This window comes from Camellia sinensis, chromosome 7 (genome assembly GCF_055761805.1).
Source record: "Camellia sinensis isolate YWXY chromosome 7, ASM5576180v1, whole genome shotgun sequence".
NCBI lineage: Eukaryota > Viridiplantae > Streptophyta > Magnoliopsida > Ericales > Theaceae > Camellia > Camellia sinensis.
In genome coordinates, this window is record NC_138967.1 from 63,230,477 (window position 1) to 63,302,565 (window position 72,089).

The 72,089-nt window shown below is 39.8% G+C and overlaps 3 protein-coding genes across 3 annotated transcripts; 1 reads left to right on the forward strand and 2 right to left on the reverse strand.

The window, feature by feature from the left end:
* Positions 1 to 21,237: 21,237 nt before the first annotated feature.
* LOC114323563 (auxin-induced protein PCNT115) lies at positions 21,238 to 25,403 on the reverse strand. Its single transcript, XM_028271193.2, has 5 exons — positions 24,890 to 25,403; positions 24,172 to 24,372; positions 23,338 to 23,510; positions 23,129 to 23,231; positions 21,238 to 21,800 (listed from the first exon to the last, which is right to left on the reverse strand). The coding sequence occupies exons 1-5, from the start codon at positions 25,103 to 25,105 to the stop codon at positions 21,459 to 21,461; spliced, it is 1,035 nt and encodes a 344-aa protein (XP_028126994.2). The 5' UTR covers positions 25,106 to 25,403; the 3' UTR covers positions 21,238 to 21,458.
* A 19,827-nt stretch (positions 25,404 to 45,230) lies between these two features.
* On the reverse strand, positions 45,231 to 46,090 carry LOC145795852 (uncharacterized). Its single transcript, XM_082880779.1, has 2 exons — positions 45,562 to 46,090; positions 45,231 to 45,463 (listed from the first exon to the last, which is right to left on the reverse strand). Exons 1-2 carry the CDS (start codon positions 46,088 to 46,090, stop codon positions 45,231 to 45,233), a joined length of 762 nt encoding a protein of 253 aa, XP_082736905.1.
* A 9,213-nt stretch (positions 46,091 to 55,303) lies between these two features.
* Positions 55,304 to 56,207, forward strand: LOC145795126 (DEAD-box ATP-dependent RNA helicase 13-like). Its single transcript, XM_082878036.1, has 2 exons — positions 55,304 to 55,716; positions 55,934 to 56,207. Exons 1-2 carry the CDS (start codon positions 55,566 to 55,568, stop codon positions 56,188 to 56,190), a joined length of 408 nt encoding a protein of 135 aa, XP_082734162.1. The 5' UTR covers positions 55,304 to 55,565; the 3' UTR covers positions 56,191 to 56,207.
* The last annotated feature ends 15,882 nt before the right edge of the window (positions 56,208 to 72,089 follow it).

Genomic DNA, 72,089 nt, shown 5'->3' on the forward strand with positions numbered 1-72,089 from the left:
AAAGCAGAAAGTGAGACAGCAAGCACAAGCAGAGGGCGTGTTGCCGGAAACCTTGCCAATAATGGTTGTTGCGGTCACCGGCGTCGGAAAAGCGATGGATCAAACCAAGGATGTCCAGTTCCCCATTACAGATCAGAGACCGAGCATCATGCGCGGTGAGTCCACACATCCGCCCTAAAGCCTGGGCGTGGCCAAAGCGGAGCTGGGGCAAGATCTCTTCATGACTTTCAGATTCCATCAAAACCTGAAAATCTTCAAAGGTTGGACATACCTCTTGGTCGCCGAAGCTAAAGACGTGCGTTACTGGGTTCCAAAACCTCGCCGCGGCATGGAGGAAAGGGAGATGCAGCGGAGTGCGGCTCAGCGTGAATAGTGCATTCAAGCTGAAACCCCGGAAGTTTAACTTTTCCGAGCCATCTAGAGAAGCGATCCAAGATGTGAGATTTTCTGCAAGAAACGCCTCCATCTTTGTGCAAAACTAAGATGAATTGAATCAAAGCACGGAGCTGAGGCTTTTAAAGAGGGAAAAACACTATTCAGGAGGACACGTGTCGAAAATTGGACGGCTGCAGGGATAAGTGGCTGGCCGGCCACCTTTTCTAGCTGGCCGGCCACATTTCTCCTTTCCAACACAAAAAACTGGCCGATGGCTCCCCTATCTGCAATAAAAGTGGCCGGCCATGCTCAGTGTATGCCTTTGGCCCTGTTTTACCCTCCGAGGGAAAGTTTCAAGCATTTTCGTGCAACGGATGTGTCAAAAGCCTCTATTTCCCTCTGTTTCGGATGCGTTCCGGTGCCCAGATCGTCCGAAGTACACTTCGTTTTGTTAAGTCTTGTTTATCGAGTTGTTGTTTTGTTTATCGAGTTGTCGTTTTGCTTATCGAGTTGTTTGTCGAGCTGTCGTATTTTGTGTTTTTGAGTTGTTACGCTTTGTTTAAGCCTTTTGTTTGAATCTTGTTTATCGAGTTGTCAACATTATTGTATTTTGTTTATCGAGTTGTAAACTTGCTAGGGTTCTGTTATATCTTAGTAAGTTGAGTTGCTTAGTTTGTTGCGTCGGTTCACTACCTGACTTGGTGTTTACACAATGCACATTTCCATTCAATTTCATTTTTGTGCAAAATAAAATGATGCGATACGATGCTAAAAGTTTAAAATACAAACACCTTTTCAAAAGCTGTTTCATTCCATTATGTTTTACAACAAACAAAGGTACAAGTTTTATAAAAAAATAAAACTGCCTAACAATGTGCAAAGTGCTACAAACTACTAGCAAAAAGGAAAATAAAACAGGAAACAGCAGCATCAATGCCCTCGGGAGCGGGAATGAGAAGCACTCCTCATCCTCTTCTGCAGGACAACCTCTGCACCATCATCATCATCTGGGTCGGAGCTGTCGTCCTTAGGATCCCCCTCAGCCTCGCCTCTGCTCCCGGAACCAAGACTAGAGTCCCCCTCCTCAGCAGATGTCTCTGACTGGCGGTCGGTAACCTCCTCCTCCTCCTCCTCATCGGGCTCCGCCTCTACAACATGTGCCCTGCGTCTGCGAGAGGACCCTCCTCGAGCTCCTCGGAAAGGCCTGGATGGCCCAGCTCCGTGAAAAGGCCTGGATGGCCCAGCTCCCTGAAAAGGCCCAGATGGCCCAACTCCCCAAGAAGGCCCAGGTGGCCCGGCGCGCGACGGAGCGTACACAAGAGGCATCTGAAAGTGAAGAGTTCAATACATCAGTCCAAATATGTACATCAGATGCAGATGCAAGCAAAAAAGGGCTACAAGAAGTGGGTGCATATAAACACAGTGTACAAGTGGGGTGTGTGTCAGATGTGCTCTACACAAATAGCCTACCAATGCAGTAGAAATCAGCATGTCATCAGAGGTATGATAAATGCCAGAAAACTGAAGGGTACCTGAAAGCCCATGATAGACAACTGTGCCTCCCTCCGCAAGACCATGCCCTCGAGTGAGGCTACCAATCCGACCACCTCCTCCATGTACTCTCTAGGTGGCTGCAAATACAAGCTCAAATCATCAACGAATAACGGAGTGTCTAAAGCATTTGAATAATAGATGAAAAGCAGTAGAACATACCAGCGGTGAGTCGAGATCAATGGCATATCGATGACCGGGCATCGGAGGCTCAATCGGGATCGGAGTCGGAGAGGTAGCCCCTAACTGCCACCCCATCAGCTCAGTCGGCATATCCGGCCACCCAGGATGAGGAAGAGTTAGAGGAATCGGGGGAACCGGTCTACCCCCACCTCTAGATGTACCAGCCCTGCTGGTGGAAGGGGCGTCTGCAGCCCGAGCCCGAGCCTGGCTAGAGGATGGCATAACAGCAGACCTCGTCATCGGGGTGCGAACTCCCGTCAATGGAGGCATCAGGTATGTATGACGGTAAGTGGCGTAGTCCCCCTCCTCGAGATGCAGCAAAGCATCAGTACCCAGCATAGCACTGACTACATCTTGGGAAGAGAACCTATCAGCAGTCCGCATACTGACTGGAGGTGCTACGGGCGGGTCCTGAGAAAGGTACCCCCACACCTGACGTAAAAAGCGTTCCCCCAAAAACCATGCTCTACCAACCGGTCCTTCGAGCAGGAGTCTATACTGGGAGGTACCCGACCCTCCGGCATACTGAAATCGGAGACCGTCACCCAAGGGTGCCCAGGGCTGCCATGTGATCTGCGGATAACAAGTGCATAAACCAATCAGAAATCCAGAATATGCGTGGCAAATCAAAGATGAAAATGGAAGGGACTGAGAGTTCTGAAGTACCTCCGATGGCCGCACAGTGTCAAAGTACTGCCGTAGATAAAGGAAAGTCTCTCGGGGTCTCGGCCGGTGCTGGCCCTCGAACACTAACGAGTACGGGGTCATGAGGGGCCCTGCCACCTCCAACTCTGGGGCTAACGTCGGGAAATAGACGTAGACCCATAACTGAGAAAAGCAGTGCAGAATGTAAATACAAAGTGCTGAGGGCAAAATACAGACTGTAAAGTGCGTTGTGTGTGCAATGTACAAGTAATGAGGAGCAGAAATGTAAATCAAGAGGACAGAAAGTACCTCCCAAGCTCCAATAACCGACAAGTAAGTCTCCCTGCCCGCGGGAGGTGGCGCTCATGTAGCAGTAAAGGGTAGCTAGGCCGGCGCCACCCCAGTCGTATCGACTGACCTGTGATAGGTCAACCAGAGCGCTCAACAAATGCAACCCAACCGTGTTCCCTCTATCGGAAAACAGAGTAGTCCCGAAGAGGAACATAAGGAAACCACGGGCATACTGCTCTGTCTCCTCAGGAGTCCCGGGCTCCATCTCCACTCGCCGAAAATGGGAAGAGAACCAAGTGTACCGGACTCTCCCGGAAGCCCTGTCAACAGGCGGGCGGGCCCCCAGCAAATGAATCCAAGCGGCCTCCCATTCGCCCATGTCCTCGTCATAAGGAATGGACCAACCTCCTATGTCCAGGCCGGTCAATACAGCGAAATCTAGCGGGGTCATAGTCAGATCCCCAGTGGCGGAAAAATGAAAGGAGTTGGTGGTGTCCCACCATCTCTCCACCAGGGCTGCCATCAATGTCCTCCTGGCAGGACAACGCGATAATCCCATGCAGAAGGCCCCGTACCCCGCCAGGTCTACTAAATCTCGGACAGCCTCCGGGAGCTCTGTATACCAATCTCTCGTAGCGGTGGAGCCATATCCCCGCACATTGCGAGAGCCAACCTGCATTCAGAATGAATACATGTGTCAGTATAAAAATGAATGAGCTGTGTGCCAATGAAATGAATGAGCTGTGTGCCAATGAAATGAATGAGCTGTGTGCCAATGAAATGAATGAGTTGTGTGCCAATGAAATGAATAAGCTGTATGCAAGTAAATGGGTTGTGTGTTCAGAAAATAAACTTGGGCTGTGTGTTCAGAAAATCAGAGTTTGGGCTGTGTGTTCTACTCTTAATCAGTGTGGGCTGTGTGTTCACCATCAACTTGGGCTGCGTGTTCAGAAAATCAGAGTTTGGGCTGTGTGTTCTACTCTCAATCAGTGTGGGCTGTGCGTTCACCATCAACTTGGGCTGCGTGTTCAGAAAATCAGGGTTTGGGCTGTGTGTTCTACTCTCAATCAGTGTGGGTTGTGCGTTCACCATCAACTTGGGCTGCGTGTTCAGAAAATCAGAGTTTGGGCTGTGTGTTCTACTCTCAATCAGTGTGGGCTGTGCGTTCACCATCAACTTGGGCTGCGTGTTCAGAAAATCAAAGTTTGGGCTGTGTGTTCTACTCTCAATCAGTGTGGGCTGTGCGTTCACCATCAACTTGGGTTGCGTGTTCAGAAAATCAAAGTTTGGGCTGTGTGTTCTACTCTCAATCAGTGTGGGCTATGCGTTCACCATCAACTTGGGCTGCGTGTTCAGAAAATCAGAGTTTGGGCTGTGTGTTCTACTCTCAATCAGTGTGGGCTGTGTGTTCACCTTCAACTTGGGCTGTGTGTTCAAAAAATCGGAGTTAGGGCTGTGTGTTCTACTCTCAATCAATGTGGGCTGTGTGTTCACCATCAATTTGAGTTGCGTGTTCAGAAAATTGGAGTTAGGGTTGTGTGTTCTACTCTCAATCTCTGTGGGCTGTGTGTTCACCATCAATTTGGGCTGCGTGTTCAGAAAACCGGAGTTAGGGCTGTGTGTTCACCATCAATTTGGGCTGCGTGTTCAGAAAATCAGAGTTTGGGCTGCGTGTTCTACTCTTAGTCAGTGTGTGCTGTGTGTTCACCTTCAAATTCGGGCTGTGTGTTCGACAAATCAGTGTTTGAGCCGTGTGTTCACTTCTTAACTAATGTGTACCGTGCGTTCGCAATCAATTAATGAGCCGAGTGTTCAAAAATTCAAGTGTTTAAGCCACATGTTCAAGATGCAAACAAAGTACTATGTCATAGGCTAAACTGTGTGTTCAAGCATGGCAAAAGCACAAAATGCACGAAAAATGCAGAAAATAAAGTAAATACCTCTCGTGCCTCATAGGAGAGGTGATGCTCTGGCTCTCGCAGAAGTAGATCTCCGGGTGCTCGATCATCAAAATCAGTAAAGTGACGAAAAGTGGCCCGGGGAAGAACATGTGTCGGCGGGGCATACCTCTCGGGAATAAAGGGGCGAACCCTCGGAGGCAAAGTCATGACATCAAAATCATCCCCGGCACCTGGAGAGCCTCCACCATGCGGAAAATTACCCGCCATTTCGGAAAATCTGCAAAAGGGGCAAAAATGAGCAAAAATTGAAAAAAGTCAACAAAAGTCAACCCTCGGGAAGTGAAAAAGTCAACAAAAGTCAACTCCCGAGAAAATCTTCCAAATATTGAGACAAACTCACCTCAAGTGGCGAAAATGAGAAAAGAAGCCCCGAAACCAAAATTTAATCAGTTCAAAGTGCTTGAAACTGAATGTTTTCGCGAAAATAACTTGCGTGGGGCGTTGGAAAACGCGTATAGAGCCCGGATCTGAGAAAAAAAATGGTTTGGGAAGCAAGAGGAGAAGATCTCGTGGCTGAAGTTATGAGCTCCAAGTGTATGGGTGAGAGAATATATAGAAAGAAAGGGAAAACACCAAATTACCCGCGGATTTGGGCAGGTGGCCGACCAGCCACCTTTTCTAGCCGGCCGGCTATTCTCTTTTTGAAAAAGTGGCCGGCGGCATCCCCTTGGGAAAATAACTGGCCGGCCGTGTCTCCCACATGCTCACCTAGCTCTCTGCAAATTTTGAGGAAGATTGGAGTTCCCGGGACCTGAAAAAGTTCAAGAAAAGTGCACTTTCGGTCGCGAAATTGCTCTGCCGGAACCCTAGCTTCAAGTTCTGACATGTGTCTCATCATTATTCATCGAAATCAAGATGTATCCTTTTTGAATGTGTTGTAGCCTTTCCAGGAAGTGAATCGGAAGCAGTGATCGAGTCGCCTTCGCCGAAACACGCGTTTCCTTGCTCGTTATTTCGTAACAAACGGACACCTTGATTTATGCTCGTTTTGCACTATCATGCACATAACTTGCATTCTCATGAGTATACTTGCATTATTATGCACATTTCTTGATATTGCCATACCTCTGTGCTTGAGCATGCGTTGTCACGCACGTTCCTTTCTCGCATCGCGATGCATTCATTCGCCGGCACTGTGTGTGTCAAACTTTCGGAATCACATTGAATATATGCTGTTAGCATATTGTGCTTGTTGAATTTCTCTCTTTTGCAGGCACGATATTGTATGTACGGTTCATTTGAGGCTGGTGCGACCAGACGAATCGCGCAGGTATCGTATCCTCTCCGTGTGAGACGCGACGAGAATTGAATGATTCTCCGCATTCTTAACTGCATGAAATGTAGTTGTTGCTTTGCATTCTTGCTTAAAACTGTTGCATCTATTTGCGAATACTTGCTTCATTACAGCTTGCTGCATTTGCATGACCATTGAGTTACCTCCGGCTCTGTGCATATCGCTTTGCATTTTTCCCCCCTTTGCCTGTGAGCATGCCTACGGGCACATCTCTGTTTATCTTGTACGTTTGTCTAAGTCTTCGGTCTTGTCAAAAATGGGTCGTCTCTGGGCTTTGACATTCACTCCCGTCACTTGTGACTTCCGAGTTCTGTCAAAGAGGGGCAACTGTAGACACCCCATTTTTGACCGACCTTGAGACTCAGACGTCACCAGTTGAGCACTTGGTGATACTGTATATTGTGCTCGTCCAGAAATTTCAGAGTCTCGGTTGCGAGCCTTGCCTCCGGACTTCTGGACTCTTTTGTGCTTTGCCTCGGTTTGCGAACCAGGCTCGGTTTTCTCTGTTTCTTTTCCTGAGGGGAGGGAGAGGTCCTGTAGACCATCTCTCAGTGGCCGTGGGCTACATTTTGTGGCTGTAGACCATTTTTCCCATTTTGGAGCCCGGTTCCCGGTTTTCGGAGCTGTCAGGCCGTGTGCCTCGGTTCGGGACCGCTTAACCATCTCCTATTGCTCTGGTTTTTGGCATACTCCTTATTTACTCCCTTTTGAGGGACACTGAGGTCTGAGAGACCCACTTCGTGGTCGAATACCACTTTCGGTGCTTAACAGGCAGTTTTCGGGGCCCCGAACTGTGCGTTCTGGCCCCCGAACATTCGTTTTGCATCGGTTTTTGTTCATTTTTTGCAGGTACCTCTGTTTCATCACCAGGAAGGCCGTAGAAGGGTGGGAGGCCAGCAATTGTTTCAGCAATCAGTTATATTCCTCTGGCGCCCTCCGACGCCCGTTTTTCTCACTTCCGAGCCAATGTTGAACACCCTTGGACCATTTTCTTGAACTTTTAACCACATATTTGTGATGTACACACATGGGAGGACCCTAAAAGTTAGTGGCCGGCCAGTAATTCCACCTGACCCTTTTGAACCCTTCCTAAAAATGGCCTATTCTCTCTCCTGTTTTACAGTTGACAAATTTAAACCACAGGGTTGTGTTGAGGGCACCTGGGAGGACACCAATCTGTGGTGGCCGGCCATTAATCTCACCTGACCTTTTTGACCCTTGGCCGGCCAGCCATGGGAGGTGGCCGGCCGGCCACCTGCAGCTCCAAAAAGTGGCCGGCCATGATCCTTGCAATATGTACATTACAGCTATACACTTTTTTCCCTCCAAAAATCTCTATCCGGGGGGACAACTTTTGGGGGGAAACTTGGCTTGTTTTCCCCCCATTTCTTTCCCTCCTTTTCCCTCCTCTTTGGTCCATATACTTGGCTGGCCAGGTCTGTCCAAAGGGTTAGAAAATTTCCCTTCAAACCCTTTGCATTATATCTCTCTCCCTCTCCATCTCCAAGCTTCCATTCTTCAAACCCTACACCATTTTACACTACACCACCAAGCCCTACCCTTCCATCCTCCACTCCAGCAGTTTGAGGGTGTTCTCCAGAGCTTAGAGGTGCTGCAAATTCAAGCCAAGAGTTGCTAAAGACTTGTCTTCAAGGGTAAGTTCTATTTCCCCTCTTTTGAGCTTATTTTTGTATCATTTGTTTAGCTATTTTGCTTACTGTTTTAAGCTCCGACCAAAACTGAAAGTACCCTTTATTTGAGCTCTATTTCATGTTTCAGTAAGGGAATTTTGGCATTTGAGGTCCCTATCTTTCACTTGCTTCATTATTCCTCTTGAATGCCATTATCTTACATAGTATTTTTAGCCTATGTGTGATCTGTTTTGGAGCATGATGTAAACTGTAGATAGGCTTATTTTGAGCTCTTCTTCAATATTGAAGAGGGCTCATCACTGTTTGGGACCTCCATGTGCCACTTGTCATTATATCCCTCTTTGGTTCCTTGTTTTGCATGATTTGGCAGCCCATTGTGCTTCTGTTTTTAGGTTCTTTTCAGAACTGAAAATAGTCTTATTTTGGCCCATTATTCATGTTTCATTAAGGGCCTTTCATGGTTTGAGGCATCTTTCATACACTTCATGTTATATCTCTCTTTTGGGCCTCATTTTTGCATAGCATTTTGGACATATTTGCATACTGTTTTGGGTCCGGCCATCAACTGTTAAATGCATTATTTTTGGCCCCTCTTCAACATTGTTGAAGGGCCCCTTTGTGTTTAAGGCCAGAAGCCACTACTTGCTTCTTTGGCCATCTTTTGGCCCATTTCTTGCATGAGAGTTTAGTCATACCTGTGCTGGTTTTTGTGGTTTTCCATAAACTATAAAAGATCATGTTTTGGGCCCCTCTTCAACTTTGTTGAAGGGCCCTAATCTGTTTGGGGTCAGCAGCTGTGAGTTGTTTCTTTACCTCATATTTAGGGCCATTTTTGCATGCTAGTTTTTCCATATTTGTGCTTGCTGTTTGGCCATGCTTTGAACTGAAAAAATGCTTTTCTAGGGGCTGCCTTGCTTCTGTCTTTTCATTCCATGTACCAATTATGCATGCATTGCATAGCTATAGGCCATTTCATGCGCCAAAATTCATGTTTCGGGACTTGTTCCATGCATCGGGCATCATTTCGCTTCGTTTCGGGGCTGTTTTGCCCCTCATTTTGCTACTGATTTTTGCATGTTTGCATACCATATTCCATGTCCTTGCCATGTCTCATTAGAGTGGTATTTCGGTGCCTGAGGGTCGGTCCTCGGTTTGCGTGCACGCGTGCACGCATTTCGAGTTGTCTTGTTTTCATCTGATGGCCTCCTATGTGAGTGTGGCTGAGGCTCTCTCATGTTGGTGTAAGCCCATTATTGCATTGAGTATGCCATTTCATCCATAGCATTGTGCATGCTCGGTTGTGTATTACCTCGTTCAGCGTGTATGCCATTCCATAACATTGTATATGTTAGGATTGTATCTTAGTTGCATTTCATGCATGTCATGCATATTGCATCGTGTTCGGGATAGGAGTTAGCCCGGGCACGAGAAACGAGGTGCGTTTCGTACTCCGAGTGACGGAACGTATCTCAATTCCCTAGTCACCGACACTCCGGATCATCCATGATGGAGTTAGGTTCATGTTGTGTTTATATGTGCATTCATTCTATATTGAATTGCACAATTCGACCCCTCGGCCATCATGCATCGATATGCGTGATTGGTGGCACGAGGATCGAGGCATGCATATATCTGTGAAAATACATTGCTATGCCCCTTTCCTGCTCTCTGTTGCAGCAAATCAAGAGTCAGCGGTCTTCCGAGGCTTGGCACGCATTTCAAGAACAGGTGTAAACATAGGCTAATTGGGGCATCGTCATGGATTTCCGCGCAAAGGCAACCCGGGCATGCATCATCCATCATCCGGAATGGAATCAAGGCAGTCCCTGGCTTGCATGCCAGTTTATTTATTTTCTTAGTTAATTTGTTAATTAATTAGGAATTTGTACATTATTTGGACTGTAACATTTGGACTGTACTATTCTTTCATTTGGGACTGTATTATTTATTTGGACCCTCTGCGCGAGGGCAATGTTGTAATAATTGTGCGTGAGTGTGATGTATGTCTTCCAACCCCACGTCTTTCTTCCCTTTTATTTACCTGCTTATGATGGTTAGATTAGGGCATATTTCAATTAGCATACAGTATAACAGCATGTTTGCATCATTCATCTGTTTTGCATGCACCGGGCTCGGCGCATCATACTAACTGCATTTGTATTTCAATTCCAAGTTGAATACATGTTAGCTGTAGCATTCCATATGCCATGTTTAGGATAGCCGAGCCTGCTATAGTTACATTTTTGCATGTGTTGCATTAGGCATTTCTGTATACTTAGGATTCATGCATGGATTTCTAATGATTTTCTGTTTTGGCTTGGAGTACTCGGTGAGTTTTTATGCTTTAGCATCCTTGCATGCGTGTGAGTGACTGCCATGAATAGCATGCTTACCATGAGGCTATTTTCTTATGTGATATAACTGCCTTGAGTGCCTGTGGGTGAAGGTTGGGTTACTTGGATTGGAATAAATCATCAACTGTTTGTTTTAAGCCCACTAGATAGTGGCAAAACCATCTTTTCTAAGCCCACTCGAGGGTGGCAAAATCTGCATTTTAAGCCTACCTGCGGGTAGCAAACCATCTTTCAAAAACAAACATGAAATGTTTTGTTCCAATTCAGGTGACCCGGTCTATACTTGTATGCTGTGCGCATCACATAGTAAAACTAGGCTAATAACCGGAATAAGAACGCACAATGTTTTCAAAAATAGATATCCATGTTAGTAGATCGGGCGAGCGGGGGTGCTCACGAAGTGACCTTCCCCAATCGTACCCAAGTTCCCGAGCCAAGGCAACTTTGGTGATGACAGACACGTGGCCTTTGGCACCGAGTCAGGGTTTCCTAAATTTCCCATTAAAAAACATTTAGGTGGCGACTCTGTATCTGGCAAAGCAATCCATGTTTGGCACTTCTTTCAAAATCTGTTTTCTCAAAACGATTTGCCGGATTTGGACTCTTTGGTTCAGACTTAGAACCGTGACAAAATTAGAGTCCTGAGCTGTAGTGACCCCAAATGAACAGAACGGGAGCTCGTTCCTCCAGGGGCGTTCGGGGACGTCTACAGCTAGGATGAGTTTTTCCAACAGAAGGTAACATGTTTCGGCGTTAACAATTGCCTTGCTCACATAATACACTGGCCGTTGCTCCTCAAGCTCTTCCTTTAACAGTACGGCGCTGATGGCCCGGTCGAAGACTGCCAGATATAAAATGAGCGGGTCACCTACCGAAGGTGTTGTCAAGAGTGGAACTGATCAGAGGTAGGTCTTCAGACTGTTGAAAGCGGCTTCACACTCAAAGGTCCATTCAAAAGCCTTACCTTGCCGTAGGGTATGAAAGAATTGTCAACAATGATCTGTGGAACGACTGATGAACTTGTTGAGTGCGGCGGCCATCCCTATCAACTTTTGAACCTCTTTCACTGATCGAGGGAAGCCGAGTTCCAAGATTCTTGAGATTTGCCTCGGGTTGGCTTCGATTCCTCGGTGGTTGACAATATAGTCAAGGAATTTGCCGAATCTAATCCCAAATGCACACTTGGAAGCGTTCAGCTTCATTTTGTACTTTCGTAAAATGCTGAATGTCTCCTCCAGATTTGCTAGATGAGTTTGCTTTTCTTTGGACTTAGCCACGATATCGTCAATGTACACTACCATAGTACGGCCGAGTTGCTCCTTGAACATGGCGGTGACTAGTCTTTGGTAAGTTGCCCCTACATTCTTCAGCCCAAAAGGCATAACCTTATAGCAATAGGTTCCTCTTAGGGTGAGGAATGCAATTTTGCCTTGGTCCTCCAGATGCATGGCGATTTGATGGTAGCCTCTGTAGGCATCTAGGAAGCTCATACGTTGATGACGCGCCGTGGCATTTAAAAGTTGGTCTATTCTGGGGAGAGGAAAACAATTCTTGGGACAAGCTCTATTGAAGTCCGCGAAATCCACACAAACAAGCCAAGTCCCATTTTTCTTCTTAACAACCAGAGTGTTCGACAGCCATGTACGGTAGGTAACTTCCCAGATTGCCCCGTCATCAAGCAACCGGTCAACTTCCTCAACAACGGCAGCAGTATGTTCTGTAGCTAACCGCCGGCTTTTCTAAATAATCGGCTTGCATTTAGGGTCAACGTTTAAACGGTGCTGCGAAACAGACGGATCCACACCCGACATCTCATATGGTGTCCACGCAAATATATCTAGGTTGCCGAGCAAGAAGGAAATTAGCTGCTGCATGTCGGCTTCATTCAGGGAGGTGCGGACCATGAAGAACCTGTCTAGATTCCCGTCAATTTCAACTCGATCCAGGGCTTCCGTGGCCTTTTCACTTGGGAGCCGCCCAACATCGTCAAGGCTCTCTCAATCTGGCACCTCAATAGAATTCACTTCCAACTCTTTTGGTGTCTTTGCAGCAAGGAGATAACATGCTTGTGCCGATTTCTGGGAATCATGAATTTGCTCAATGCCGCGTTCTGTCGGGAAGCAGAGCAGTTAATGATAGGTGCTTGGCACAGCCTACATGGTATGCAACCAAGTTCGTCCCATAATGAGATTATACGGCGAAGACAGCTTGACGACCAAGAATTCCACATCCACTGTTTGGGAGCCCGCTCGAACTGGTAGTGTGATTTTGCCCAACAGGTACTCTGGATTAGCATTGAAGCAGAATAATGGATAAGGAGCCGGAGACAGGTCTGACTCGATAAACCCAAGTTTGATGAAGGTCTTGTAATACATAACCTCCGAAGTACTTCCCTGGTCTATGAGAATGCGTTCAACGGTGAATCGGTTTACGCGTAGTTCGATGACCAATGGATCAATGTGGGGGAGTGTTATTCCAATCAAATCAGAATCATCGAAGGTAATATTCGGAGCTTCATGGGGCCATTTTGCTGGTGTGATTTGCTTTTGGGGGCCTAGATGTGACTGAATTACATGCACGGTTGGGGCTATTAGCAGGCTGTATATCATTCGGATGACGCCGAGCGGAGGTGAATCCGACCGTAAGGCAACTGGTTTGGTTGAGTTTTTTTGGACATGTTGCTGGAGCCAACCATCTTGTACCAACTCCTCAAGGTGGTCTTTCAGAGCATAGCAACTGTCGGTGTCATGACTGTGATCTTTGTGATATTCGCACCGCCTATCTCGTCTCCTCGTGTCGGGAGGTCCCACCATTTTTTATGGCCATTTGAAGAACGGAAGGTGTTGAACCTTAGCCATAACCACACTGATTGGCTCTGATAACTCCGTATATTTCTTGTCGGCGCGCCTCGCGCGCCTACTATCCACTTGAAGCTGCTCATTAGCTCGGTGTGGACACTGGTCGTTTGCTCGGCGTGAATCCCGTCTTCTATCTCGCTTAGCCCGATTCCGTGATTCAAGGCTTCATGGTGGTACAGCGTTTATCGGCTGCACGACTTCAAGCGGGGCCGACTTAGTGGCTTTATGCTCGTCTTTGACCTAGAGGGCATTGTCTTCTACTTTGCAGTATTCCTCAACTTTTTTCATCAACGCCCAGACCGTTTTTGGGGGCCGGCTGGTCAAAGAGCTGCGGAGGGCACTGTCTGAATGTAACCCCATCTTGAAGGCGGTAATGGCCATGGAGTCATTGCAAGTATCATCTACCAAATTAAAACATTCCCAATACCGCGCCGAATACGCACGAAGCGTTTCCCCCGGTTGAATCTGTATTGCCCACAAAGAATCGGCTTTCTTCGGCTAAACCTCATTAGTGATGAACCTTGCCCTAAAGAATTTTTGGAGTTGGTGGAAGCTCTTGATCGAAGCCGGCTCCAGTTTATAATACCACCTAACAGCCAGTGGTCCCAAACTGCTCGAAAATATTCGACACATGAGGGCCTCATCATCTACACGGAGCGTCATGGCTTGCTTGTAATGGCGGATGTGATCGGTGGGGTCTGATTTACCATCATACAAGGTGAATGACAGTGCTTTGAACTTTTTGGGTAGCATTGCCCTTGCAATCCGGCATATAAAGGGGTCATGCTTATCCTCTTTATCGGAATCATTTTTTCATCGCTTCTTCCGTGCACGCGGACTTCCCTCAGAAGAACTGAAGATGTCGACTCGTCCCTTCTTTGTAAATTCTAGGGATAATGAGTCAGAGCCACTGCCACTATCATGTCTCCGAATTCGGGATTGTCGACCATCCCTTCTCAAAGGTCGTCCCGGGTATTGGTGCGTGGCTTGTTGAGATTTTGCCACTTCCAAGGCCAAATCTTATCGAAGGCGCTCATTCTCAGCCATCATGTTTTCCAACCTTTGTTCGTTTTACTTCACTTGCTCCATAATCGCTTGCATTGTCTCATGAGCTGATGTCGAGGGTGAATCGAAGTTCAGGACCCTTGTTGCGGTAATATTCTCTAGCCCAAGCATGTTGCTTGGAGTGGTTTCGTCTTGTGGCATAGGGTCACCACCGACTACCGAAGGATCTTCTATCATGCCCGCCATGGATGTGCTTGAGTATTCCCACAGACGGCGCCAATTGTAGAGGAGTGTTTCTGGAAATACTCTTTTGATCCAGTGGGGCACTCGAGATCCTCAGCTAGTAACCTGAAAAAGAATGAACACTCCGGTCGGGGGTGCCGGAATTAGCACTCCGATGGATAAGTCAGTATATACTCTCTCGATCGCTTGTATCTTAAGTTAAGCATACTAGTTCTCACATACCTCTTTTGGTTAATGCTTCTTTTATTTATAGTCGTTCTTGATGTTGATGGTTAGGCCCACTTTTTGCCCAATAAATAATCGCTCACTCGGCCATATCTTCATATTCGGCCTTATCTATAACTGATGGAGGCCGACCTGGATATTCGGCCTCTACTACTCCGTCGGGAGCCGTATCGTACACGATCTAACTTCCTTCTTTAACATATTCGGCTATCCTATGTACTCTCACACAATTATTCGGCCCCCACAAAGAGATAATGCTCAACGCAAATGACTGAGAAAAATAATTTCAATTCTCCTAATTCACATAAATTTCTACAACACTCATAGCTATCCTCCACCAATAGCCCAAAACAGATATTTCTAAACAGATAAAGAATTATCAATAAAGATAAGCTCTCCAAATTTTCAAGAGGTGAGTGATAATATATATCTAACTCCACCATCCTCATCAACATCAATCCAATTTCACAATTTCAATATCAATCTCATAATTTATATAAAATCAACATTTGAGGCATTTAGGGAAAAATCCCTTTCCTTTCCAAAATCTATCCCAACTATCAAAATCAACTATTTGTTCCCAACTCAACATTTTCTTCAATATCAAAATCATTTTCAAGAATCCATTTGACCAAAAAAAAAAACCCTCTTCGGATTTTTACCCAAAAACCCTAGATTATTCCAAATCTTCCAAAATCTCAATATTGTTTAGAAATAACAAATAACCAAGTTAAAACTCATAAAAAGTGTGGAGATATCCCTACCTCAAACTTAGAAGATGATTGAAGGAGGGATGGAAACTCAAAGATGTCAAAAATCAACTTTGCTCCAATTATAACGAAACTCTTGTCAAGCTCTACCTTTTTAACAAAAGCACACGAGTAAAAAGATCGACGGATCTAGGTCTTTTTGAGGGAGATAGGTGACTTTTAGAGAGAGAGTGAGAGAAAATAGTGTTTTGAAATGTTTAGGGAGAGAAATGAAAAAGTGACTCAGAAAAGTGATTTTACGAATTGATATACGCATAGTTCGCTCAAGTGCAAGAAGTATCACCCGAGTGAAGAATACAAACTCCCAGTAGTTGTACAAACCTGCGAAAGTACTAGAGGTTCACAAAGACCGCTTGAGCACAAGAAGTGTGGCTCGAGCGAAGGAACAAAATTCTGCACATCAACAATTTGAAAAACAAGCTACCAACCTGTTCCAAACGTAAACAACACGACCCAAAGCCAAACTCAAAGAGAGATAAGGGAAAACAAGACATGAACAACTATATAAGACAATGAAACCTGGATCCAAAACATCAAATGGGCCGGGTCTAAGCCAGAATCGCTATAAATATGTTTTTCTCAAAAATATCCTCTTGACACAACACAATATAAAATCAATCATTCTCTTTCAAATTTTCGTTTTACTTCCAAAAACATTCAAAACCCATTTTGTTGTTTTAATAAACCTTCCACGTTGACATAAAAGAATCTCACTTAAACAATCATTCCGAAAACATAAGCCCGCATGCAAATCATAACCCAACCCTACATCTCAATACACCATACGCATCTACGCACCAATACATCTACTACATTCCCTGACCATTGGCCCAAGGACTAAAAGACAACGACAACATGAAAACCAATAACACATATACATTCAAAAAGAAATAACAGAAGTAATACACACTACCAATTTCATCTCCACCGGCCTATAGTACGGATGACAAATCCTACAACACAAATAACCTATAACACTTTACTGACCTCACCGGCACGGGGGTGCCCCTTAGATCACACTTTTTCGCACGCAAACTGAAAAGGAGATGAAACCTTTGTCAATGTGCCACACTTTACCGGCCTCACCTGGAGAGAAACAGGCCTCATTTCACACTTCACCAGGCATAAGCTGGCAGGAAGAGGAAACATCTGTCAATGTACCACACTTTGCTAGCCTCACCCCGAGAGAAACAGACCTCCCAAACAACATACAATTTAAAGCATAACACGCTAACCACCAAAAATAATACACAGTGTAACACATACATCTAGTCCAATTATCACAATCTCGACTAATGACAGTTAAATACATTATCCCACTTCTTCTAAAACATGCTCCATGCACCACCGTTTAACAATGGGTTTTCCTCCTTTTTTGAAATGTTCCCAAAACAAAATGTGGATTACCAAACATCAAAACCATAACTATCCAATGACCGTCTCATAACATAAACACATCCACAAACATTCCAGTTCATTTTCTAATAACATAATCTACAACTCAACAATGGAATTTATTTATTCACAATGTCCAATTACAATCAACAATACATCCTTCTACCTTACATAGCCCATCCTACAATAGTACTCACAGCATGTATCTACCAACAATCAATACCATCATCTACCGATGGCCAATGACAAAACTCTAGATGCCAACTATGTAATCAAAACAATAAGTACACCCATAGATATTTCCATATTCTCATACGTTCCAAACTCTCACATTTTATAAAGGAGGTAATTAATCACACTTTGTTTTAAAAACAAGTACTCATTATTCCAAATCCCAACATACACAACACTTACCAACACCTAATAACATTAATCCAAAATCCCAAAATTTGTAAGCAACCACAACATAACCCAATTTCAATTCACTTTAAGCTTTTCCTTTAACATCCCAAAATTTACAAAGGAGATACCAAACCCCGCCAACCCCATATCCTAAACATGCTTTTACAACCCATAATCAATTATAAACATAACCCACAAACCCACCAATTTAAACCCAAACCAACCCGTATGCTTTTTAACAAAATCAACCATAACACTATGTTTTTAAATGTCATAAAAAGTATCACAAGTTTATCTATAATGAGGTATTGAAGAGAAGCTCTAGAATACCTACCTCTTGAAGTGAAAATGAGAAAAGGAAAAAATCCACCGGCGACGAAATCATGATCTGCTTAGATTACGATCCGCTTGGATTAAAACGATGCCCTCATCACCCTCTACATTTTGATATATAGGACTGGGTGTAGAAAATGGATGTAACTAGATGAAACTAAAAAGAAACCTAAAAATGGCAGAAAATGAGAGAGAAGAGAGAGAAAAACAAAAAAAAAAGTGATCTAAAAAGTGACTTTTACGGACTGATATACGCGCAGACCGCTCAAGCAACCAAAACACCGCTTGAGTGATCATACACAATAAGTGATATGGCTCGAGCGAACAAAGTTACCGCTCGAGCGCACAACGACACCCTCCCAGAAGTTTTGCAAACAAAGGTTAACCGCTTGAGCGCAAGAAAGACTACTCGAGCCAAGACCGTTTGAGCGCAAGAAAGTTCGATCGAGCAAAAAACACTATACTCCTAGAAGTTTTGCAGACCTGCAAAAGTACTGGGAGTTTTGAAGACTGCTCGAGCACAAGAAAATTTGCTCGAGTGAACAACCAGAATTCTAGGCAATAACTCCTTTAAAAAACGAACTCTCAACATATTTCAAAAGCAACTACAATGCTCACACAACCCAATTCAATAGAGAATAAGATGAACAAGAATATGGACAGTTATTAAGGACAAAGAAACCCGGATTCAAAACAATAAATGGGGTCGGATCTAAACTGGAATCATTATAACTAGTGACATATTTCTGTAACGAATTTTTTAAATTGTCGCTAAAAACTTACAATTAGTGGCACTTTTATGAAAACGCTGCTAAAAAATAAATAATAGGATTTTGTGGTAATAATTAAAAGTGAACAAGATTTTTTGATGCACAAAAAAGTTAGAAGGACATACTGATACACCCATCTTTCTAATAGGATTTTTCAATCAATTCCCTTTTAAATATTGTTAATCAATTATCTTATGACACTTGTTAACTGAACCTAGTTATAATTTCTCCTTTTGCAAGCCCATATAATCAGCTTTAATTGACTATTTAAAGCACCTTCAAATCAATGAATTTCATGGGCCTAAGGTAGGGGTGTAAATTTGGCCTAGCCCATGTCGGGCCGTACGGGCTCTGGTCAAAATTTGGGCCGGTCGAGTCAGGCCGCCCCACGAGCCAGAAAATTAGGACCAGGCCTAGGGGATATTCGGGCCTCGGGCCAGGCCAACGAACGTGGGCTCTAGCTTAGGCTGGGCCTGGACGGGCCTGAACATTTTTTTTTAAAATTGTTTAAATTTTTTTGCCAAAAATTGCATTGGGCCTCGGGTGGGCCGGGCGCTGAGTAGGCCTTGAGCAGGTCGATGGGCCAGGCTCCAAAACACACGGCCCAGGCCTAGGCCCAGGCTTGGCTAGGCTTAGCCGAACCTGGCCCGTCCAAGCTACAAGCGAGCTTCGAGCAACAACGGGCCCACGGGTCATTTTTACACCCTTAGCCTAAGGATAACAACATAACCACGATGAAGGCTTGTCTCATTTTAAGTAAATTCTGTTGGCTTTAATTAAGTTTGAAAGAAAGATGAAATTTCTAATGCTAATTTACTTGATTCAATTTTTCATCTTAACAGACACATTCGTTTTGGAGCTAAATGTATGCCAATTCAATACAATAATCTCAAAATACCACTCTCGATATGTTGGCAGTGTACTCTTTCTATAACATTCATTTAGGACGCTAATGCTTTATTTGTTTAGATTTAAAACATTTTACACTTGAAATTATTTTGATGTAAAATGATTTTGCACAAAAATAATTTTTTCTTTTGATTTTCCAGTGTTTGGTTGGCATTAAAAATATTTTTTAGAACAAAATTTTTAACAATGAACCAAATATTGATAACACCATAAAATTAAAATTAAAATTAAAATTAAAATTAAAAAAAAAACAAAACAAAAGAATACAATAAGATAGGAATTGAATGCAATAAAAACAACCATGAAAGAACTAAACTCAAATACCTGAGAAAATGTTCAAATCTAAGGAGAAATATACCATGGGAATATCATATTAAAAAACCTCATGATATTTGCTTCAAACAAAATAAAATAAAATAAAGTGAGATAGAGAAACATAAAATGCAATGAAACCGAGAACACTTGAGTCGCTGGTGACTCACCTGATCGAAATAGATAAAGCACTGTTCAAGAGACTTGGGATGTTGTTGTGCCTTAAGTCACAACCGTTTATTGTGACCCTTCATGGGAGTCGATACTAAGCTTGTTTCAATAATTTGAAATGTTCATAGAATTTGTCAAGTAGAGTACCAATGAAAAAAATAAAGTTAATTGAACATTTGTAACCATATGATCAGGAACTAAAAAACAAATAGTCTATTATCAAAATCATGTTTGCCATTTGTTTTGTTTGTTTTTTTTTTTTTTTTAATGTGATATTGTTATGTGGCTACAAATGTTTAATTAATCTCATTCTTTTATAAATGATCTACTCGACGAATCCTATAATATAAATGGTTTGGATAATCAAAATAGTCCCAGCATCGGCCCCTATAGAGGGTCATAACAAGCTAATGTGCCTTAACACACAACATCTCCAAAATTGCGTTCAAGTGCTTCAATATCTCTCTCCCTCTGTTGCCAGATCGAAGAGTCAATAAACAATTGTTGGTGACTTGCCAGATCAAAGCAAACGAACCAACGTTCAAGTGCTTCACTGTCTCTCTCCCTCTCTCTAGCATTCAATTTTGGGTCTTTTAAATATGTCAAGTAGTGTCTACTTAAATGAGAAAAAATAAATAAATAATTTACCAATTTTTTAAACATAATTTTTTTTCATGCTTGTGACTAAAAATGGTTTACTCGAAAAATGTTTTATTTACTTTTTTGTATATCACGTTGGAACAAGTGTGAAGGTAGAGTCCCACATCGGATAAAGAGTGAAAAAGATGAGTCTTAATATACATTAGATGGGCTCACCACTTATAGGCTTAAACTTTTAAGTGGGTATGAGTTTCAAATAATGTATATTGGGCCTTGATGTGGCGTCTCTAGACTCTAGAGTTTCTCCTTGTTGAATTGGGCCAGTACCCTTATGGGCTCTCCGATTCCTTAACAATTGGTATCAGAGCTAATAGTAAACGATCTATGGGCGAATTCTCCTGGAGCATCGATTCCATGGTGACTCTTGATGAAGCAAAATTCCTGGTACGCGTAGAGGTTAGACCGTGACAAGGTGACTCTCAATGGAATATGGTGACTCACGATGGAGTGTATGTGGGTGGCCTAAGTTGAACTCGATGTTGGAGAGTTATAGATCAAGATTAAGGTGTAGTGCGTAGGATCTATAACGAATTTGCGGAAGATAGATCAAGATTCGAGGGGGATGTATGGTTCACACATACGGTGAAGGTTGTTGGAGCATGTGTGAAGGTAGATTCTCACATTGGATAAAAAGTAAAAAAAATAAGTCATAATATACATTAGATGAGCTCTCCACTGATAGGCTTAAGCTTTTAAGTGTATATGAGTTTCAAATAATGTATATTGAACCTTGATGTGGCGTCTCTAGACTCTAGAGTTTGTTCGTGTTAGATTGGGCTGGTATTATTGTGTGCTTATGAGCTCCCCCGATTACCTAACAACTCAAACAACAAAATTGCACTCAAGAGTCTCTGTGGCCAAATTAATCAGACAAGTAATTAATTATAAAATTATTATTATCATTAAATCAAACATAATTATTGAACCAAAACATATGATGATTCAAAACTTTCAAGAAGCCTAAGTCAACATACTGGCTTTTAGACAAAACACACATATGTTCTAAACAAGAATTTAAGAAAACTCTCCAAAGGACATAAAGAGAAAGTATTTGAGGAACAAACAAGGAAGCCATGTATGTGGCTGCTTGAATTTATTACTAAGCTTTCCATGAAGACAAAGGTGGAGTGTCTGTATAGTTCCAAGCAAAATTCGTAGAGGCAGACATATATCGATCACCCTTTACCACATTCGCTGAAGCAATGGATTCGAGTTGAGCGATGTCTTCTACTGATAGTTTTACAGACAAAGCTCCAATGTTGTTGTTGAAGTTTTCGATCTTTGTGGTGCCAGGTATCGGACACACATCATTTCCTTGGTGATGGACCCATGCTAATGCTAGTTGTGATGGGGTGCAACCTTTTCTTTCTGCCATTTCGTTAACTTGTTCGAATATGTTTTTGTTATGTTTCAGATTCTCAGGTTGAAACCTTGGTAGATTCTACACAAATCGAAAAAAATACATATTCAACATCACCATTGCAAAATCACCATAACAAAGGATAAAAAAATAAGATGTGTAGCACAAATTTATTTTGGTGTGACCTTTTATCTTTCTTTTTTTTGGCCAACAAGAAAGAAAAGGTATCTAGTCTACTGTATAAAGTAAATAATTGACTTGGTGTGAATGAGTGTTCTTTTGTCACGTTTTGTCTTTTACGAAAATGCCCTTAACAATTTGATAACTTGTCAATAGGAAGATCTTAGCATAAACTGATTTATATATTCAAAATTTTATACACGGTTTTTATTCATCTTCTCCGTTGTTAAATTACATATATTTGTATATGCATAACCCACAACTAGTATTGAATAAAGGAAGCCTAAATGGCCTACAAATTTGAGAGAGCCATGCTAGAAGGATGAAGCATGAGTACTGGTATTGGTATGATACAGGTACGTTGATATGATAAAATTCAAAAAAAAAAAAAAGTAAAATACAACTTGGTACGCTTGTAAAAAATATTTATTTTTAATTTAGAGTAATGGAAAAATTAGTCCAATTTTTTAATTTGTTAAGTTCCAGCCTATAATTAACATTTAATGCCAAATGTAAAGATATAAATCAAAATTAAATGTCAATATATTAAATAACTTACAAACCATAGTTTAATTTTAAAATCATGTTAAGTATAAAACTAAAAATAAAAAAGAAGTCTAGTGAAAGGAGTTTTATCTCTATAGTAGAAGAAAATATTGCTTCAACTATGATTTAGATATATACTAGGTACGTATGGATATGTCAAAAATTAAGAAGAAAAAAATTTGAGTACGTGTTTCGTATACTCGGTACGTATGCAAAAGTACCATATGAGATACCATACGTCAGTAAGTACCTGGTATGGATACGACAAGTTTTTAGAAATACCCATGCTTCATAGAAGTCAGCCGACCACATCCTAAACTCTGATGTGGCTCAAATCTATGCTGTACACTTTATTTTTTTGATATTTTTTTTATAGCTTTTATCTTCTAAAAAATTACGAATCATAGGTACAAAATTTTTAAAACTCTTTTAAAACTCTATCCTTCTTATTTAATTTTTTTTTTTTTTTTAGCTTTTTTATAATCAACAGAATTATAGAAGAGTTGTAGTGATATTATTGTTATAGATTATGCTTCTAATGAGTTTTTTTATTATTATTTAGTTTTGATTTAACCACATGATCAAAACATGAAACATGATATTAAGCAATAGTTTTTAATCATAATGCTACAAACATAAATTCATTGTGGACATAGAAAAATGCAAGTATGATGCGCGCAAACCTTTCGGGCATCATTCTCAGTCAAGTTCTCGGCCATCTTTGCACCTGAAGAAAAGAAGCCCCTACCCAGAGGACTGTACGCAACAATCCCAATTCCTAGTTCTCTGATTATATCAAAATAACAATGGCAAAGATTAGAAAACATTGGATTCTTGCTTATTGCTTGCAAAATTGACTAGTTAACATAACAATAGTGCCTCTACCCCTCACCTGCAAGTAGGAATGATTTCTTCCTCTACATCTCTTGTCCACAAGGACCACTCCAACTGCACTGCTGTTATGGGATGAACAGCATGAGCCCTTCTAATTGTAGAAGCCGAGGCCTCTGAGAGACCTACATACTTTATTTTACCTTCTTCAACCAGTTTCTTGAGTTCTCCCATCTACAAAAATGTCACAAAAGGATTACCGAATGCACACTAATGCTCTACAGAGCAAATTCAGCTTTTAAAGCAATCAGTTGGTTGTTAAAAGGGTGACCCAGACCTACCCTGCTACATAAGACTTTTGCCAAAGTCGGGTCTAAAAACGATAACATATTTACACAACTTTACTTAATTTTGGGAGAGATTATTTCTACAACTTGTTAAATCGAAACCACCAGAGACAAAATTAGCTAGTGGTTGTAGTGTAAAAGGTAATACCTATCAACTTCAATTGTGTTAGGAACATTGGTTCCCGTCCCCCCCCCCTAAAAAAAAAATTATATATATATATATATATATTTGAACCATTTCTTGAAATTTAAAGACAATCAAGTTAGGATATCTAGGAATTTAAAAATAATAGAATAATAAATTTGACATAATCCAGGTTATTACCTAATTTAAAGTCTATTATTGGCAAATAATATTTCAATGAAAAAAAGCGAAACACTAAAAAAAATAAGTAATTATATCACAAATTGTTACAACTTCACTTTAAAAATTGCAAATTATCATTACTCTAAGGGAAAATTGCATAACACTTATAATAAAGATTTATAACATTTAAAAATAAAATAAAAAATATGAAGGGGACAAGAATGGAGAGGGGGCAACAAACCGTGATTTCGATGGGGACAGAGGTGTCAATACGATGCTGGTAATAAAGATCAATGCAATTGGTGTCCAGCCTCCTTAGGCTGGCCTCGCAGGCTGCCCTCACATATGCTGGATCCCCATGTACTTCTATATTCCCACTTACTAAACTAACACCAAACTTGGTACATAATTCAACTCTCTCTCTCATTCCTCCCTTCATAGCCTGCATCCATATGAAAAAAAAATTGAGAAAAGCTTTGAGCAGTTCCAATCAAAGTGTCAAATTCTACATGATACAATAACAGTTCAATTTTGACATAAAAAATGACATAAACTCAACATGTCAAATTTGACATAATCCAGGTTACTACCTAATTTAAAGTCTACCCATAAAACAATTTCATTTTTAAAAATAATAGAATAATAAATTTGACATATCGGGTGAGAAGTTTCTATGCCATATTGACATATGTCAATTTTCTACTCAGGTCTTAAAAAAAAAAAAAAAAAAAAAAATTGTCACCCTAAATTTTGAATGTTTGTGTGGAGATATATATATATGAAAGTTATTTTTACATCATAAATTGTGAACATAAATTACAGCAAGAACTATACAAAGAAAAAGAAAAAAACAAAAACAAAAACAAAAACAAAAAAAGAAAAAGAAAAAGAAGAAACGAAAAAAGAAAGAGATGTAAACAATTTAATAAGCTGCATCAAACAGGGTGAAATAAGCAGACCTTGCCGAGAAGGACTTCATTGGCATAAGGGCCATAGACGTCGGAGGTGTCGAGGAAGGTGATACCGTGATGGATGGCGTGGTGGATGAGTTTTATCATGTCGGGTTCGGGTTTGCCAGGACCGTAGTAGCCATTGGACATGCTCATGCAGCCCAGTCCCTGTGCTGACACCTCCAGACCTTGTGATCCCAGCTTCATCCTCCCCACTTTCTCCATTTCCTTTTCTCTCTCTCTCTCTCTCTCTGTCTTTCTCTCTCTAGATATTGTGAAAGAGCAGTAGTAGTGGCATGGAGATGGTGTGATGATGAGAAATGAACTTATATAGAGAATGAGAAAGGAAGATATGATGAAATCATGGATGATGAGTGCTGGAAAAACTAGTATGACTGCTAACGTCAGCGCCTACGTATACTTTCCGGGCTAGGCTATGGTCCGGATCCAATTGCTAGTATTTGGCCCATCTATCTCTAATTGTTGCACCCTTCTAATTAAGGATGAAAATTTTGAACACGATACGCTTTGTTTGGGATAACATGTTGGACTAAAATAGTTATATGGAATAAAATAAGTTATTTTAATTAAATAAGAATCATTTTATTCTTTTCTCATACAAGTTATAAAAATCAAAAAATTTATCTTAAATGAAACTTTTTAGTTCTAGATTAAAATAACTAAAAAAATCAAAAAATAAACCCGCATCCCAAACGAGTTCTATAACTTAAATTGTGCACGAAATCAGTGAGTGATCAGAGCTTAAATATTATACATTTGATCTTTTAAAACACATTTTATTAACTTATTAATTTGTATTAGTTAATAATTTTATATAATTTTATGTATTTTTTTATATATTTTAATATTTATATATAAATTAGTCCAAATAATAGATTTTAAATATTTTACATATTATTTTATTATAAAGTTACATTAAATTACTATACACCCTAGGAAAGACGCACCAAAAGAAAATAAAAGAAAGGAAAAGAGAAAGAAAGAGAGGCGGCCATGCCTCCCACTCCCCCTCGTCAACAATCAACAATTATATATATAATAAAATATTTTATTATTATATTATTTGTTTATTAGATTTTTTTTATTTGCAGGTTAATTCTTCTATAAAAGGAGAAGAAAGCGGAAGAGAAAGAAGGGGGGAGAAGAAGGGAGATAGCTCAGTAGAGAGCTCCAGGCAGAGGAGAGGGCTTCGGCCCAGAGTGAGAGTGTTTAGTTTATAAATATTAGAGTATGGTAATTTTCTTTTAGGATAGAAATAAAATTTTGATCAAATAATTAGGATAAGTTGTATTTAGTATTTTTAATTTTGATTTGATTTGGATATAGTTATATAACTCTAGATCTTTTTGTATAATAAATATTTTATTCAAATCATGTTATACAATAATTTTCACTGTTGTATATTAAAATTGTTAGACGAATCATACCTAATAAGATAGGTCGTGCATCAAAGCGTAGTTTAATGGTGACAATCCATGCTAAGCAAAAATTCGTGGCTATCTGGTTTTGATATATAAATTCCCTTGACGATGTATTTAAAATCAACTTACATCACAATATCTAAATCAATGATTTTCTAAAGACTGAGTATAATTACTCCTAATTATAAGGTTAGTAGGGGTAGATTCGAAATTCTAAGATATTTGTTTTATTTTGTTTAATTAATTAGTTTAATTTTCACTCCAAACATTCACAAGCAAACATAAATTTTTAAAGGGAGCTTTTTTGATAAATCCATTTTCTAAGAGCTTTATTCCATCCAACCCATATTCTTTTTGACTATTCCATTAGGTCCAATTTGAGATAAGAAGACCAAAATACCCTTTTCATCTACTTATGTTCCATTTAGTTCACATTATTTTCTTATATTTCAATAAGTCCTATGGGTGACATAATTACAAAAATACCCCTAATGTGAATATTCACACCGTCAATATGAATGTTCATATCGTCAATGTATAGGGGCCCGGCTCATGTCGATCCTCGTGGGTGCCCGAAAAAATTCGAGTCGGGCCGGGCCGGCTCACAGGCCAAAAAAATAGGCCCGGCCCGGCTCGTTGATAATGTGAATATTCACATTGACAAGTTAACATTCACATTGATAGGAGTGTAAAATTGGCCCACGGCCCGTGGGCGGCCCGAAGCTAGCCCGCCGCCCAGGGCGGGCCCGAGCCGGCCCATTCATAATGTGAATATTCAAATCGACATATTAACATTAACATTGATAAGAATGTAAAATTAGCCCGTGACCCATGGGCAGCCCGAAGCTCGAGCCCGGGCCGGGCTGGGCCGGGTCTGGCCCGTTGACAATGTGAATATTCACATTGACATGTTAACATTCACATTGATAGGAGAGTAAAATTAGCCCGTAGCCTGTGGCCGGCTTGAAACCTGCCCGCGGCTCGTGGGCTGCCCTGGGCGGGCCCGGCCCAACCCGTTGATAATGTGAATATTCACATTGACATGTTAACATTCACATTGATAAGAGTATAAAATTAGCCCGCGCCCCGTGGCTGCCCGAAACCAACCCACAGCCCGTGGGCGGCCCGGGGCGGGCCCGGCCCGGCCTGTTGCCAATGTGAATATTCACATTGACATATTAACATTCACATTGATAAGAGTGTAAAATTGACTCGCGTCCCATGGACGGCCCGAAGCCCGTGGGCGGTCCGGGGAGAGCCCGGCCCGGCCCGTTGACAATGTGAATATTCACATTGACATATTAACATTCACATTGATAGGAGTGTAAAATTAGCCCGTGGCCGGCCCGAAGCCCGCCCGCTGCCCAGGGTGGGCCCAGCCCGGCCCGTTGACAATATGAATATTCACATTGACATATTAACATTAACATTGATAACAGTGTAAAATTGGCCCATGACCCGTGGGCAACCCGAAGCCCGGCCCCGGTCCGTTGACAACGTGAATATTCGCATTGACATGTTAACATTCACATTGATAAGAGTATAACATTAACCCGTGCCCCGTGGCTGCCCGAAACCCGCTCACGGTCCGTGGGCTACACGAGGCGGGCCCGGCCCGACCTATTGGCAATGTCAATATTCACATTGACATGTTAACATTCACATTGATAAGAGTGTAAAATTGACTCGCGTCCCATGGGTAGCCCGGGGCGGTCCGGGTTTGGGTTCGGGCCTACCCCGGGCCGCGGGCGAGCTTCGGGCAACGGACAAATTTTAAACTCCTATCAATGTTAATGTTAACATGTCAATGTGAATATTCACATTGTCACGGGTCGGGCCAAGCTCGCATCGGGCTGCGATCTAGCTTTGGGCCGCCCACGGGCTGCGGGCCAATTTTACACTCCTATTAATGTGAATGTTAACATATCAATGTGAATATTCACATTGCCAACGAGCCGGACCCGCCCCGGCCCGAGGTCGGGCTTCGGGCTGCCCACAGGTCACGGGCCAATTTTACACTCTTATCAATGTGAATGTTAACATGTCAATGTGAATATTCACATTGTCAACATGTCGGGCCGAGCCCGCCCTGGGCCGCCGACCGGCCATGGGCCAGTTTTCGGGCAGCCACGAGGCGAGGGCTAATTTTACACTCCTATCGATGTGAATGTTAACATGTCAATGTGAATATTCACATTCTCACGAGTCGGGCCAAGCCCGCCTCGGGCTTCGGTCGGGCTTCGGGCTGCCCACGGGCTGCAGGCCAATTTTACACTCTTGTCAATGTGAATGTTAACATGTCAATGTGAATATTCACATTGTCAACGGGCCGGGCCCGCCCCGGGCCGCGGGTGGGCTTTTGGCCGCCCATGGGCCGCAGGCCAATTTTATACTCTTATCAATGTGAATGTTAACATGTCAATGTGAATATTCACATTGTCAACGGGCCGGACCGGGCCCGCCCCGGGCCGCCCATGGGCCGCGAGCGGGTTTCGCGCCGCCACGGGACGGGAGCCAATTTTACACTCCTATTAATGTGAATATTCACATTGTCAACGGGCCGGGTCGGGTCGGGCCCGCCCTGGGCTGCTAGCTAATTTTATACTCTTATCAATGTGAATGTTAACATGTCAATGTGAATATTCACATTGTCAACAGGCCGGGCCGGGCCCGCCCCGGGCCGCCCATGGACCGTGGGCGAGTTTCGGGCAGCCACGAGACGTGGGCTAATTTTACACTCCTATCAATGTGAATGTCAACATGTCAATGTAAATATTCACATTATCAATGGGCCAGGTCGGGCCCTCCCCGGGCTACAGGCGGGCTTTTGGCAGCCCATGGGCCACGGGCCAATTTTATACTCTTATCAATGTGAATATTAACATGGCAATGTGAATATTCACATTGTCAATGGGTCGGACCGAGCCCGCGCCCGGGCCGCCCATGGGCCGCGAGCGAGTTTCGCGTCGCCACGGGACACGAGCCAATTTTACACTCCTATTAATGTAAATAATAATACGTCAATGTGAATATTCACATTGTCAACGGGCCGGGCCCGCCCTGACTCGCAGGCGGGTTTCGGGCCGCCCACGGGCCAATTTTACATTCCTACCAATGTGAATTTTAAAATATGAATGTTCACATCATTAAATTGCTAATCGTTCAAAAAATATTTATAAAGGTATCAAAATTAAATATAAGGGCATAAGTGTCCAAGAAAATAGTGTAAATCAAGAAAATGGACTTTATGGAATAAAACTATACATACATGGGACTAAATGGGTTAAATAATTCCTTCATGGACTTCTTGGGTTAAAACACTTCTAAATTGGACTTATCAATAAAAATCCCATTTTTAAATTAAATTATTCATCATTAGTCCTATGGATCGACACCTAGTCTTAACCGCTATTCTACGAAACAGTCATTTTTACTTGGTTTTAAATAAAATATTTTGGTGTGTGCAAACGACAGCATCAGTGGGTTGGAATTGGTAATTTTTTTGACACAAGTCTATAAATGACACTACCTGATAACACCAAGGACAGAGTCAAACCTACACAAACACGAAATTTATACAAATAATTCGTTTAATGAAAAATTATGAGCACATTTTAATATTATTTTCACTAATAGATGACATGACATTTGTTTAATCTCTCATGTAACTGCATTTAACTTATTAAAAAATATGTGAAATAAGAATTTAAGGATAATATATGTTTTATTTTTGTTTTTAATTGAAGATAATGAATTTTTTGTCTACTATTTGAGTTAAGATAATAAAAAATATGTGGGGATGTATTTTCTGAATACCAACACGTGGCATGGTGATGCCGACGTGTCAGCCGAGGTGCCACGTGTCATGGTAGTTGTGCCGAGGTTATCTCGGCGAGGCTTAGGTTATCTCCGAAGATATCGGAATCCGAGATAAGTGGATAAGGGACAAGAGTCCTAGAGTAAGGAGAAGACTTTGCTAAGATAAGGATAAAGCTCTTAGGGAGTTTATCTTTATCTCTTAAGAAATCCAAAGTAAGTACTAAATTGGAGTCCATAGAAGTCAGGCTTCTAGTAGGACTTGGATTGAGTAAACCATAAAAGAGAGACACCCCCGTGGGTCTAAGGTACACAGTTTTATACACAAGCTTGTGAGTTTAGCACTTGATTATCTTTGAGAGATATACTGACTTGATCGTCGGAGTGCCCCTGGGTGGAAGAGCCACCGCCGGAGCTTTTTCTTTCTGTTACAGGTTTGCCAAAGCCATCTATTCTGCCGGTGCTCTCCAGCTGATTACTAAGCGGGCAGTGTGGTCAGAAAATTACCCACACAATTTGGCGCCGTCTGTGGGAATCTTAGAAGAATAAATGGCCAGTAACGGACAAAAGGAAAACATTAGGGGCGACATTCCTACTGGGAGTGGCAGACCAATTGACCTTAATGTTGAAGGAGACAACCACAATGCAGAAATTCATGACCAAGGCTACGTCGAGAAAAACGTCGGCCAGGAGGACAACACTTCAAAGAAGACGGACCAAGGCCAGTACTATAACGAAGATAACCTTCAGGTATGGAGGGATAGGTGCCTACGGAGGGATGAGGAAGTAAAGGACTTGGCAAACAAGTTGGCGGACCTACAGTCGGTCGTCAACTTCATGATGCAAAATAATGTCATGTAGCCACCATACCCGTTGCAGGACACACCGATGCCAGCAACCAATACCCAGAAGGGAGGAAGAACAACAATCCCCGAAGTCCCTCAGCACACCAGGAGCGGAAGGTACTCTCACCGACCTTCCATGGAAGGCGGACGAGAGGAGCCGAGACAAGAAGAGTCCCGAAGGACGTATCACACGAAGGATCCAGAGCCCAAAGAACATCGCCATGTTCAAGGGCAGGCACTTTGCTTTGACACAACACATGGAGAGAGATCAAAACGAGCCCACCACGAGGCCGAAAGTAGTGTGCCGAAAAGATTGAAATCAAAAGACAGCCGAGCTCCAGGGAGGAGTAAAGAAGATTTGAGAGATTACCTCAAGAGGAGGCAACAAAATGTTGAAGCCGAGGTAACTTCCCCAGTTAAGCCAAGGATACCATTCTCGGTGGAACTAGACAAATTTGAAGCGCCAAAGAGATTCAGTATGCCGAGATTCCAAATTTATGATGGTAAGTCAGATCCCAACTTTCATGTTGGACTATACCTGAACTCAATGGCATTATATAGTGGGAACGAGCCATTGCTCTGCAAAGTATTCCCCTCATCCTTCTGGAAAATTGCATCCGATTGGTTCCATAAACTACCGAAGGAAAGCGTAAAGACATTGGAAGGCTTGGCCGAGATGTTTGTGGCCAGGTTTGTGACGAACAAATTACAGCCCTTGAGGGTCGACGCCCTGATGGCTTTAAGAATCACCAAGAAAGAAGGCCTTAGGGCCTATGCGAAGAGGTACTACGAGGTGTTCAATCGAATACTCGAATGCAACCAAGAAGTGGCGGTCGTTTCTTTTAAGAACGGCCTGAAAGATGACTGCCCACTACAGAAGTCTTTGGTAAAAACATTGCCAAAAAGCATGGAAGAACTCATGGCGAGAATCGAGAAGTACGCCAGAGCTGAGGAAGATACGTCAGGAAACAAAGAGATGAAGCAGAAGAAGGGAAACGGCTCGCCGAAGCGAAGCCGAGGTAACAACGGGCCGACCAAACAAGAAACAGAATTGAAGGGTAAACAGGCAGTGACGACGGTGTTCCGAATCCCTATCCATAAAGTCCTGGACTAAATACGAAATCAACCCTATTTCAGGACACCAGCAAGAGCACCAGGGGAATTTATGGGAAGAAACGTTGGTAGGCGCTATGCTTACCACAATGAAGAAGGACACCCAACTTAGGGTTGCAGAGCCTTAAAAGCACACTTAGAAGACTTAGTAAGGCAAGGCCATCTGAGGGACCTTGTTGATGAGGCCAGGACAAGAGAAGAACAGGCAAGATTGCCTCAAGCACCTGCAGCTCCGCCTCCCCCAGCACAACAACCACAGGCAGGAGGACCACGGGTGGTTAATGTCATTCACTCAAAAGTGAACGAAAACGACGTTCGAGAAGAAACCCAAAGAGTAAAACACCTGCAGCACGTGAACCAGGTCGGACACAAAAGACCTCGGCCTGAAGAGTACCAAGGACCGATGATAACCTTCACTGAAGCCGACCTAGAGATGGTCCAGCATCCGCATAATGATGCCTTGGTAGTATCCCTCCAAGTTGGGGAGTACCAAGTAAAGCGCATCCTAATAGATCAAGGCAGCTCTTGTGACATCATGTACGTCAGATGTTACAAGGAGCTGGGCCTTCATCCTGACGACCTGGAACAATCCAGCAACCCGATGGTCGGCTTCAATGGAACGCCGACATGGCCACTGGGCGCAGCAAGCGTGGAAGTACAAGCTGGTACTAAGAAGATCAAGACAGAATTTATGGTGATTGACACACCCTCGCCATATAACATCATTTTAGGAAAACCATGGTTGCATGCAATGGAGGCAGTTCCCTCAACATTGCATCAACTACTACGGTTCCCAACAGAGCATGGGATTGGAGAAGTCAGAGGAGATCAACTGCAAGCAAAAAATTGCTCCATGGCAGCAATGAAGTCTACTTGCAGCATTCGAAAACCAAAAGAGGCAGAGATTGAAGACGAGGACATGGAGGTCCTAGATGATGTCGGCAAGGAGCCAACCGAAAAGAGTGAAGAGACACTAAAGAAAATCCTTGTCCAGGAGGGCGACGAAGAACGCTTCTTTCTTCTCGGCTCAGGCTTAGCCAAAGAAGAGGAAAGAGAACTGAAAGATTTTTTGAGAGCCAACATAGAGGTGTTCGCCTGGACACCTTACGAGATGCCTGGCATTGACCCCGAGGTCACTTGCCACAGACTGAATGTCGACAGGTCGGCAAAACCTGTGATTCAACGAGCCAGAAGACCGACGTTAATGCACGTCGAAGCAGTAGAAGAAGAAGTAGATAGACTTCTGGAGGCCAGGGCCATCCGAGAAGTTCACTACCCAACATGGCTGTCCAACACAGTAGTGGTGAAGAAGAAGAACGGCAAATGGAGGGTTTGTGTAGACTTTACCAGCCTCAACAAAGCCTGCCCCAAAGACAGCTTTCCTCTGCCCAAGATTGACCAGCTCGTAGATGCTACTTCAGGGCATGAAAGGATGAGTTCTCTGGATGCATACAGGGGGTACCACCAGATTGCCATGTACCCTCCAGACGAGGAAAACACCACGCTCATCACCCCTAAAGGCCTGTACTGTTACAAGGTAATGCCTTTTGGGTTGAAAAACACAGGAGCAACTTACCAAAGGTTAGTAACAAAGATGTTCAAGCACCTGATTGGAAAAACGGTAGAAGTCTACATTGATGACATGGTCGTGAAGACCAAGGAATCTAAGGGTCATCTTGCTGACCTAAAAGAGGTCTTTGATATACTCAAAACATACCGGCTCCAACTCAACGCATCAAAGTGCGCGTTTGGAGTTGGATCAGGTAAATTTTTAGGGTATCTGGTAACAAGAAAGGGCATTGAGGCCAGCCTAGACCAAATCAAGGCCATCCTAGAGTTGAAGAGCTCGACGTCGGCAAAATAGGTTCAGATGCTTACTGGAAGGGCCGCAGCCCTAAACAGATTCATCAGCAGAAGCTCAGATAAGTGCAGACCCTTCTTCAACTTGGTGAAAAAAGCCACAAACTTTCTATGGACAGAAGAATGCGAAGCCGCTTTGACGGACCTAAAGAAGTACTTAACCACAACTCCGGTTCTTTCCAATCCAGAACCAGGGGAGGAACTGTTTTTGTACTTGGCAGTTTCAAAACATGCAGTCAGTGCAGTACTAATCCGAGAAGAAAAAATGGAGAAAAAGGCTGTTTACTATGTAAGCAAAACCTTGGCCAACGCAGAAACAAGGTATCTACCACTGGAGAAATAAATGCTAGCCTTAGTAATGGCTTCAAAAAAATTGAACCATTACTTTTAGGCACACAAGATTGTGGTCCTAACAGAACATCCACTGAAGTCCTTGTTGCAACAAGGAGACTTAACAGGAAGAATAGCAAGATGGGCAGTAGCCCTGGGTCAGTATGACCTGGAGTTCAGACCGAGAACAGCAATTAAAGGCCAAGTTTTGGCCGACTTCGTGGCAGAATTCACACCCGAAGCAATCGAACATCGGGCTCCGTTGAGCCAGGATGAGCATTGTCCCAGCAAGCAAGGAGAATCCCAGCCAAAGGCAAAAGAGCAAAGGAAGGAAAAACTCAGACCCTGCAGCATCTACATCGGCGACTCATTCAAACTGTTTGTCGATGGAAGTTCGAACCGGCAAGGAGCAGGGGCAGGAGTACTACTGATATCTCCAGATGGAGAAATAATAGAACAATCCATCCGTTTAGGGTTCAAGGCCTCAAACAATGAAGCGGAATACGAAGCATTAATTGCAGGGCTAAAACTGGCAGCAGCAGCAGAAGCAGATGAGGTAATAGTTTTTTGTGATTCACAACTTATTGTTAACCAATCAACAGGAGAATTTGCAGCCAAAGACGGAAGGATGTCGGCATATGCAAAAGAGGTCATCAGATTAGCAGCCCTATTTCAGAACTGCCGACTACTCGAAGTTAGCCGAGATGACAACACCCACGCCGACGCGTTGGCTAACCTAGCAAGTTCAATGCAGACTGGAAAAACAAGGATAATTATGATCGACTATATGTCGGGTCCAAGCATAGAACTAGAGAACACAGAGCAGCAAGCCATGTGTGTGGACATGGGGCCAAGCTGGATGGATGCAATTGTTGCATTCCTGAAAGAAGGAAAGCTACCAGAAGATCATAAGGAGGCACACAAAGTCAGATTGAAATCTGCAAGATTCAGTCTGATAGAAGATGGACATCTTTACAGAAGGTCCTTCACTGGACCCCTTTTAAGGTGCGTACACCCTTTGCAGGTTGAAAATTTCCTATATGAAATTCATGAAGGAATTTGTGGAAGCCATGCTGGGGGCAAATCGTTAGCCCACAGGGCCATTACCCAGGGGTATTGGTGGCCCTACATGCAAAAGGATGCTGAAGCCTACGTAAAGAAGTGTGAACAATGCCAAAGGTTTGCACCTTTGATACATCAGCCAGCTGCTGACCTAAACCCAGTATCCAGCCCTTGGCTGTTTGCCCAATGGGGCATGGATCTTGTTGGGCAACTTTCCCAGGTAACTGGGCAGAGAAAATACTTGCTGGTAGCAACGGATTACTTTACAAAGTGGATAGAGGCAGAACCTCTTGCCAAAATTCGAGATGTGGACGTCAAGAACTTTATATAGAGAAACATCATCACCAGATTTGGGATTCCAAGAGCAATAGTTGCCGACAATGGAACACAGTTTGATAGCAAACTCATCAAGAACTTTTGTGTGAAATTCAAGATCAATAATTATTTTTCAACACCAAGTTTTTCCCAAAGTAATGGTCAAGCAGAAGCATCCAACAAAGTAATTTTGGATGGAATAAAGAAGAGGCTACAGGCAGCAAAAGGAAAGTGGGTAGACGAATTGCCTAACGTGCTTTGGGCATATCGGACTACGCCGAGAAGATCAACAAGGGAATCCCCCTTTGCCATGGCTTATGGCACAGAAGCAGTCATCCCATTAGAGATCGGCATCCCAGGGATCAGGACCTATGGAGTAGAGAATGGCACCAATGACATACTCTTAGCCCAAGATCTGGATCTTCTGGAAGAACGAAGAGAGAAAGCTGCAATACAGCTCGCAGTATACCAGCAAAAGCTTGCCAAAGCTTACAACAAGAAGGTCAATCCAAGAGATTTTCAAGTCGGCGACCTAGTCTTGAGAAAAGTCGTCGGCAACAAGAAGGATCCCAGAGAGGGCAAGCTTGGCCCAAACTGGGAAGGACCGTACAGAATTACTTCGGTATTAGGCAATGGAGTTTATCGGCTTGAAGATAACGAGGGCAAAGCACTGCCAAGACCTTGGAATACTTGTAATTTGAAATTCTTCTATGATTAGATGTGCACTATTTTTGGCCGATGTCATCAATAAAATATTTTCCCTTTTCTTTAAAACACATATGATGGATAAAGTTACATATTGGTATTTTTGGAAGACATGAGTAATGAGAACCCAAGTAGAACTCAGGTTCACATTGGGGCAGAGAGAGTACAGAGACATTTAATTCACTTGTTGAAATTTGTAGCAATTTACAAGTTGGAATTAAGCTGATTCCTTATCTTCACTTGTTGAAATTCGTAGCAATTTACAAGTCGAAGTTAAGCCGAGATTATTCCTTAATTCACTTGTTGAAATTTGTAGCAATTTACAAGTTGGAATTAAGCTGATTCCTTATCTTCACTTGTTGAAATTTGTAGCAATTTACAAGTCGAAGTTAAACCGAGATTATTCCTTAATGCACTTGTTGAAATTTGTAGCAATTTACAAGTTGGAATTAAGATGATTCCTTATCTTCACTTGTTGAAATTTGAAGCAATTTACAAATCGAAGTTAAGCCGAGATTATTCCTTAATTCACTTGTTGAAATTTGTAGCAATTTACAAGTTAGAATTAAGTTGATTCCTTATCTTCACTTGTTGAAATTTGTAGCAATTTACAAGTCGAAGTTAAGCCGAGATTATTCCTTAATTCACTTGTTGAAATTTGTAGCAATTTACAAGTCGAATTTAAGCCGAAATTATTCCTTAATTCACTTGTTGAAATTTGTAGCAATTTACAAGTTGGAATTAAGCTGATTCCTTATATTCACTTGTTGAAATTTGTAGCAATTTACAAGTCGAAGTTAAGCCGAGATTATTCCTTAATTCACTTGTTGAAATTTGTAGCAATTTACAAGTTGGAATTAAGCTGATTCCTTATCTTCACTTGTTGAAATTTGTAGCAATTTACAAGTTGAAGTTAAGCTGAGATTATTCCTTATCTTCACTTGTTGAAATTTGTAGCAATTTACAAGTCGAAGTAAAGTCGAGGTTATAGTTTGCACACCTATAGCAATCTACGGGTTGATCCAACCAAAGAAGATGCTTAACACTTGTTGAAATTTGTAACAATTTACAAGATAATGTTAAGCCGACATGTGATCATCTGTTGAAATTTGCAACAATTTACAGGTTGAGGTAAAAGCTAAGTATATTGTTTAAACACTTGTTGAAATTTGTAGCAATTTACAAGTAGATCATTGTTATAACTTGAGAAAAATTTACAGTATATGATTAACACTTGTTGAAATTTGTAGCAATTTACAAGTAGGTTAAACCAAGATCACTGTTTAAATACTTGTTGAAACTTGAAAAAAAGTTTGCAAAAGTTAAACATCGAATAGTATATGTTTCATACTTGTTAAAATTTATGAAAAGATTGCTGGTCAGTATCTTGCCGAAGTAAAGCTTGTAGTTATTACACCCAAGATATGTAACCCCGAGAAGATTGCACAAAGATGGCAAAGTATGAAAGGCATACAAAATATTCTAAGTATAGAACTATGTAGAAGCAAATTAAGAGAAATTAAAAGATTAAAGCATCCATAGAAAAACTTGCATTTGTGTACAAAATAAAGGCACATCGGCCATGAAAGGAAGCTTACATTGTCCAGAAAATAAAACAAAGTACAAGGGTGCCAAAGAAAAGACATGAAAGCTAAGACTTTTCAGCATCAGCAACTGGCTGGATCTGAACCTGAGAAGTCTCCTGAAGAGATACCTCGGCTTCTTTATCTGCAACAATCTCGGCGTCGATCTCAGCAAGGGTTTCATCAACGCTCTTGCCAGCTAGAGGAACATCAGATGACGCTTGCTCAGGAGTGGTCTCCTTGATAACCTCCTCATCCTCTTCATGAGTCAAGTCTAGGACTTGATCATCCTGAGGAGGGGACTTGATCTCACCAGCCTCCTTGGACTTCTTTACTAAAGCCTCGTCCTCACCTTCCTCCTCACCTTCAGACTCAGATTCAGATTCTCCTTCAGGTTGACTTGATGGAGGAGGTGAGGGGAACGGCAGAGGAATAGCGTCGGCTTTGCGCAGTGGCGAATCGTCAGGAATGTTAAGCCTCTTGGCAAGGGCCATCCAACCAAGAGAGAAGCCCCTGTTGCATGCCTGCCTAACTTGAAGTTTATATTCCTCAGTGACGTCGACCATCCCCTGGGCGTAAGCCTTCTCATCAGCTTCCTTGATTTCGGCTTTTTTGGTGGCCAGAGCCTTCTGAAGCTCTTTCTCCGCTTGGGCCTTTTTTACCTCGGCCTCTTTTTTCTCGGCCTCAGCAACTTTTCTAATAACCTCAGCAGACTCCGCTTTTTCTTCGGCCATTTGTTGGGCCTTAGTGGCAGCCTCGGCCTGATCTTCCAGTTTCTTCATCTTTGTCAGAACAGTTTTGTTTTCCTTTTTCAAGGCAGAAACCTCCCGCCTCATATCGGCCAACTTCTCCCTTGTTTCAAAAGCTTGCATGGAGAGAGAATGGGCATGTTGAATGGCCTGAAAGAACCCAAGGAAAAAGTTATTACACAAACCTTGCAAGTATAGAAAAAGGGACAGAAAGACAAGTTACCAAATGGGGGAACTTACTTGTACAAAGCGTTGGAGCATGAGGGCGTAGTTCTCGTACTCGCTCATCTTGGCATTTCGCTCAAGATCACCAGGAAGGAGAACAGCAGTATTGAGTGCCACGCCAACGTTTATGTCTTCGGCACTGTCAGAAGCTAGAATAGGCTTATCCTCCAGGGTGATTTTAGGCACCCAGGGGACTCTTGGTATTTTGGAACCCGAGGTCGTCGCAGACGATGACCTCGGCTTCTTCGATTGAGTGGACTCCGACGGTTGGGCCTCAGCAGACCTCTTGACAGAAGTAGAAACACTCTTTTTACTCTCAGCCAATTGTGAGATGGGCAGAGCTTCCTCAACCTCAACCTCAGTAGCTTTGGCCTTGGGCTGAGCCTTTTTTATTCTTTTTGGCTTTGGTGGGGGCATGGATTGAGCTGGAACAGCATCAACGTCAGCAGGTAGGTCTGCTAAGAGATCAACAGTGACAGGCTTCGGGCGACCCACCTCAGCAGTCTTGACAAGTCGTCGCCGACGTTTTTTTTCTGGTATTGGGATTAAGTATGGGGCTGAAGTAGATGGCAGATCAGCTGGGTCAGATGTTGACTCTTGATCTGTTCGTGATGAAGAGGCGGTTTGAGTTGTGGCAGTAGGAGGAGAAAGGCTTTTCTTCTTTCATTTGGGAACGTCGGGCAAAGTCGACTTGTACGTCGGAATAAAATTCAATACCAGTGGGGCCTTGCGCTTTTGGATTGGCAGATCTAGGAGCTTCTTTAAGTCTCTGCTGGGAATGTAGGATTGGCGAAAGTCTTTTGGTAACTTACGAACGTCTATAAGAAGAGACAAACATTAGAAACAGATAAATTATTGAAGACTTGAACAAAAACAACTAAAGTATTGACATTGGGCTCTTATCCTTGCCCTCTTTAATAGATCGGGGAAGAGGGTAGAGATGGGCGTCCTTGTCTGGGCCAAACTCCCAATTTCCCGAAGCAATAACATAGTCATCTCCAGCCCCCTTGTTGGAGTCTGGGAGGTCAGCTACGATTTTGTATTCTGTCGACCTCGGCTTAAGATAATAAACGAAGTCTTTTTCCTTCAGGCTAAGGGGGCACATGGTATAACAGTATTGAATGTCGGCCAGGGTAATCCTAGCGTTCTCCTGCCTAGCTAAAGCTATGATGCCATTGATCACTCGATAAGAGTTTATGGCAAGTTGCATAGGGTTCAACTTGTAAAAGTGAAGAATTTCGCGGAAGAGAATGTTAAGTGGGAGCCGGAGTCCGCACTCAGTAAAAGCTACTATAGGAAAGGGCATTGAATCATCTGTGGGCATGATAGAGTCATTATCTTCAGCTAGCCTCAGATGGACATCGGCAGGAATAGAGAACTGCTGCCTAAAGTACTCAAGTTTGGTCGGGGTATCTACCCTATGTCTCCACATACCAATAACGTCGGCCTAAAGACAGAGGGCTAGGTTTCAGAAAGAAATGTGTTCTTAAGGGGTTATCAGGACCTCGGCGAAACCCTAGGTATATGCTGGTAAGGATTATTTCAGTTTTCCCTAAAAATTGAAGGTTCTATAGACAAAGCCCAAACCTAAATCTATGAAGGCAAAGATTGAAAGAAGGCAGAGATCTGGAAAAGACACAAAAAAAAACAGAAAATAAAGGCGAAATTTCAGAAACAAGAACAAAGATGGGCTATCAAGAACATGAAGAATACAGAAGTAAAAGGTCAAGAACAGTGGCAAGAAAAGTGTTGAAACAATGCAAAAGTTCAAAATATGAGTAAAATCATGGAATAGACGCATCCAGATAAGTAGTTCAGCAAATCAAAGGTTTGAACAGAGCAATAATGGCAGTAAGTAAACGAAAGCACATAGAAGAAATTGGGAATGAGAGGAACAGAGGCTTACCAGAACAAATGAAGCCGGGATGAAAGTCGCCGAAGTAAGGCAACGGTTGTAGACACGACGAAACGGCGAAACCCTCGCTGAAATGGAAGAATGAAAACGGTTGCAGAGCTTGAAGCTAGAGCAATGGCGGATTTGGGAGAGAGAGAGAAAACTAGAAAATCAAACGCAAAAGTAAAGAAACGAAGAAGAGAGTAAAGTTTTATCAAAAACTTGAAACGGCGGCAAAACACGGCATTTATTGCGCCTGGAGGAACGCGTGCGTCAGACGGCGCAGACGGATGAAAGACGGCTTACAAGCGCGTCACAGACACGGGCCAATGAAGATAGAACACATAAGGGGAACAGTTGAGAAGAGGTGCATGACAGCTCATGCGCGTGGGGGAGTTCGTTTGAGTTCTTGTTCTCTGATGAAGGCATGTCGGCCTAAAATGAATGATCTCGGCCAAAGAGTTCTCACGCCGAGGTACTGGAAGAAAATACAGATATAGGTTCCATCACCTCAGAATGCCGAGGTAATAGAACCTAGGGGGGCAGTTGTGGGGATGTATTTTCTGAATACCAACACGTGGCATGGTGACGCCGACGTGTTAGCCGAGGTTCCACGTGTCATGGTAGTTGTGCCGAGGTTATCTTGGCGAGGCCAAGGTTATCTTCGAAGATATCGGAATCCGAGATAAGTGGATAAGGGACAAGAGTCCTAGAGTAAGGAGAAGACTTTGCTAAGATAAGGATAAAGCTCTTAGGGAGTTTATCTTTATCTCCTAAGAAATCCAAAGTAAGTACTAAATTGGAGTCCATAGAAGTCAGGCTTCTAGTAGGACTTGGATTGAGTAAACTATAAAAGAAAGGCACCCCCGTGGGTCTAAGGTACACAGTTTTATACTCAAGCTTGTGAGTTTAGCACTTGATTATCTTTGAGAGATATACTGACTTGATCGTCGGAGTGCCCCCGGGTGGAAGAGCCATCGCCGGAGCCTTTTCTTTCTGTTACAGGTTTGCTAAAGCCATCTATTCTGCCGGTGCTCTCCAGCTGATTACTAAGCGGGCAGTGTGGTCAGAAAATTACCCACACAAAATATAATAACAAGATATAATTTTTGTAAATGTAGAAAATAAAATTGAGTTGAAATCAAATATTCTTATGAATCATAAAGATTAGTTTTATTAAATTTTTTTTTTTTTTTTGGTAAGTAAGTCATAAAATAAAAACAAAAAACTAACACAAGAATACAAGGGGCATGCCCCAAGGCACTACCCAGAACTATACAAAGGATCAAAAAAAAAAATGGACAGCAACCATGCATATCCAAACAAGAAAAGGAAACAGACCTGTAAACAAAAAATCAAAAACAAATGTCCAATGTGAACCGGACAACAAACAACAGCCCAACAACTAAACAGGCAAAGAGACTAATAATCAACGAGAAAATGTTCATGGGCCCTATTGAAAATGTGGACCATGAACATCCATCACAGCAAAACTAGTAAAACAAGACATAATTTTTACACACCCCGCAAAGGTAGGTATAAAAACAAGAAGGATTACACAATTTTATAATTAAAATACACATAAATAAAAATTTCTTGACTCCATCAGCGCTACAAGTAGCCCTCCACACAATGACAATAGCAACCGAAACTATGCGATTGTAAGACTCCAGAACCAAACAAGAAACTGCTGTACACGGCTTCCCAATCGTAGTGAGCCAATTGCAGCAGCCAAGTCGAAACAGCAGCCATTCAACCAAAATATTATGCTTTCCAATACTAGTCAAACCTTGCATCAAAACCTCAAAGAGCTTCGGATGTTCCAGCAGGATATTCCAACATGTAGTGCAAGCATTAGCAAACCCTGTCCAGAAATAAAAGAAAGATGAGCATAGCCTATACATTATGTGGCTAACCATAGTAACATCCAGCACATTGCTACAACACACATTATATGAGCTCACAACACTCAACCCACTTTTTAGAACCTCACAACACTCGAAAACACTAAACTACTACTGCTCCAAGTACCTACATATAAAAGAGATAACAATACATAAATATATGTTAGAACTCCTAAATATGGCTGGTGAAGTATAGGTGTGGTAATATATTGCCCTCACAAGACTCTCAACCCACAAGTATAGGATCTTCACATTGAACACTGCATGATCTTTTTCCATGAATCTGCAAAATGAGCAAACTAATGAGAGAAAACACTCAATATATGCTACCATCACTCAACCCACATTTACGGAACTCCTAACTCTCATTCCAGGGGCTGCAGTTGTCATGATAGTATGGGGAAGCCTCCACGAGCTCAAGAACCAGCTGTCACTAGAATGCTTTGTCAGATTAGTAATAGACATCATTCGAAATCTAACCATATCCACGATACATTTTATAACAACCTCTTCCGTAGTCAACTCCTTACTAAATATTCTATTGTTTCTAGCAAACCACAAATGTTACACAATGCAAGTAAAAACAAGCCTAGAAATAGTTGCTCTAAGAGTTTTACCACCAGCAGATCTTAACACATGGTCTATAATCTCAGGCCAAGGATTATTAGGCCAATCCACATTAAGCCTACCTTTAATACACTCCCAAACTCTACAAGAGAAAGGGCACTCAAAAAACAAATGATTATGGTTCTCAATAGGATCATGACGGAAAACACAGTCAGTGGGATGGTTTGTACCAAACATCTGTAGTCTGTCCCCAGTGTTCAATCTACCTAAGATCGCTATCCAAGTCATAAAGCTAGCCTTCGGAATGTTATAAGGCCCCCATAATAACCTAGCCCAACCAATTTTAGGGAAGGATTTTCTCAGAAAATTCCAAGTTGAATTAATAGAGAATTTGCCATCAGGGAAAATAGCCCATGTAATTTGGTCATTACCCGAGGTAGGGATGACATTTGATGGAGTATGATCAATCAGTTCCTTCACCTCCCAAGATGTGACACAAGGCCAATTCCAAGAATTGTTATGGATAATGTTACTAGCCTTAGCATCCATGCCAAGTACAGTGTTATAAACAATTCTATTGCCAAATTTAACCCACAAAGACCCAAGAGGATGCCAATTATCAAACCAAAGAAAAGCACTCATGCCATTCCCTATTTTGAATTTAATCAAAGGGAAGATAATGGGTCTAAGAGATAGTAGTTTCCTCCAGACCCAAGAGAGGTCACTAGGCATCTTGATCCTCCAAAAACTTTTACCTTTCAATAAATAGGACTTGACCCATTGGCACCACATTGACTGCTCGCCACCTGAGAAGACGAACCGGACATGCTTAGCAATAGCAGCCTTATTCCAAACTTCAAGAGACTTAAACCCCAACCCTCCCTCAGATTTAGGAGAGCAGACCTTCTCCCAAGAGACTTTAGCACCATGCTTCCTAAGGTCACAACCAAACCAAAAGAAGGATCTAAACAGGCTCTCAATAGCAGTGATAACCTTCTTAGGCAAGATAAACAAAGAAGACTAATACACTTGTATGGAGAAAAGAATCGATTTAATCAATTGAGCTCTACCAGCATAAGAGAGATATCTATTAGTCCAGCTTTTAATTCTCTTAGTAATCCTCTCCACCAGCTGGTCACAATCCTTAGATTTGAGCTTAGTTGAAATAAGAGGGACACCCAAGTATCTAACAGGAAGGAATCCCTCATTAAATTTGACAACGTTCATAAGCTCATCACGCAACTTTTTCTCACACCCCGAGAAGAAGATATGACTTTTATTAGGGCTAGGGGATAAACCAGAAAGACTTTGGAATTCATTTAGCCCATCCTTAATAGCCTTAACAGTAAATACATCCCCTTTACAAAAAATCATCAAATCATCCACAAAACAAAGATTGACAATCCTAGTCTTACCACACCTCCAATGGAAGCGAAAATCAGGGTGAGTAGACTTTTTAGCCAGAATCTCCATAACCAGGACAAACAGATAAGGAGACATCGGATCACCTTGTCTCAACCACCTGGCCCCCTTAAAGTACCCATGCAAACTCCCATTTATACAAACAGAAAAAGATGGGCTCGTCATACAAGCCTTAACCCAGCATATGATATTAGATGGGAAACCCATAGCTTTCAGAACATCAATAACAAAGTCCCATCTAACATTATCATAAGCCTTCATAATGTCCACTTTCATTGTGCATCTAGGAGATGGAGACTTTTTGTGGTAGCCTCTCATAAGTTCTTGAGACAAGAAAATATTATCAGAAATTCTCCTACCTTGGACAAAGGCAGATTGCATAGGATCGACAAGGTTAGGTAAGACAAACTTAATCCTATCAGCAATGATTTTAGATATATATTTATACAACGTATTGCAGCAAGATATAGGTCTAAAATCACCAACTTTTTCAGCATTTGGAACTTTAGGCATAAGGGCTATAGTTGTACTATTGAGCTCTTGAAGGAGCTCACCAGAACGAAAAATGATTTAACAGCTTCCACAACCTCTTTCCCAACCACCTCCCAAGATTTTTTGAAAAAGATGGCAGAATAACCATCCGAGCTAGGAGCTTTGTTAGCCTTCAAAGACTTAAAAGCTTCAATAATCTCCTTATCAGAGACATCCCTAGAGAGCATATCAAATTGGTCAACAGATACCCTTTTAGTGACTAGATTTGAGATTCTATTATAGCCATTATAGTTATCAGAAAAAGGTTCCCAAAAAGGTCAGTGAAGGAATCTACAAAAGATGCATAGATGCCCTCACTCTTAGTAATCCTATCCCCATTATTCAACATGACACTGCTAATCCTGCTTTTATTCACATTGCCTTTGATGGCTCTAAAGAAGAAGTTAGAATTTCTATACCCAAGCCCAAGCCATTGGACTCTAGACTTTTGATGAACCAATTTTTCCTCAACACTACAGAGATCCACATATTTAGCGCAAGCCGCCCTCTCCTCATTTTGAAGGACACTATTCAGAGAGTCTTTGTCAAGCCTAATCTGAGAGGAGAGAAGAAGCTCTTTAGCATGAACCACTCTAGTAGAAATTTCACTGTACTCCTTTTTGTTAAGACTCTTGGAAATGGGTTTAAGAGTTTTAAGTTTCTGACAAACCCTGAACATAGGAGAACCCTTAACATATTTTCTCCAGACCTCATTAACAATGGGTATGAAGTCAGCATGATCAGCCCAAAAATCAAATAATTTAAAGGGCTTCCTAAGATTGGGACCTCTAGGATCAATGGTAACAAGAGGTGGAGAATGGTCAGAAATCCCAGCAGGCAGGAACATAGCAGAAGAGTTGGGATAACAATTAAGCCAATTTTCATTGACAAGGACTCTATCAATTTTAGATGTAATGAATTGATCCCCACCTCTCTTGTTAAACCAGGTAAACTGACATCCTTTGAAAGACAAATCTTCCAAATCAGCATCCAAAATTGTGTTATTGAAAACATCTTTGTTACTATTCCAGCAACTTGTGGAGAAAAATTTTAATTTTTTTCAAACAATTGATATTTTTAGGTAGTTGTGAAATTTTTTGATATGATATGCTAGGAATGAAAATGACAATACACGATTACACAAGACGTCATACTCTCCACTTTCTCCATTTCCTTCTCTCTCTCTCTTCTTCTCTTTCTCTCTCTAGATATGGTGAAAGAGCAGTAGTAATAGCATGGAGATGGTGTGATGATGAGAAGTGAACTCATACAGAGGAGGAGGAAGGAAGATATGATGAGTGCTAGAAAAACTAGTGTGACTGCTAACGTCAGCGCCTACGTATACTTCCGGGCTAGTCTATGGTCCGGATCCAATTGCTATTATTTGGCCCATCTATCCCTAATTGTTGCACCCTTCTAATTAAGGGTGAAAATTTTGAACACGAGAGGCTTTGTTTGGGATAACGTCTTGTGCATAGGGCAAAATAACTTATTTTAACTAAATAGAAATCATTTCATTTTTCTTCTTAAAGAAGTTAAAAAAATTAAAAAATATATTTCAAATGAAACTTTTTAATCCAAAATTAAAATAATAAAAAATTAAAAAGTCAATTCACATTCCAAACAAGTTCTGTAACTTAAATTGTGCACAAAATTAGTGGGTCATCATAGCTTAAATATTATACATTTGATCTTTTAAAACACATTTTATTAACTTATTAATTTGTATTATTTAATAATTTTATATAATTTTATGTGTTTTTATATATTTTAGTATTTATATATAAATTAATCCAAATAATATATTTTAAATATTTTACATATTATTATATTATAAAGTTACAATAAATTACTATACAGTCTACCAAAGACGCACCAAATTTGGGAATTTTAAAAGAAAATAACAGAAAGGAAAAGAGAAAGAAAGAGGGGCGGCCATGCCTCCCACACCCCCTCGTCAACAATCAACAATTATATATATAATAAAATATTTTATTATTATATTATTTGTTTTATTTGCAGGTTAATTCTTCTATAAAAGGAGAAGAAAGCGGAAGAGAAAGAAGGGGGAGAAGAAGGGAGATAGCTCAGTAGAGAGCTCCAGGCAGAGGGGAGGGCTTCGGCCCAAAGTGAGAGTGTTTAGTTTATAAATATTAGAGTATGGTAATTTTTTTTTAGGATAGAGATAAAATTTTGATCAAATAATTAGGATAAGTTGTATTTAGTATTTTTAGTTTTGATTTGATTTGGATACAGTTATATAACTCTGGATCTTTTTGTATAATAAATATTTTATTCAAATCATGTTATACAATGATTTTCACTATTGTATACTAGAATTGTTAGACGAATCATACCTAGGAAGATAGGTCGTGCATCAAAGCGTAGTTTAATGGTGACAGTCCATGCTAAGCAAAAATTCGTGGCTTTCTGGTTTTGATATACAAATTCCCTTGACGATGTATTTATGATCAACTTACATCACAGTATCCAAATCAATGATTTTCTAAAGACTAAGTACAATTACTCTTAATTATAAGGTTAGTAGGGGTAGATTCGAAATTCTAAGATATTTGTTTTATTTTGTTTAATTAATTAGTTTAATTTTCACTCCAAACATTCACAAACAAATATAAATTTTTAAATTAAATTATTCATCATTAGTTCTGTGGATCGACACCTAGTCTTAACCGCAATTCTACGAAGCAGTTGTTTTTACTTGGTTTTAAATAAAATATTTTGGTATGCAAACGACAGCATCAGTGGGTTGGAATTGGTAATTTTTTTGACACAAGTCCATAAATGACACTACCTGATAGCACCAAGGGCGGAGTCAAACCTACACAAACACGAAATTGATATAAATAATTCATTTAATGAAAAATTAGGGGCACATTTTAATATTATTTTCACTAATAGATGGCATGACATTTGTTTAATCTCTTATGTAATTGCATTTAACTTATTAAAAAATATGTGAAATAAGAATTTAAGGATAATATATGTTTTATTTTTGTTTTTAATTGAAGATAATGAATTTTTTGTCTACTATTGGAGTTAAGATAATAAAAAAATATAATAACAAGATATGATTTTTGTAAATGTAGAAAATAAAATTGAGTTGAAATCAAATATTCTTATGAATCATAAAGATTAGTTTCATTAAATTTAACTTGTGGAGAAAAATTTTAATTTTTTTCAAACATTTGATATTTTTAGGTAGTTGTGAAATTTTTTCATATGATATGCTATGAATGAAAATGACAATATACGATTACACAAAATATTAAACAAGTTATATTAGTATGGAGATAAATTTTGATACCAACCCCAAATAACACAACATGACACTCATTCCTAAATACACCCACCAAAAATTTTGTCCAGGCCCGCTTTCCCTCGATTCCAATTCTTTTGAATTGAGATTTTGAAATTAATTAAATATTATTGTTAAATTCAATGTATAAAGAGAGAAATACAGAGAATAATGTATCTATTGATGTATTATTGATTGTTGTATGTTATTGTATATATTACAAGGAGATGTGCACTCTCTTTTATAGAGAGGAAAAGATACATAGGGTGCCAATTAGCACCGAAAGCATAAAGCAAAGGGGGAACACTCATTATGAAAGCTAGACATAATGATACACTAACAATTATGACTAACACTACTAGATGTACATAATATACTAAAGATACTAACACTAATATACTAACATCACTAATATACAATAATATACTAACAGCCCCCCTCAAACTCAAGGAGGATAGGTACTAACCAACTTGAGTTTGGAGAGAGTAACAAAACAGGAAAGTAAACTGATAAAAGAAAATAAAATAGGATAGGAGACACTGTATGGTCGTGTCGAACCGTTGGTGAAAACACTGTATGGTTGTGTCAGACCGTTGTAGGAGCTAACCGGAATCAATGTCGGGACAGTTTATGGGGTCATGCCAGACCGTTTTAGAAGCTGACCGGAATCAATGTCGGGATAGTTTACGGGGTCATGCCGAACCGTTGTAGTTGTAGAAGCTGACTGGAATCAATGTCGGGACAGTTTACGGGGTCATGCCGGACCGGTGTAAATGCTTGTGGTGGTGCACCAAGGAGGCGACTTAGGGAGTGCGCCATGTGGTGGCTTGAGTGGTTCCCATGGTGTGTAACCATGCTCACCATGATATATGTATAACCCCCCCTCAAACTCAAATAGGTGTGAAGATAGAAACCTATTTGAGGTTGAAATAAAGTGAGTGATAAAGGGGATCAAGACAGTTTACGGGGTCATGTCGGACCGATGTAGCAGACACTGTGTGGTCGTGTCAGACCGTTGTAGAAGACAGTTTATGGGGTCATGGCGGACCGTTGTAAAAAGTCGCACCCTCAAAAGTCGTGCCCATTTTATCAAAAGGCGTGCCATCAAAAGGCGTGTCCAATCCATAAAAAGGAGTGCCGGTCATTATGGCGAGGCGCCCATCAAAAGGTGTGCCCATGTTGTCGTCGAGCGTCAAGTGGCGCGCGATGCGCGTGGCTGCCTCGGCTATTTAACCAAGACGGAGGCTGAGGCCGAGGCAGAGGCTGAGACAAAAAAAAACCTGCGAAAATCCTTTGAAAAACTCGTCTGTTTCTGAGAGAGAAACTCTGTAACACTCTGGTGCCCAGAAAATTTTGCTGAGAGAGATACTCTGTAACACGTTGGTGCCCAGAAAATGGCTTCGTCTTCCCGTGGTCTGCTCACTCTCTTTCCCGACCTCAATGAGTCAACAAGAGAGATAACTGGTGCGGTGGCCAGTGAACCTCAACCAAACACCTCTGTTTTTGCTCCATTGAACTTTCCGATGCGGTCGGTGGAGCAAAAAATGACAGTGCAAACGGATATTGAAGCCAATCAGTATACATTGAAGTCATGCGTGGAGACGATGACTGCAGTCACAAACTTGTCGCACCGGCTGCAGAGTAGGACAAATGAGGTGCAGCAGTTAAACGCCCAACTGGCTCTGCTCCAGCGCATGTATAAGGATGCGCGAGCAGAGATAAGTGTGCTAAAGGCGGAAAATAAGGAGATGAAGCGGAAGGCCACCGTGATGTTCCGATTTGGAGGTCCGCCATATGCTGCAGTGGAGGAGCAGGGAGTAGTGATCGTGCCCAGTGGAGTGGGAAACACGGAGGCAACACCGTCAAGGGCCGTCTAGGACGGAGGCAAGAAGAAGAGACCGGCGGCAGAGTAGAGAAGGGAAAAATCCCACTGTGGGTGTGGTTGTTTGGTTGTGTTTGTTTGTTTGTTGTTTTTTTTTTTTTTTTTTGTGTAAAATTGTGATCGGGGTGATCCCTGAGATGAATAAAATATGGGTTGTTGTGCAAATCCGAATGGCTTGAAGGGACAAGACTGAGCAGAAAAATGAGATGGAATGAATAGAAGTTTTTGTTTTTTTTTTTTTTTTTTTTATAATAAAAGATAAAAAGTTGGGCGGTGGAAGGAAGAAAAAGAAAAAGAATATATATATATATAGATATAGATAAGATAAAGAATGTTGGGACGGTAGAAAATGTGATGATGGTTGGTGAGTGGGATATATATATATATATAGATATATATAAGATAAAGAATGTTTGGGCGGTGGAAAATATGATGATGGTTTGTGAGTGTTAGGTTTTTTTTTTTTTCTGGAATATAAAAAATAATAATAAGATAATGGAAAAAGGGTGATGCTCACTAACGAGTTGTGGAATAAGAAAATATTGATGGAAAAAGAAAATAAAATAAAATAAAAGTAGGGATAAGAAAAAAATATATTATAATAAAAAAAATATAGATATATATAGATATTAAAATAAAAGAAGAAAAGTGTGAAATAACGTGGGTGGTGGATGTGTGATGGATGAGAAAAAGAGGAGGACAAAACTGATAAAGTGGAGAGAGAGAGAAGAGGGCCTGTGTCTTTATTTATTTTTGTAAATTCATCTTTGCAGATCACCACGTGTTCATCCTCTCGCCCCCTTGCCTCTGAGTTTATTTTATTCCCTTCCTCAGATGGAACCGGCATGGGAAGATATGAAGTTGTGGGATCAAGTTCAGAGGCAGACTACAATATTGACTGTTATGATCGCACCAAGGGCGAGGCCGGCACCGGCAACATCATCGAGGCGGTGCGTCACGTTCGATCCGTCATGGGTCAGACGCGAAGCGGGCAGGCCGCGCGAGTTGGGGTAGTCGCGCGGGGGACAGTGCCTTGAGTGACTCTGTCGCAGGCCGGCGGCGGGGCCTAGGCTAGGACGACGGGCGGCATGCAAGTAGTGGTGGTCTTCGGTGGCTGTGGGAGCAAAAAAAAACTGAGATCCAGTATGCCCAAATCTCTGAGGTCGCTAGGCTGAAGTGAAGCAGCAATGGTGAGTAGCAACTTGGATCACACGGCTGCGGCGGTCGCGACGCGGGGACTGGTCGGTGGTTGGGTCACGACGCTGGGATAGGTCGGTGACTGGGTCGCGACGTCTGCGGCAGCCGGAGCTGGGACAGGTCAGTGGTGTTGGTCGGGGCTGTGATGGTAGTCAATGTGCACACTTGTAGCCTTTGGTTTGTTGAAGAAACAAGGCTACCTGGGGTGGCTGTGGATAAGAAGATCAAGTTAGTGTTGTGTATGTGTCTGGGTGGACTGGGTGAGTTAAGGACAGCGACTCGAAGGAGTTGGACGTGTAGGTGGTGGACTCGAAGAAATTTCAAGGTATGTGTAGAAAATTCTAGCGGACTAGGTTGAGGTCCGGCGGGCGGCCAAGGCGAGGTTGTCGCCCGCCGGTGAAGCGAAAAATACTAAGTTCTTAACTTAGCTCTGATACCATGTTAAATTCAATGTATAAAGAGAGAAATACAGAGAATAATGTATCTATTGATGTATTATTGATTGTTGTATGTTATTGTATATATTACAAGGAGATGTGCACTCTCTTTTATAGAGAGGAAAAGATACATAGGGTGCCAATTAGCACCGAAAGCATAAAGCAAAGGGGGAACACTCATTATGAAAGCTAGACATAATGATACACTAACAATTATGACTAACACTACTAGATGTACATAATATACTAAAGATACTAACACTAATATACTAACATCACTAATATACAATAATATACTAACAATTATATTAATTCACTATATGTATATTTATATTTTATATTAGATGATCCTTGTTTTACAAAATTGAAGTATTTTTTTAAAAGAAAAAGTAGGTTAGTCAACATTTATCATATCCTGTTTGTGCTTTTAAAATTATTTAAAATAAGCATGTTAGGTGGACTAATATAAATATGGGTGCTCGACTCATAAATTTAATAGTCACGTCTTAGAGTGTGGTGAGGGGAATGTTAGGAATTCAAATTAATAGAGCAGTGGCGACCCTTTTAATTGTAATTTAATTTTACTAACAAACTAACATGCTACAATCTTGCCCAAAAAAAAAACTATTAAAAAATAAAAATCATAATTTCAAATATTTTAACAGATATCTCATTTGCAGATCTACACACCAAATCATAATCTCATTTACTGAGAAAAAAATTTCAACACCTACACAGATGTATGTCGTAAAATCAATAGATAGCTAATTTGAATATATTTTCACAAATTAGTAATTTTAACAGATAAATAGAGAAAGAAAAAATAAAAAAAAATACATAAGAAATAAAAAAAAAATCAAAAGATCTCAAAATAATTTGGACAGATGAGTGATAGCTTAAAACAATTTTGTAACCAATATGTTAAAATAAATTTAGACAGATTAATATACATATGTTAAAAATAATTGGGATGGATATACTAAAAGATTTGGATAGATAGGTTAAAAATATTGAGAAAAATAAATTAAAATAATTTAGATAGGCTTGAAAAATTGAATAGATAGAAAAATTGGACAGATAGATAACATTTATGGAACTAAATTTGTTGTGCATGGACTTTTCACCAACAAAGTCAACAAATGGACCCTTATGTCCCCACAAAGTGTTGAAAAATTTGATTTTATAGTGACTTTAATGTAAAATTAAAGTACGTCCCTACCACTAGTCAAGATGGGATCAAATGGGTTTAGATTCTTTGCAACAAGATCTTTACACTACAAAAAGAATGACAAAAAATCATTAAAATTGAATGAAAAATTGTCTCATAAGGTTGGCCTCATGAATGAGGTATTGGGAATAGTATATAACTACCTAGCCAACATTAATTGTAGAGGAAAGTATTAATGAGTATTTAAATCTCAAGATTTTGATAAGGGTATGAGCCCTTTGAGGAATCCAAATTTTTCGAAAATATTGAGTTATGGATACTTCAAGAATGGGCTTGGGGCAAAACTATTTTTCAAGTTGGTTATACGAAAATTGCCACACACGCGTTGCCCACCTGCCTGAATCGAGTCTAGGCCTGTGAGCCTTAGGCTTGAGGCTTGGATTAGGTTTGGACTAGGCCGGATTGGTGGTCCACCAACCTAATCATTTTGGGCCAAGTCTGTTAGGTGGTTGCTGATATATATATATATATATATACACACACATATGTATATTGTGTGTAACTTACATACTTATTGGCTGCATTTGTTGCTAGCCTTCATGGTTTGGAGGCTCCTCCTCTCTCTCCCATTATGTATAAAAGGAGGGCATCTTCCTTGGTTTTTACACAGAAATTTTTGCTTTCATATTATAATCAGTTTGCTCCTATAATATTATTCTTTTTGTGTAAGAGAATGTTGCTGTTGTTAGTTCACCGAAGATAACATAAGGTGCTTCTATGTTAGCGGGTTCTAAACCATCGTATCCTGAGAGACAAACGTCGGCATACCTTGAACACCCACAGTGAGGCAGCGAATCTATTTTAAAAGAAACTATTGTACCACACAAGATTCGATTTGTTTCTTTGTCTTATTTTAGTCTTTTAGGTTGATATATATTTTTGTTTATCATGTTGTTTAGTATCATGATTTCTTGATATGTAATTTAATCTTATTTTTTTTAGATGCTTGTAATTTAATCTATTAAATATGAATTTGTTTGTTTTTATTTAATATATAATTTGTACAACAATCTTAATATAAATTATATGTTTCTCATAAAATTAGACAAATAAATTCATATATATTTTATAATAGGTTAGTTTATTCCATTTGTTTGCTTCTGTTATGATAAATAAAACGAATAGGAAAGTGTTTGTTTTCTGAAAGAATAAGCATGTTACACTACAAGAATTTACACATTTTGCGACCACTTTGGCAGACCAAAAAAATTTTGGTCGTAAAAAAATGACATTTGGCGACCAAATATTAATTAGTCGCGAATGATCATTAATTTTGGCGACCAAATATTATTGGTCGCAGAAGGTTATATTTTGGCGACCAAAAAATGAGTTGGTCGCAGAAAGTGGTATGCTTTTGCTGACCAACTACAAATTTGGTCGCGAAAGGTCACATATTTTTTGGCGACCAAAAATTTGGTCGCCAAAAACTTATTTTCAGCAACCAAAAAAAATTAGTCGCCAAATTATATTTTTAGCAACTAATATTTTAGTCGCCGTTGATTGAGATTTTGCGACTAAAAAAATTTGTCGGCGAAGGTACCTTTTCTGCGACTAATATTGTCTTTTGGTCGCCAAAAGTTTGGGAGGGAAATTTGAAACATGGAGGGGGGAAATGAAAATTTTTTGCGAGTAAAAAAATTTCTCTCCATCGTACCATCTCCCCTCTCTCTCTCTCTCTCTCTCTCTCTCTCTCTCTCTCTCTCTCTCTGGTCTCTGCAAAAGCTCTTCAAACCCCTACCCTCTCTCTGCATCAGACGCCAAATCCCAAACCCTCATCTCTTTCTTTTGCAAAAACTCTTCAAAACCCTCACTCTCTCTCTTCTTTAGACCCCAAATCCCAAACCCAAACCCCAACCGGCATAACAATGAGTGAGAAGGAGAAGATGGACAAAGAAAATACACACAGACAGAGCTCTGAACCAGAAGAAAAGAACAAAGAAAGAGAAGTAACGACGGAGAGAGAAGATGGCCGAAAGGAGACGGAAGAGACGAATGCACGCAAAGAACACTTCCACCCTTCAACCAGGTTTGCAGATTCAAACTAGGGTTTTGATTTGGGGATTTTCACTAAAAAATCAAGGTTTTGATTGAGCAATTCCAAAATTATGTAAAATTAGTGAACCTTAAGGAACTCTAGTTTAACAAAAAATTTGGTAATGTTATTAATTTTCACGAGTATCCAAAACACTGCGCACTGCAAACACTCGTACAACCCTAAAAGGGTCACCGTTCGACTGTGTTTGTAAGCTCTGAGCTCTGGTCATGGCTTCAAAGAAGAAACCAAACAAGGCAAAGCGACCCAGACAAGGCTTTGAACAGCTCGACCGCTTCGATTCGCTTCCATGGAACTCTTCTCTCTCCGAAATCGACGACCCTTTCTCTATCTCCGTTGGCTCTAGCGAACTCGAGGGAGGTTCGATTTGTTTTCAATTTCAATTAAACGAAAATTTTGGGTTTTCATGCTGTTTTTCGTTATGGGTTTCTGTTAGTTTTTGTGCACATGCTTCAGAATTCTAAAAAGTTGAGTTCTTTTAGTTTCCTGCATTTTCTCGGCAACCAAACAGGGGTTGATGTTGGAAATTTTAAGAGATGATGATATATATATATATATATTTTGGTTATGAATGTAGGTTTTCTATCGCTTGAAGAGATTGATGAATCTGAGTATGGTTTGGAAATTCCTAAACCTGAGAGAGAAAACAAGAAAGAAAGGACTAAAGAAAATAAAAATGAGAAAAAAAGGAAGCAAAGTGAAGTTGAGGATGAGCTTGGTGGTGAGGTTGAAGCTGTAAGTGAAGAGAAGGATAATAAAGTGAAGAGAGAGAAGAAAAAGAAGAACAAGGATGCAAAGAATTCTGAGGAAAATGAAGAACCAACTGCTGGTTAGTGTTTTGAATTCTCTTCAATTTTTAATAATTTGAGTCAGAATTGTAATTCTGCTTATTTATTTTTTAGTAAATTTGTGGATCAGTGTAAAATTTTGTTAGATTAGATTGAGGTTAAGGTTTCTTATAGATTTTGTTCTGAACATGTCAATGCTTTAGTATTTATCCATTTCTGTGCTAGATAAACCATAATTTGGTGTATTTTTGTCTCTCTACATATTAATGGTAATTTATTGATCTTTGGGTTGGGAATGCAGTTAAGCTTGACAAGTTTTGATCTCTTTTTTCATATATAAATGATTTGGTAATATTTTGGTTCTGGTTCACTACAAATGTACTTGTTATGAGTCTGCCACTTATCAATTTCTGGGTCAATCTTAAAGTTAAGTTTATGAGATAGTGCAGACTGCTTCATAAAGTGATTAAATTTGTTAGATAGTTTGTATTTTGGATTCAGTTTGAACGAGTGTTTTTTTTTTTTTTACAAAATTAAATTGTGACAGAAGTTAGTGATCCCAAGAGATATTGAAGGAGATTCAGTTGATGAAGCTGAATATTATGCTTGGAATGAACTGAGGCTACTTCCCCTGCTTATGAAAGCAATATATAGTCTTGGGTTTAAAGAACCAACACCAATACAGAAAGCTTATATTTTAACATGCTTCTGTTCTGTCTATCATTGAAGCTAGAGTTTTGTGTGTATAGAGACCTAGCAACTAGATGTGACAACTAAATTTGATTTGCCCTTATAGAAGATTGATGGTACTATCTTTTCACCTTTGGTTATCAGTTCTATTCTATGATATATGTTGATGAACTTAACAATGATTCTTAATGGGACAATTGGTAACATGTAATTAATTGAAACAGGTGACCATGGATCAATTTGGTTATGTGGCCTATATGAAGATGGGCTTACTATTCTGACAAATGGGTGTGGTTTATTAATTGCATGGAGAGGGATATCATTACAGTTCCCATGCTCTTACAAACCTGCTTAATTCCAAAGATTTTTGGGGTGCTTTCTCATAATTTGGGATCAGAAGCTGGGGCAGAGCTACTAGATATCTCCCCCTGCACCCCCAGTTCCCACTCCCAGTTATATAATTTTCCTACCCCTCTCCACTTTAGTGCTGCTTACCTTTCTCCACCATTGTCAGAAGTAGAAGGTGAAATTGTGGTATTTGATCAATATCTTGAATGTAGGGTACTGGGAGAATACACTTTCTATTCCTAGGGGAGTTGATCATGGCCCTCCATCTGGTATTTGATCAATATCTTGAATGTGGTATTTGATTAATTTTATATATTTATCATGCTTCTCTTCTAAATTTTCCAATTCTGTTTCTTTCTTAGGTGCCTTACATCACTACTGCTTTGATGGATGCGAAGCTTGGCACGGAAGGGCGCAAGGATCTTTTTGATTGGCTATCAAGGCAACTTAGTGGATTAAGCAATTTTCCTGATGCTGTAAATCTGAATTATGTATTGTTTCAATTTGTTATGCTAGATGGATGTGACTTGTGAATGAAAACTTAGAATAGTTGTATTGTGTCGAATGTTAATGAATTATGTATTGTGTCGAATGTTAATGATTCAGTTAATTTGAATGATGCATTAAAATTATAGGTTTATTATGGATTGAATGAATTATTAGGAATTACAGGTGTATTGTTTTCCTGCTTTGGTGACCAATTTATTAGTCGCGACAAATAAATAATTTTTTTTCGCAAAAAATTACAATTGCCGACCAAGAGTTTTGGTCACAAAAAATACATCTATTGCCGACCAAAATAGCTCTTGGTCCTAGAAACTCACTTTTGTCGACCAAAAGTTTTGGTCGCGAAAAGTAACAAATGGCGACCAAATTTTTTGGTCGTGGAATGTCACAATTGGCGACCAAACTTTTTGGTCGTTGAATGTGATAATTGGCGACCAAACTTTTTGGTCACGAAATGTGTCAATTGGCGACTAAGATATTTGGTTGGGAAAATATCACTTTTCGCGACCAAAGTGTTTTAGCGACAAAATGAATTAGTCGCGGTAATTAAATATTTAGCGACCAAAAATTTAGTCGGCAAATCCAACTTTTGCCGACCAACCAAAATTTTGGTCGCGAATTACTTTTGTCGACCCTCAATTAGCAACCAAAGTAGCGACCAAAAAAATTGGTCGCAGATAACGTTTGCCGACCAAAAATTGACTTTTAGCGACCAATTTTTTTGTTGCCAAAAGTGTTAATTCTTGTAGTGTTAGTTCTTCGTTATGTTTAGTTTTTAATATCAATAGTTTACAGTCCTAGTACTATGTTAATAATATAATATCGGTACTGGTGTGTTAAAATCCCAAGAATTGTAATCATTCTGTGGCCCACTGTTTCAATTCCTTTACATATTATTCTTGATTAGAAATTCAGTTTAATATATAATAAGGCCACTGTTTCCCACCTAAAATTCATAATTTCTTTAATTAAACATATATATTTTTCCTTAAGATTTCATATTAGTTCTCTGCTACTGTTAGTCTTAATTTAATACAAAATTTGGAAACACAACTTTATGGTTTGATTGGGAGTTGTACAAGCACTCACTCCAAATGCATGCTAGGTAATCATCGAGGGTGGTAGTCAAGTGGAGAAGACATCCTTTTCCATAGGCATGACCCCAGGTTCAATTCTTGAGGGGAAGCGAAATGTTGGGTAAGTCCAGTGGCTCGCTTTGTGCTCCGATCGAATCCTGAGCTCATCTGTGGCGTATGGTTGAGCTTCGCTGGTGCCTCGGTGGTAGGTTCTTTCCTTTGGGTTAGGTTAAATCAAGCTGGCAACCGACTATCCAGGGGCCTGGGCCTACGAATGCAGTGATAACACCTCAAAGCATCCTTTTTTCCTTGTTCAAAAAAAAAAAATGCATGCTAGGTAGGATTAATAATTTGAATTTATAAATATATGCAAATTTGTATGAGGTTTGATTCTAGAATAATTATATTTTATAGGCATGATTTACATGCTTATTTATTTTATAGTTTCATAATATAATTTGCATGCTCTCTAGTTTTTAGTTTAAATTGACATGCTAATTACTTTTTATTTTTCTCATATAATATACATGTTCATTATTTTCTAGATCTTAATTTAACTCACATGTTTATTAGATCCTAAATTTGTAGGATAATTTGCATGTTCTAAATTTTCTAGATTTTAGTTTATGTTACATGCTTATTAGTTTCTAGAATTGTTTGCATGCTAATTTCTATCTAATATTCCTAAAATTATTTGCATGATTTTATTTTTAGAATTATTTACATGTTAATTGCCCTAGAATTATATGCATGTTAATTGTTATAATTATTTACATGTTTATTGTGTAATAATGCATATAACTCTTGCCAAATAATTTTAATTTAATTTTTGCAGTTATAAGTTTTTTTTTTCTGTAACTTGCCTAGCATTTCAATTCTTTACGTAATTTTGCTATTAAATAGATTGTTAGAAGTTTTAAAATAATTTATTGAATTTACAATTTCTTTAAATTATTTGTTTTGTATTTTGTTGTGTCTTTCTGCAAACTTTCTTTACAAGAACACCATGCAAAAGAGAATGGAAAAAAAAAAAACAAAAAACAAAATTAAATGAATGGAATTTGGAACTGTAAAACCAAAAATTTGAACTACTAACCTTTTTATTGAACAAAAATACCTGGAAAGGAATTTTTCGATCAAAAGAATCCTAATTTGGATTGGTTACTTTTCTTTATATTTGAAGCAATTTGTTGTTTGCGTTTTAGTAGTGGTTAATTACTTAATTTTTGAAGCAAGTGTGTTTGCTTGTAATGTTAGAAGCATTTTATTTGCTTGTAAATTGTTGTAGCAATTTTTAATCGCTTGTACTTTGATTCGCAATTTTTTAATTGCTTGTAAAGTTTTGAAAGTTCATTTGTTTTAATTTAGTTTATCCCCTGAAAAACTTAATTCTAAATTTGTTTCCCATGGATTAGGAGTCAACATGCTCTTGAAAGTTTTGTCTAAGGTTAACTAGGTCTTAAGTAGGACTGGTGTGACCCCTCCAACCTTCCTGAAAACTTTCCTAACCATGTTCGATTCTAAGGTAAGTGGTGAGACTAGTTTTGACTTAAATTTTCAACTTTGGGATTTTCTAACGTTAAGTTTAGTTTCTGGAAATACATAATAGTGAAATTTTATTATATTTTTCAGAAAATGGCAACTATAGCTGGTGCTGCTGCTAATGTTGATAAGGATCAGAACCCCGGGTCAACTGGCTTGCCAACCCCTACTGTGACCACTATGGTCAACCCTGTTGTTGTGACCTCTATGGTCAATCCTGTTGCTACTCCTGCTTTTCTGAAAGGACCACTCAACCATCATGAGTGCCCGGAGAAGTTCACTGGAGTGAATTTCAAGAAGTGGCACCAAAAAATTATATTCTACTTGATTACTCTTAGCCTTGTGGGGTTTTTTAGTAGAGATCCACTAGCAGTGGAAGAGAATGAGCAAGACAAACAAAAACTCGTGGCTCTAGATGCTTAGAAGCAGTCAAACTTCCTTTGCCAGAACTATATTTTGAACGGCTTGGCAGACACACTATTCAACGTGTTTTATGCCAAGAAGTCGGCAAAGGAGCTGTGGGATGCTTTGGACAAGAAGTACAAGATCGAGGATGCTGGGGCAAAGAAATTTGTCGTTGGTCGGTTTCTAGACTTCAAAATGGTGGACTCTAAAACCATTATTAGCCAAGTCTAAGATTTTCAAGTGATTCTGCACAAGATTCATGCAGAGGGAATGTTACTAAGTGAATCATTCCAGGCAGTTGCTTTGCTTGAGAAGCTACCTAACGGCTGGAAAGACTTCAAAAAATTACTTGAAGCACAAACAAAAGGAGATGACATTCAAAGAGCTCGTTATCAGGCTATGCATTGAGGAAGACAACAGGAAGAAAGGGGGAAGTACCTCCACTATGAAAGCAAACATGGTTGAGCATGGCCAATACTCGGGGATTAAGAAGAAACCACCGACAAGAAAAAGCTCGAAACTGGGGGCTAGAGGTGACATCTCCAAAATGTTGATCTACAAGCCCTAGGATCCTACTTTTAGGTTCAATGGAAAGTGCTTCAACTGTGGAAGCGATGGGCATCGGATGGTTGATTGCCGCAAGAAGAAAAAACCTTAAAAGAAGAACCCTCCACGAAACAAAAATCATGCCCACATGGATGAAATTGAGGATTTATCTCAAGATGTAGATGACTTGCATCTGTCTGCTGTTGTCTCAGAGGTGAACATGGTGGGATCCAATCCAAAGGAATGGTGAGTAGACACTGGGGCCACTCACCACATCTGTGCCAAAAAGAAAATGTTCATGACTTTCGAACCAATTTCAAATGGTGAGAAGTTGTTCATGGGAATTCTGCGACCTTAACTGTTAAAGGTAAAGGCAAGATGGTCTTGAAAATGACTTCAGGAAAAGAGCTGACTCTGAACGATGTCCTATTTGTGCAGGACATTCGTAAGAACCTTGTCTCGAGGCCTCTCTTAAGCAAGCATGGCTTCCGCATGGTGTTCAAGCCAGATAAGGTCGTGTTGACCAAGGGTGGAGTTTATGTAGGGAAGGAGTACATATCGGCCAGTATGTTTAAGCTCAATGTAATGACAAATATCTCAAGGATTAATGAGAAAGTTTCTTCTTCTGCTCATATACTTTAGTCCCCTAAATTGTGGCATGGTAGATTGGGTCATGTGATTTTTGACTCTTTGCGTAGATTAATCAAGTTAGATCATGTACCATCTTTTAAGATTATTCCAAATCACAAATGTGAAACTTGTGTAGAAGCAAAATTGACTAGGACTTCATTTTATTCTATTGGAAGAAGTACCGAGCTTTTAGATTTAGTACATAGTGATGTGTGTGACTTGAAAGTCGCACAGTCACATTGTGGAAACAAGTATTTCATCACTTTTGTTGATAATTGCACTAAATACTGTTAAGTGTATTTGTTTAAAAGCAAAGATGAGGCGATTGATAATTTTATTCTTTTTAAGAATGAATTTGAGAATCAACTAAGCTGAAAGATCAAGGCTTTAAGAAGTGATCGTGGTAGAGAATATGAATCGTCATTTATTGAGATTTGTGCTCAATCTAGAATTATCCACCAAACTACAGCGCTCTATTCCCCTCAGTCAAATGGTGTTGTTGAGCGAAAAAATAGGACGTTGAAGGAAATAATGAATGCAATGTTAATAAGTTTTGGGTTCTCTACGAATTATATTCTTAATAGAATACCTCAGAATAAAGTGGACAAGACTCCGTATGAATTATGGAAATGCCTTTTTATAATTTTCTACGAATGTGAGGGTGTCTTGCAAAAGTGGTAGTACCTACACCCAAGCGGTTTAGGATAGGTCTAAAAACCATGGATTGCATATTCATTGATTATGCACAGAATAGTATTGCTTATAGGTTTCTTGTGCACAAGTCTCATTATATATACACAAGAATACCATTATGGAGTCAAAGAATGCATCTTTCTTTGAGGACGTGTTTCCTTGCCGAACTCGAGGAGAGGATCAAAGTTCTGAGAAGGAACTTGAAGATGATCCTAGTGATAGTGATTAAGATGAGGAATTAGATGAACCAAGAAGGAGTAAAAAGGCTAGGACTTCCAAGTCATTTGGTCAAGACTTCTTGACTTATATGTTAGAGGGAGAACCTCAAACTTTCCATAAAGCTGTGACTTCCCCTGAAAGACTTTCATGGAAAAAAACAATTAAGAGTGAGATTGACGCCATCTTACAGAACCATACTTGGGAGTTGGTTGATCTACCCCCCAGGTAGTAAGGCCTTGGAGAGTAAGTGGATCTTTAGAAGAAAGATGAAAGCGGATAGATTAATTGATAAGTATAAAGTTAAGCTAGTTATCAAAGAATGTAAACAACGAGAAGGCCTGGATTACTTTGATACGTATTCACCTGTGACAAGGATTATATTCATTCACATAATGATTGTGATAATCGCTTTACATGGTTTGGAGATATATCAAATGAATAAAAAGACAACTTTCTTAAATAGAGATTTAGATAAAGAAATCTACATGGAGCAACCCAAGAGGTCTTCAACTCCAGGGCAACATAAGAAAGCCTGTAAGCTTGTCAAATCATTATATAATTTAAAACAAGCTCCTAAGCAATGGCATGAGAAGTTTGACAACGCTATGTTGCCAAATGGTTTTAGAATCAATGAGTGTAAAAATACGTGTATGTCAAAGACACTGACAGAGGTTATGTCATTTTGTGTCTATACATTGATGACATACTCATTATTAGTAGTAATGATGAGATAATTAGAACAACGAAGAGGTTGTTAAACTCTAAGTTTGACATGAAAGATATGGGCCTTGTAGATGAGTTGTACAAGGCCGGATATAGCCTACTATGTTAGCAGGCTTAGTAGATACATGAGTAATCCTATTGTTACTCATTAAAGGGGCATTATACGGGATGTTGGGTTATCTCCAGTACACCTGGGTTTAGGGGTTGCATTATACTAGATACTCAGCAGTACTAGAAGGGTATAGTGACGCTAATTGGATATCTGATATGAAAGATTCCAAATCTACTAGTGGTTATGTGTTTACCCTCGGAAAGGTAGCCATGACTTGGAAATCTTCCAAGCAAACGTGTATATTGAGATCAACGATGGAATTTGAGTTTACTTCTTTGGATAAAACAACTGAATGAGCTGAATGGCTTTGTATAGCCCGACTTTTCGCACTCCTTTCGAAAGGCGAATAGCCCTACAGTTCGAACTCCACTTGTGGCTCTGAATCTGATTTCACAAGTGCAATGTGAAACAATGAAAACACAAAAAGAGTCCAAATCCAACAATTCTTTTTGAAAAATCAATGTTTGAATCAAGTGCCAAAAATGGACTACTTTGCCAGATTTTAGAGCCGCCACCTAAATATTTTCAAAAAATTTAGGAAACCAGAGACTCGTGCCAAAGGCCATTAGTCCATCATCACCAAAGTGTCTCAGCTCGGGAACTTAGGTACGAGAGGGGAAGGTCATGAATTGAGCACCCCACTCACCCAATCAAAGATCGACCTCTACTAATCATAATGTGATTCTTATCTACATTATATGCTCTAATTCCAATTTATTAGCTATATTACTATGTGACACACATAAGTATAGACTAATATTTGCAAGATTGGAACAATTTGATTTCATGTTTGGTTTTGAAATCGTTTTGTTAATTTGCCACTTTGAAAAAATGGGCTTTAAAATGGACATTTAATCAAATCATCCCAGTTCAAGCATCTAGCCTTCATCCACAAGCATGGAAGTATGCTTTGAACATGATAACACAAACATTCGACGCAAGATGCTAAAACATAAAATTACTCACCTAGTACTCCGAGCAAAAAAAGGTGGAAGAGTTAGCAAAAGATATATGTTCCTAACTTATGCAATTATGACTAATGCAACACACACATTATCTATTTTATAGGCTCGGCTATGAACATAGCATATCGTTTCATTCAAGGCATGCGAGAGAGCACTTATTCAAGTAAATGAATTTGGACATTGATATCGGGTTAGCATGATGAGCCGAACCTTGGATGCATGCAAGACAACAGATGCAAATCATAAGAATGCTTAATGAAACGTGATGTCCTATACTAACCATTGTAAGCAAATAAGTAAACAGGAGAAAGACGTGGGGTTGAAAGACATACACATTATTACAACATTGGCCCTCGTGCAAGAGGGTGCAAATCAAAGTTCGAAAAGGCTGAATTAAACTAATTATTACAAAACTGAATGAATGAATAAGCTAGGCTAATTAACTAGCTACCTATGCTATTACAACAAGGATAATCAAAGTAAAGAAAACTCGTTATTTAAACTAATTAAGTGCAATAATTACAAATAAACAATAATCAATAATTACAACACTTAATAATTAACAAGACTATTTACAATAAGCAACATTAAATTAATTAATTACAATAATCATAATATAAGCGAGGACGTGCAAGAATTGCATGCATGCACATGCATGGTGCTTAAGAATAGCTCTGTCTGCGCCAAGCTTGCTCTATTTCACCTCAACCATTGCCCTCTGTTTTCTGCAAAATACACTACTGACCAAACATTGATGACCAGCCGACCTTCAATGAAGCCTGGCCGGGCCTAAAGAAGGCCGGTCCAGCCTCAATGTCATGCAAAATTTTGGTTTGTGCCCTAAAGTGAAAACAGTGCAGACAGAGTGTTCTGGACTCTGTTTGTCCCTCTCACACTTCTCTCTCATGGTCAGCCTCAAGAGAAGAATGAAGTCATTTTCAAAACCATCAATGAGCAAATTGATTGCTTAATGAGTTAGGGTATGATTTTGGACAAAAATTAATGAATGTAATGAATCAATAACCACCCCCCCTCCTATCATGGAGTAAGCTCAAAGAGGGAGGTAGAGGCGCTTTAAGGTTCATTAAAACATCATGAATTGATGTAAGACAACCTTTGACACAATGGACTCGACATAACGTCCGTTTGAACCCAAGCAAGATACTACATTTTCTTTATGTGGGTTAGTTCATTTTAGCAATTTTCTTAGTCTATTCCATTCTTTAGTCTATTTGTCCAAAGTGATAATTAAGTCTACTGAACGAGGAGAATTGTCAAACGAGAGGTGATCCTAAAAATGAAAGAGAGACCATGCCGTTAACGATGAACCTCCGTAGAGATTAAGCCATTGAGCATAGGTCTCATTTTCATCCTTTGAATAACCATCAATCGGTTGAAATAACTCTCAAACAAAACAAAAGAAGAAAAGAGGAAGGTTGCAGAAATGAACACATGAATTTGATTATTAAAATGAGACTCTTGATATGAAAATTAACCAAAGAAAAGCTATCAAAGCATAGGTAACACAACACAACAAGCTAGATATGAGGACTTACGACACAACAAGCTATATATTCAAAGCATACACTAATTAAATAAATTAGGACAGCCCTAAAACAGCCCCTAATATGCTAAAAATAGTGGCTAAAACCAAGAGAAGGTAAGTAAAAAGAGTAGAGGAAAAGCTATGGAACAAAGCCTAAGGAGGGGTTAACCCCTCCACTTTTTGCAAATTTAAATCACATATTTCTGCCTCAAAACAGTCCAAGAACAGTCCCAAAGTAGCCCAAAAACAGTGGCTAAAAGTGTGTTTAAAGGGCACAAAAAGATAGACAAAAGCAAGAGATATAAAGCTAGAAAGCAAAATCAATGAGAGGTGGCTAACCCCTCAACTTTTGAGACTTTTAAACCATGTTCTTCAGCCCTTTTAAACTCTGAAAATCAGTGTAAAAATCAAAGAAAATAGTGGAAAAACAAGGGGTATGTGCTATGGGATAAGGTGCAAGATAGATTGTTAAACCTCTCTACCTTTGGTAGCCCTTTAACCCCAAGTTTCAACACTTTGAATAGATCCAAAACAGTGTATAAACACAAGAAAAAGATAGAAAAGTACGGAAATGAAAGCAAGGAAAAAGTGACAAGCTTATACTTCTTGAAGAGAGAAAGCTTTGGTTAAACAAACTTGATTCCAAAGCACCCTCAAGTTTATGAAATATGGTTTGAAAAAGCTTCAAAAACAAGCTCCAATGGTGTCTGTATTATGTATGTATAGCTAAAGAAGGTTTGAAGGTCAAAGGAGGAAGGAAGAGAGAAAGAGGTCTTTTTGGCTCTTCAAAGCCTTTGAAAAATTTGCTAACCGTGAATTCTAAAGGAAGAGGTCCTATTTATAGAGTTTGAGCTAATTTGGCCCAAAATATCTTTAAACAAAGCCAGCTGTCAAATTCCCGCCAACTGTCTGTTTCTCGCCACTAAAACCCAGCCGGGCCTCAAAACACACGGTCGGTCCTCAATAATGCACGAACAGGCCTAAAAATACAAGGCAATGTCTAAAAAAACACTCTAGAGAAATTTTCATTGAGGCCTGGCCGGGCCTCAATGAGGCATGGCTGGTTCTCAATGGACCTAGCTGGGTCTCAATGACTGCACTTCAAGCCCGATTTCAAACGGGTATATCTCCCTCATCTCTAAATTGAAGCCCCGGAAGTCTACTTTCCAATGGGGGCAGCCTTGCATCTAAATTCTAAGTGTACAAAGAGATATGCCTATTTTAGTAAAGGTTACTCATTTCTATCTTAATCGTATTGATGCCTAACTTCTCCAAACTAGTTTTCTTCCATCCCCTCCTATTTTCTTCAACTCCAAACCTATAAATAAGATGTTTTACAAATTTTTTCAAAGAGTTCACCTCCCTTTCATGTATCTCCACTTTGTCCTTACTTGGTTTACCGAAAAGTGCAATGTTTTAAATGAAATGCGAGTCTCGGAATATCGTAGAAGTATTTGGAAAAATATTTTGAAATGAGGGTTTTAAGGTCTAAAATAATTTGGCCAAAATGGGGTGCAAGCTTTGGGATTAGAGCTTAAATCCAAATTTCTTTGTTGAAGATCCGAACAATTGCACAGTGGAACTTTCATCATCGAGTGTTCGGAATAAGTTGCCCAAAGGAAATCAAAAACGGGGTGTCTACACTTTGCTAGTTTATTGAAAATATTCCACGTTGGCTGAAACTTGTGCCTGCTATTTGTATCCATTGTGATAGCTAGTTTGCGATTGGTCGGACACAGAGTAATATGTATAATGGAAAGTCTGGACATATCCGTCATAGACATAATTCCATACGACAACTACTCTCTAATGGAGTTGTCTCTCTAGACTATGTAAAGTTTAAGGACAACATTGTGGATTCGCTAACCAAAGGGTTAACTTGAGAGTTAGTAGAAACGTCGTCAAGAGGAATGAGATTAAGGCCTTTAGTAAATGTTACCAAAACGGAAAACCCAACCTAGGTGATTGGAGATCTCAAGATCTAGGTTTAAAGGGACAACCTGATTGCGTGTAATGAGTGAGTCACTAAAGAGATAAATCCTCTTGCCCATTCCTTTATTCATTGATACTCTGTAGGGGTAGAAGGTTATGCTAATGCTTTTAATGACCTAAGTGAAGTGAATTGTCAACCTTGGTATAATGAGATACCTTATATAGGTCACCTATGTGAATGCGAAGTAGGGCCGCTTCTTTAAGAATTGACAAGACTGAATTCTTTAAAAACACTCACTAAACTAGGCTAGTGTTCCAGAGCCATACTGGACACACCAACGAGAACAAGAACAATGGTTGGACTAACTCCTGTGAGAGATATCTTGTCTTGGTTTACATAAACGGCAGAACAGTTCAAGACATCACGTTCACTAGTTAGCTAATAAATCCAATAGGCTTTCACTACAATAGGTTCAAGGCTAATAACTACCCTTTCTAATACAGGGTTAGTCTATGTGCTCTCTCTCCGAGTCTTTGTTGTTAAACGTTGTCCATTTTTCTTTATTCGGTCAATTTTTATTCATATAGGGGATACCATCAGTTGAGATGGGATCAAATGAGTTTACATTTTTGCAACAAGATCTTTACACCACAAAAAAAATGACAAAAACTATTAAAAATTGAATGAGAAATTGTCTCATAAAATTGGCCTCATGAATGAGGTATTATGGATAGTGTAGAACTACCTATCCCACATTGATTGTAGATGAAAGCATTGATAGATATTTAAATTTCAAGATTTTGATAAGGGCATGAACCCTTTAGGACATCTAAATTTTTCATAGGAAGAGAGTTATAGATGTTTCAAGGATAGGCTTGGGCCAAAACTATGGTTCAAGTTGGTTATGAAAACATTGCCACACGTTAGCGTACACGCGTTGCTCGCCCGCCCGAATTGGGCTGGAGCCGGGTCTGTGGGTCGTGGATCTTGGATCTTGGGCTTAGGCTTGGGCTTGGGCTTGGGCTTGGGCTTGGGGCTTATTCGTGGGTTGTGGATCTTAGGCTTGGGCTTGAGGCTTGAGTGTCATGAATCTTGGGCTTGAGACTGAAGGCTTGGTGGAATAGGTTAGGTTTGGGCTGGACCGGATTGGTGGTCTACCAATCTAATCTTTTTGGGCCAAGTCTATTAGGTAGCTACTGATATATATATATATATATATTCAAGCATGTGTATATTGTGTGTAACTTACACACTTATGTCCCATCAATTTTGCGGGAGTAATTGGCTGCATTTATTACCAGCCTTCATGGCTGGGAGGCTTCTCCTCTCTCCCTCCATTATGTATAAAAGGATTCCATCTTCCTTGGTTTCCACACAGAAATTTTTGCTCTCATATTATAGTCAGTCTGCTCCTATAATATTATTCTTCCTGTGTAAAAGAGTGTTGTCGTTGTTAGTTCACCGGAGCTAACAGAAGGTACTTTTGCTTTGGCGAGTTCTAAGCCGTTGTATCCTGAAAGACAGACATCAACATACTTCTAGCACTCACGGTGAGACGTCGAATTTGTTTTAAGGAAATTGTGATATCACACAGATTTCGATTTGTTTCCTTGTCTTATTTTAATATTTTAGTTTGATATATATTTCCGCTCATTATGTTGTTTTTTTTTTTGAACAAGTCATTATGTTGTTTATTATTATGATTTCTTGATATGTAATTTAATCTATTAAATATACATCTATTTGTTTTTATTTAATATACAATTTGTACAACACAAAGAACCACCTGTAACTTATACGGTTGGAAATGTAAATTTATCAAATATTATCTCTATAGCTATTACTTCAAAATTAACTTCGTAATTTGACCGCAAAATTATTTGGGTTCTTCTCCCTAAGGTGCAAGTATTGCTTTGTAAAATACTACATTTATAATATATTTAGGGGGTTTATACAAAAATTAAGTTATTATATTCATTAGGTGATAAATGAGCTGAAGGAGCCAAACATTAATAACTCTTTAAGTTTGGTTGGTTAGTTAAATTTTTTGCCCAATCTCAAATAAGTTTTTGTTAAGTTTTAGCCGTCTGGTTATTTTATATAAATTTGGGAATATCAAACCCTGCTGAACAAACAATTGACAGTTCAAGTTTAATATGAAAATTTTAATAAACTTTAAAATATATTTAAATTTGACATAATCATTTAACAGACAAGTTTAAATGAACTTTTAATAAATCGAATTCATGCCAAATTTCAAGCTTCAGTTATTTGACTTATTTATCACCCTAGCTCCCATCATCAACATGTGATATCTTAAAGGGCAAACTACAAATACAATCATGATATATCTCATAAATACAAATTCTCTATTTGCATTGAGAAATTATAAATATTTTTTTTTTGTCAGAATTTGCCTTTTAATAAACTTCATAGAAAAAATAAGCCTGTGTTTAGTTGTGTTTTCAAACCATGATTCTACACCTTGATTCAAGTATGATGTATGAAACGTGTTCTGAAATCACGTTTCCAAAACTCTGCATAAAACACTCTGTCTCAGGCGCGATTTTCGGAATTTTTTTTTTCAAATTTGACTAACCGGTCGTCCCATCGGTTGACCGGAACAGTGATTTTTTTTTTTTGCAACTGACATATATTAATTTTTATATATTTGAAAAAAATATTTTTCGAATTTTTAAATATTTTTTGTGTTTTAATAGAATTTTGAGTTGTATGTTTGGTTATGAGCTATAAGTTTTTGTATCAAATATCATATGTCACATCAAAAATTTCCCACTCAATTCAAAACTTTTTTTAAAACTCTTCACCAAATAAATTTTCCACACTCAAATTATAATTCTAAAACTCATAAATTCAAAATACAACTCATACTTTCAAATCATATTTACAAAATTCTACCAAACTCAAAAAATTTTCTAATCCTCCAAAATTAAATGCCATGTTTGGTACAACTTTATGGAATTATTTATAGTTTTTTTTAATAAAAATTTGTGCAACGCAATTATCAAGGATGCGGTCTACTACTAAACTAATAGCCCATCGTGCGAGTCTCCCCTAGGGGTCCGCTTTGCCAAAAGCGAGAGAAATCTCATCCCTCTTTTTCCTTTTTTTTTTTTACAACTCTATTTACAGCTTATGCAATATAAATAGTTTGTATAAGACGAAAAGACTTACTGTTAAAAAGTACAAGATAGGAGTAGTTTTAACTTTTAATTTTCTTTATTATCAACTTTTAATTTATAAAAAGTTATAACAAACAAGTCCAAAATTCATGCCAAACCCGTTCATAGATAAAAATAAGAGTAACTACAAAAACATAGATTACGGCTGTGGAAGACTGGAAGAAAAGTACACTAGAAAAATGGAAGGAAAAGCATAGGGGCAGAGATAAGAGAACAAGAGGAGAAAAAATAAAAAATAAAAAAAGAGAGTTAGTACTGTTTGGATATATGGATTTCGATTTGGTTACAAATATTTTTGAAAGGATTTAAAATCTATAGATTTCAAATGCTATGTTTAGATGCAAACATAATAATTATTAGTTCAATGATTAAGACTTAACCTAATAACCTTAAAGTTATGAGTTAAAATCTTGGGATCACCACTTAGTGTATTATGTCAAAGGTTAGACCATCTCCAACGGTGAACCAAACTTGGCATCAAATTTAAATTTTGGTGAAAAAAACACTTTTTGGTGCTCCAACCGTTTCACCAAATTGATATCAAAATGAGAATTCAACAAAAAAATCATCAAACTGAGAATAAGTTACAGATTTTACCAAATTACTGTTCCTGACCGTTGGAAGAGCTGAACCGGTCAACCTGCCGGTTGTCCGGCCGGTTGACCAACCGGTCGACCACTAAAAGGTTCAAACATCAAAAAATATATATATATATATTTTTTTTTTTTGTCTTACCAGTCGACCACCAAAAGGTTCAAACAGTTCAAATAAGTAGGTTCAAACAATTCAAAAAAATAAATTTTGCCT

Coding starts and splice junctions, on each gene's coding strand:
- LOC114323563 (XM_028271193.2), bottom strand. CDS start 25,105: ATGGAGAAAGTGGGGAGGATGAAGCTGGGATCACAAGGTCTGGAGGTG. Junction 24,373..24,889: donor ATGAAGTCCTTCTCGGCAAG/GTCTGCTTATTT, acceptor ATATGGATGCAG/GCTATGAAGGGAGGAATGAG. Junction 21,801..23,128: donor CTGAGAATGATGCCCGAAAG/GTTTGCGCGCAT, acceptor CGATTTGTGTAG/AATCTACCAAGGTTTCAACC.
- LOC145795852 (XM_082880779.1), bottom strand. CDS start 46,090: ATGTTCCTGCCTGCTGGGATTTCTGACCATTCTCCACCTCTTGTTACC. Junction 45,464..45,561: donor TGGGGATAGGATTACTAAGA/GTGAGGGCATCT, acceptor TCTCAAATCTAG/TCACTAAAAGGGTATCTGTT.
- LOC145795126 (XM_082878036.1), top strand. CDS start 55,566: ATGGCTTCAAAGAAGAAACCAAACAAGGCAAAGCGACCCAGACAAGGC. Junction 55,717..55,933: donor CTCTAGCGAACTCGAGGGAG/GTTCGATTTGTT, acceptor TTATGAATGTAG/GTTTTCTATCGCTTGAAGAG.